Below are 72,089 nucleotides of genomic sequence, written 5' to 3' on the forward strand. Positions count from 1 at the left end.
TTTTCCCACTATAAAGAAGCTTTTGTGCAATGGAAGGTACTATGATGTTAAAGGGTCTTCATGGAACCATCAATGCCAATAAGGACCTTTTTCTTTAAGAGTGTATATAGTATTGGATTTTGTTTTGTTTGTTTGTTTTGAATGTAAAATTATTTAAAATGATACCCAATTATGTTATGCAGAAAAAAATAAATGTGCAGGGCTAATATGCAGGGCTATTAAAACTTACATTACACAACCATTATTTTTCTTCGTGAACACTTTAATGGTCTTCACAACCCTTTTTCCACTATAAAGAAGCTTTTATGCAATGGAAGATTCTATGGGTGTTAAAGGTTCTTCATGAAACCACTAAAGAACCTTTTTTTAAGTGTTTATATGGTATCTAAAGTGTTTTTAGTGAGTTACCATGTGGTTGCTATGGTGGTTGCTTTGGTGTTCAGAGTGGTTGCTAAAAAAAACACTTCTAAAGCGCTACAATATTTTGGTCCATGGTGTGGGTTCCTCCTTCTATATAATTCTATTGGATTTTTTAAGAAAAATGTATACATATATCAAAACATCATATTTCATGTTCTGCAGAAGAAATAATTGCACACAGCAGGGCTATTACATTTAAATATTTTTTTATTTTTTTAACTTAAATTAAATATGTTATCTTAAAAACTAAAACAGATTTTAAATATGAAATATCAGCATTTCTCATTTTCATGTAGTTGAATTTGATGTAAAGTGTATATTATATCCCGTATAAAAATAACAAAAACTAAAATAAAAAACACACTATATATACACACACACACACACACATATATATACCCCTGTGTGTGTGTATATATACAAAAACACAACAAAATATATAAAAATAAAGACTAAAATATTAATATTAATAATCATCATCATCATAAATGAAAATATTAATAGAAATTATAATAGTATCTCATGCAGTGATACTAAAATAACACTGGGATACAAGTTTGGAACAAAATAATGACAAAAAATTGGGGTGAACTGTTCATTTAGGGGTTTGCTAAAATCCCCAGGCATAAATACTGTATGAGTCATAATGATCTAACTTTATAAAGCTCCAATGATTAAGTAATCCATCACCTTCAAGTGCATTTTTTAAATAGCTGTCACCGTTGTAATAGGCAGCTCGTCTTTGTGCTGGTCACCTGCACCACCGCCTGCCATCTAATGCAGCCAAGCATAAAACCTTCTACTGAGGACGACCGCTGAAAATGCTAAACAGCATCACTCAGTGAGCAGAAGCCCAGTATGGCGCCAGGTTCGGTCTCAGAGGGTGATGTGATTATTATATATGGTTACACAGACAGAAATTGGGACTATAAAAGTGGTTCATAAAAACATAGTTTGTAGGACAAGCAGATGGACAGGCAGGAAGTGAGAGGAGAAAGAAGAGTAACTAGGGACATGCTCTCTGTGTCCTCTTTGAGCACCGCTCATTGGTCTTTTTTGAGCTTGGCGTTTAGCCCAGGCACGCTGAGACACGCTCACATCTTACCTGAAGACTCGTTTAAATGATCTGCTTACTCGTTCGCACACTTGGCACCGTTCTGAGGGAGCAGGAACAGAGGGAAAGAGAGGGGGGAGAGAGTTTGATGTACTTGCTCAGTACGCTTCCTTGATCAGCAGAAGAACTTCTTGGCCATGACATGTTTTAGGTGTGTATACAGCTAGATTTGAGGGGGGAAAACAGGACATTTTACAAAGACATCAGGAATTCTGAGGGATGGATATGAAAGGCTTGATGCCATGAGAATCTTCAAAGTGCCTTTCCCAGGAGAATGCGTGACTGTAGATTAAGGGTTAAACCAACCAACTCACATCAAGAAAATGCTGTGAGGGTGGGAGGAAGTAGAAAGGGAAGGAGTGGAGGAATAAAGGATGGGAAGCAATGGATTGACAGACTAGTGGGAAAACTGATGTACAGATAAAGATAAAGTGTGTAACCAAGTCAGAGAGACATTAAAGTTTGGGGTCAGTAAGATTTTTTTTAATTACTTTTATTCAGAAAACAAGCTTCATATATATATATATTTCACTGTGAAACAATATATATTTTTGTTTTCACTGTGATAAAAAAATTAAAATAATAATAAAGGTAATTGTAACTTTTTATCTCACAATTCTCACAATTGTGAGAAACAAAGTCTAGATTGTGAGATAAAACCCCTGAATTCTGACTTTTTTTCTCACAATTCCAAGTTTAAATCTTACAGTTTTGAGTACATATCTCACAATTCAGTTTTTTTCCCCTCTGGATTCTGAGTTTTCACGATTCAGTTTTTTGTGATTTTTATCTCAGAATTTGAATATTTCTACCATATTTCTAAGTTTATATTCTGATTATTGTTAAATTCTGAGTTTACATCTCACAGTTGTGAGTATTAAAGTCCAGATTGTGAGAGAAAAACTCAAAATTGTGAGATAAAAAGTCATGGAACTCAAAAAGATGGATAATACTTATCTATATTTTTTAAGTAAAGTTTTAAACAAAATTAATAATACTTTGATCTGTATTTTTTCCTTCCATTTTGGATAAACTCTCTTCAATGTGATGCAGATGTCAAGGTTTGACGTTAATGATGAGATTTGAGAGCTGAGGGGGCTATTTTCAGCAAACAAGAACTTAAATTTCAGTCTGTTCATCACACAGAGCTGTTGAATGACTTTAGAAGACTTGGAATATAGCGCATGAGTCATATGGGTTTCATTTACGATACCTTATGGTGCTTTTTTAATTATTAATTTATTTATTTTCTTTTGGAGCTTGACAGCCCAGCACTCATTATATTGCCCTTGACGGATATAAAAAGTTTCTGGCCTTAAAAGTTATGAAGCTACACTGTGATTTAGAAAGCACTGAACAGACATGGAATTTGAGATGGCATTACATAATTTTGTCATTTTATATAGCATTTATATATAATTACAATGTGCATTGTCCAAGGTGCTTTACAGTTGTAAAGTTAAACTAAATACAAGGAGATAAGAGAATAAGACAATGTAACACAAGAAACTAAAAAAGAGAGGGAGAAATGGTTATGAGATGGTTGTTAGATATTGCTTTTTGTCCATGTGTCTATAGATCTTTCCATGTAATTTTAAAATGCAAGATTTATTATGTATTGATTTACAATAAGCTCTCTTTTGCTCTAGGCTACAATAATATGCTATTTTAGCTTCTAACTGCTCTCATTCGCTTTCTCCATCTCTCTGATAAAACGCACACACACACACACACACACACACACACACACACACACAAGTTAGAAACTGGAATGCTGATAAACTAAGGTGTATTGTAGATTGCCAATACACAATATAAATGTGTTGGTTTTGGATTTTAATTGATTTGGTTACAATTCCATAGGAAAGAAAAATAACATAAGAGATCTTTGTAATATGGCAGTTGTTTCTCATGGAAGAGATTAAATGGAAAGTGTTTGTCTGATTTTACTTCTGAGAAATAAAATATTCTCTAGAAATCTCAACAATGTTTCAAACAGTGCTTTTCCAAGATCTGAGATCTCAATATGAACTCAAACATTTCTCATCAAATTCTCCCAAAACTAAATTATCTATGCAAGCCGATTTCCTCCACAGGATAATAAAATAAAAGAGGATTTGGACTTTTTTTCTTAACAAAATAGTGATATATAATATATGATATGTGAAAAATATCTGAATTAGGATATATACATTTGGAGATCTGAGAAAAAAAAGTCAGAATAGTGAGATATAAATTCAGAATTTTTAGAAAAAAAATCTGAATTGTGAGAAAAAAATCATGAACGAAAAAGTCACAATTGCCAGATATAAACTGATTTATTTCACATTTCTGAGTTTACATCTCACAATTCTGAATTTTTTCTCAGGATTTCCCAGGATTTCAACTTTTAACGTCACACTTTTTGCTGTTTATATCTCTTTTTATAATACTTCTTGAATAAGACTGAATAAGTGGTCATATATTCATATCCACACATGCACACAGTCTCAGCTAAATATGAATGAACTAAGATGTTTGTGTGTGCGCTGCTGCTGGTTATTTGCCTGTGTCTGGTCTCTTCTCTGATCTTGGGCCATATGGCTATAGTACAAAGCTTTCACTGCATTTCAAAGGACATTTATGCAGGACACCGGCTGGCCAGTCCATAAACCGTACGTACTCATGCATATTCACATTTTTATTTTTAAATGTTTCATACGCTTTCTTTCATGGTCACTTGTGGGTTGCCATCTTCATATCCCAACAGTGACTCCACATATATATCGATGAGTTCTCACAACATGTGCTAATATAACACTGTATGTGAATCTACAAAGCTAGGTATAGGAACGGATAAACTTATAGACACTGTAAGATGTCACCATTTCCATCAGTTTTTAAAAAATCATTTTTAATCACTTTTTGTAGTTCACGTAAATAGTCCAATAGTCTATGCTTCTCCAATTTATTTAATTAATTTTAAGTTGTAAAAACTGCATGAATTATAATTATATAAGAATAAACAATACATTACTGTACATTAATGTACTTCAATACATTACTACATCACAGTTTCCACAAAACTATTAAGCAGCATGAATGTTTTCAACATTGATAATTATAAGAAATATTTGTTGAGTAGCAAATCAACATATTAAAATGATTTTTGAAGGATCATGTGACACTGAAAACTGGAGGAATGACTGGCGAAAATTCAGCTTTAACATCACAGGGATACATTACATTTTGAAATCTTTTAAAACAGAATAAGGTTATTTTAAATTGTAATAATATTTCCGAAATTACTATTTTTACTGTATTTTTAGACTTTTTAAAAAAAATGGTAGTGAATGGGAATGTCTTGAATGGTAGAGTACATAAATGATTAAATGATAAAATTATTAAATATCACATCTTTGAATAATTTATACATATATAATATTACATAATTTAACTCAGAGTTTCAGGGTCTCCATATGAGAGTGGAAGCCTAATACACTAAAACAAGCAACTACAGATTTCAATTTGATATAGATAGACAAATAGAGTTTGAAATTTGTATTCCTTGACTATTGTCACAATGTGAAATGAGCTACGAAATGAGAACCGTTATCTGCTCCTGGTCCTTCCTCAGCACTGACAGTGCCCTCTCAACACTTTATTGCATTTATGATGTTGCATACTTTTTTGCATGCATGGTGTGTTCATTCTTGTAATTGCATTTTTTATCACAATTGTGATTTTATTTTTCATATTTGCAATTTGGACATTTCCCAGTTTTGACAAGAGCCAGAGAATCTGGTGCCCAAGGCCTTGCAGAAACATAATCTGTCCTTGATGTCACCCTGACATGTGAACTTTATTCTGTATGGTGTTAAAATCAGAAAGGTTTACTACATTAATGTCTGTTAAGCTGGCCACCCATGGCTCTCAAAGACAGGCTTTAGGGTCATTTGAGACTGTAATAAATTAAAGTTGCACAAATGTATCTCAAACTGTTATTAGAGAGAGAGAGAGAGAGAGAGAGAGAGAGAGAGAGAGAGAGAGAGAGAGAGAGAGAAATGAAGCATGGATGAAATGTTCCCCAACTGCAGTTAATTAATTTCCTTCACTCTTCCAGTTTTCATTCAATGCCACGTTGTGCATGTGCATGTTTAGTGCTCCAGAAAGTTATTTTTCTGGCAGACTGACAGTGACTTTAATGAATAAATGTTTAATTTCATTCCTGGCTAGAGAATGAATAAATGTGACTTTAGGTTACTTCGCGAGAACACACGCGCGCTCTTTCATATCTGACCTGCACCAGAGTGTATCGGCGTGTTGGATTGTCAGTGACACCTAGCTAATTTAAAAAAGAACACTTGATCACAAACCCCTAACTTTAAACTTCATTATACATTTCAAAGAATTACGGCATGCTTTGCCTTTTGGCAATAACACAGGCTACTTTCTCTCCTCACACACACATTGATAGATGCAGTATTTCTCTTATAGAGTGGATCTTGCTGTATGAGCACATTTTTTGTCTTGGGGTGGATAGCATTTTTCCAGCTCAGTGCCCGATGCTGTGAATGCCCATGTCTCAGCACTGTAGCACATTTGCAGCCACTATCGGCCAAGGTCAAACTGATTATTCCCACTGGGAAGCAGCTGTCCCATCTGAGGCCAACCGTGTGCATGTGTGTACAACATTAAGAGCAGAGAGAACAATGAGATAATATGAAGGAGGCTCGGATACTGGTGGCTCTTAAATCATGTCTTTATTAGGGGGATTTGAACAGTCCTATAGCCCTAAGAATTAAAACCTACCTCTGTGCTAAGAACGTGAATTAATGGTGCATTCAAGTCCTCTTGGGAAGTACATTAGGTGCATTCAAATCACTTTGGACTGAGCAAGATGGTGATCTACGTATTCTGTGTAAAAAAGATTTTTGCACATTATTAAAAAAAATAATGCACATCAGGTGGGTTTTTTTTTATTATGTTTTATTAAATTCATGAGAATGGTGTAAATATTCTGTTGTAATTGTACAAAATTGTATTTTTTTATTTTTTTATTTACATACAAGTAGTTTTATTGTAAATGAAAAAAAATCATTAATTTGAACAAATTTATCATTAATACAGATGCTGCATCCATTGTGTCCATGTTTTCTCACTGACTGAACTTTCAGAAAATTCAGAGGTTCCTATTATTTTGTGACTTTGTGGTGATGTTTGTGTGCATTCAACTCGTAAACACAATCTTTCCAACATGATTTGAATGCACCATTAAGCTCAAATGCAGCTTGTCGATGAGAGGTTTGCTTTTAACCTTGCATATCTTGCATATCAACATTACTTACATTGAAGGAGGGATGCAAGACCAGAATAGATCAGTAGTATATCAGTCAGCAGCCACCCAGAATCCCAGCTAACAGGGAATCTTCTCAGAACTTTAGCTAACAACCTCGAAAGGTTCTCTACAAATGTTTTCCAATAACTCTTTTTTTTACAATTTATTTTTTTTTGTTGGATTTTTGTCTTTTATTTAGATAGGACAGTGTAGTGGGTGACAGGAAGCAATGTGGTGGAGAGAAAAGACGGAATCGGGAAAGGTCATGTTAGTGAAAATTCAGCAAAATTTCACAAAAAAGTCCATTGTCAATAGAACAGTGCTATGAAACACCGTTTACCCAGAAGGCACATTCAAACCAAGCAGCTTTCTGTTGTTTTTGACAACATATTTGCATGACCAACTTGAATATGAGCGAAATCTGCATAAGGAACTTTTTTGCCTGCACGCGAACTCTTCATACACATTCCTACTGAAATGAATGGATTTGGGTAGGTGATAGCACTTGTGGGCAAGTGATTGAACCAATCAGGTTTATATTGTATTATATAATCAGGCGAATTCGAGACCGTTAAACAAAAAGAAATGCTAAAGGGGATTTTTTTTCACGATTGCCTGCCGAAATTCACTGTACAAAGGTAGGCCCTAAATGTGACCAAACCCTAACCACCTTAAAGAAACGGCATAGAAACACCACCCACAGTAAACAAGCATTGTTGCCTTAGAATTTAAATTAGATTAGAATCAAGAGGCCTATACCATTCAGAACAGCCTTTGGAAAATGCCCACGATGACTGCTTAACCGCTGTCACACTATGAGGTTTGGAGCACAGCAGATATATATATATAATGAGGCCTGGGTGTATGTCACTTCATACTAGGCCCTTGAGATCACCTTGTGCATGCCTGGGGGAAACTGTTCCAGCTAAAGATGAACATGCTGTATTTATGATAGGAACACGTTTCTATAAGCACTATAGTTGTATCTCATTGCACAGAGCCAGTGGTACTCTGTTGTGGCACTTGTCATCTTGACCTCAAGCTACTGTATAAGCATTTAATGACTGGTGGTCAGAGGCCTGCTCTAGGATTTATGGCATAAGAATTATTCACGTGGGAGAAAAGAAGCAAATGATGAAATCGCTTCAAGCATATTATTTCTGTAAAATACTAACAGCTTATGGCTTGCTTGGAAGATGAGCTGGTTTGGCAGCTCAAGTTCCTTTTTAATAAAAATAATGAATTTATTACCATCATTTCTAGATTAATCTACCTTTGTGTTACAAGGTTTTGTAAAGAAATATATATATAGCTTCCACTATCCTGAGATCAGTTTAATTTTGACTGGAGGGGTTGGTGTTTTGAGAAAGATTCATGTAAATTAAGGTTGAGAACGGTGAATAATTTGTTCCACCTTTATTATACCAGCAGTAATAGGGCCTCATAACATAGAGATTATCATCTAGCATTAGAGGTAATGCGTGGGCAAACAAGATGATATTTTGACAATTAGGAGGCTTGCGGAGCAAATCCGACTTTGATTTTTTCATTTCTCTTGTGGAATCATTTGTAGCATGGGAGAACTTGGCAGAGGAAGATTATTGTGTCAAATTGTCTAATAACAACACTCGGCTTAGAGCAAATCTCTTAGCATTGATAATTAAAACAACAAAAGCGATCTATCATCTTAGTGCGTGTAGTGCTATCATAATATTGATATTTTACAATCTATTTCTATGTACCTTCAGCATGATTCTAAAGAATCTTCTGCTACAAGATTTCAAGAGTAAAAATGCTATTTTTTTTGTTTTTCGATGATTTAATAATAGTATAGCTCAGAACAAAGACTGGCCTGCCTTTCCTTTGTTGGATCAAACTGAATTCAATCAACATAGATCACAGTGCAATTCCAATCAAAAGAAGATAACTTTTCTTGAGCTTCTCATTGTCAAGGCCTCAGTACTGTCTGTAGTCTAGATGCTTCAATTTGTTCACTAATAATATATTAAGCTATATTATTAGATTATAGACACTGTTAGCCAAATATATTACATAAATATGTCATTAGTTGCATTTGATGTGGAAACACTTTCCCTCCACATATTAGACTGAGCTGCCATCTGCTGGACTGATATCACGCGCACATGAGAAATAAGCAGAAGTTTTCAACTTTAAAGATGCTAATAATTTTCTTCATTATATAAGTTTTAGCTAATTTATAAAAGGTAGCATTCTCTCTCAGTTTTTGAGCAGGATTTATTTGAAATGTCTTTTTAAATGAATGCTTTATCTAATAAGCCCACTTGCCTCCAGGCCAGTAGATGGCAGTAATGTAGTTACACAGGTGCGAGTGATACGCAGTAGAATAATATCATGAAGGAATTGTTTATTTTGAACTGGTTCTTTTCTATGTTTCGTTTGAACCGATTCGCAAAGTGATGAGGTCTGTGAGGGTACAACTGAAAAGGAATTGAACAGTTTGGAAAATGTCAGACACAACATTTGACAAGAAAATCATTTAATGACATGGGGATTTATTTTTTTATTTTTTTTTGATGACTTTTAAGTGAATCATTTTTGAGTTCGTTCACTGTAGCGATCCGTCTAAAGGAACCGAATTCCAAAACGAATCGGATTCCAATTTCAACTGCAGGACACACAACACCAACTTCATAAACACCACGGTGCTTCATACCAAAGCACACACCAGAGGATATTCACTGATGAAATGTAGTGTGTGAAATCCTGCATATACCGACCGCGCAAAAAGTAAGTGAATTTAAATGTGCAGTTTTTCTCTTGTATGTGCTGTTTGTTTGATGTTTCAAGGGAGCTCCGTCTTCTTCTTATAATATGTTACAATGTCACATATACGATGTTGTTCTCTGTTATTGTAGCGATGTGGCTGCAAAATATAAACCTAATATATTATTCATTTTAAATGTCTCAAAATGCCGATAAACGCTAGTTTTATGCCTCTTAAGGTCAAAAGATATGCACATGCTGTATATTTTGAAAATGTATTGATATACCATGGTATTTTATCATGTCACGTGATAAAAAAAAGCAATATTCTACAAACTGCATTGTGCTGTATTGTTGTATGGTGTTACATTGGTATCTATCAATTTAAGGTGACACATTTACTCATAATCAGTCATACTGTATGAAGGTTTGTGTCTGATTTTAATTAGTTTTAAAGCAGTGTTGAAGTGTTTTCTTGGACTCTGACCTCAACCTCTATCTATCTTGTAAGAGTAGCCTTCCATTCTAATGCTGAGCTGCTCCGTGCAGATACAGAACATTTGGGCTTTGTTTCAAAATTTGATCTCCCTACATAGATATCAATTATAGACAGCTGTGCATTTGCAAATGTAAGAACTGAACATACCTGGGCAATTGTCCCTTAAACGTTCTTGATGATTAAAATGCATGTTTTATGGATTCAGAACATAACTTTGTTTTATATGCTTGCTTCAAAAATCATGAGTCTTTTAGCAGAAGAGGTAAAGTATGAAAATTGGTCTCATTCTTCACCACTAGGATGCTTTCTCCAATAGCCAATAATGTTGGTACATCCCTAATAGAAAACGTCTTCAGAGCATCATAACATTTTTAATAGTTCCACAGAAGAAAGTTTTTGATTCATTTTCGCAGGAAAGTCTTATACAGTAGAATAAAATGAATTGCTTCTTTGAGAGGTATGAATTAGTCTGATTGCACATGCAGTGTGGGATGAGTTATGCAACAAATGTAATTCTCACATTTAGAGGATATTGTGTTAATTTTCTTCTCTTGTCTTTATATCTTCTTTATACTCTGAAGTTTGAAATGGTGTCGTACAAGAGACTTACCCCTGAGGAGGTTAATTTCTCAGGAGCTGCTTTATTGGATCCTGATGAGACGACAGACACGGATCTAAAGGAAATAAACCCAGAACTGCCCCTGCTGCCCCAGAGCCGTCGCTGCTCCATCACTGTTGCCCTGCTGACCCTTGGGGGACTTATTGTGGTTCTCTCTGGCATTTGGCTGCTTGGAACTATATTTTGGTTACATAAGCCACCCTCCACAGAACCCCATAGACCCCCTCCACCTGCTGTAGCTAAAAGCCCAAATGGGACGTCGCTGCAACTGGAGTCCTGCTCACAGATCCCAGAAGCTTGGAGGTTTGACTGTTATCCAGAGAGAGGTGTGGTGGTCACGGAGGAGATGTGCCATGCTCGAAACTGCTGCTTCATACAGCGCTCACAGGCTAAGACATCACGACGGAATGGAGTGCCGTGGTGCTTCTACACACCTGACTATCCATCCTACAAGTTGGTGTCCATTACTGACACAGAGATGGGGAAGGTGGGAAAACTGCTCCGGGACAAAAAGACGTACTATCCTAAAGACATAGATGCACTGCAGATGGAGGTGATGTATGAGGAAGACAACAGACTGCGTGTGAAGGTGAGAGAACTTCTGGTCTTCATGTTACTGGCTGGTTATGTTTGTGATCTCTCTTTATCAAGCAGGCTGTTCTCAAAACAATTTAGTCATTAATGTTGATGTTGAAGTCCTAAATACTTATTTTTCTGTTTTAAAAAAAAATTAGGTACATTTCAGAGGTGAAATTATGTTAGCTTGTGTCCCCTTAAAGACCACTAATACTCCGGACAGAAAATAGGGATGCTCAGTATATTGTGTCTGTCGTACCAGATTGGTTATTAGCTAATATTAGACTTTTTTTAAATATCAGTATCTTTTGATATTTAATATGCACAGTTAGTTAGATAATAAATTATGTAATAATTTTAATTATTAATTGAAAACTATCTTTTAAATTAAAATGTTTTAATAATTTTCAAATGTAGCATTTAGGAATTAAATTATTTTTATCCATTCAAAAGTTTGGGTCAGTATAATTTTTTTCAGTATAAAGTTTCTCATCAAGGCTACACTTACAAACTAATATTATGAAATATTATTGGTTAATATTTTATATTATGAAATATTATTGGTTAATATTTTATATTATGAAATATTATTGAATTTGGTGGCAAAACTGAATTTTCATCAGTCATTTCTCCAGTCTTCAATGTTCTTGAGAAATACATTTGTAATATGCTGATTTCTTGCTTTGGACACATTTTCATGTTATTATTAAACTTAAAAACAGTTTTGCTGTTTAATTTTTCTTTGTGAAAACAGTTATTTATCTGTAATAGAAATCTTTTGTAGCAGACATGCCTTTACTGTCACTTTTGATTAATTTAATGCATCCTTGTGAAATAAAATAATTAATTTACTTAATGTACTGATCCCAAAGTTTTGAATGGTGATGTATACTGGATACATTATCAGGTATTATTGTATATTTAACTCTCAATTAAAATGAATCTTAACCAGCACTAATAATTGTTTCACTGTTAAATGTGGCAGGCAGGTCTCTATTGGAAAATCCATTTTTTATATTGTACTTTATAACTGTGGCTTGTAATTATTATACCTAAGTTTACTTGTAGGATTTAAAGGAATTGTTTTTAAATATTTGTATTTTTATTATAATGTAGTATAGAGTTTGATTGTTGATTATTGATATTGTCCAGATAATTTTTATCAATATTGGTACATCCTGAATAGAAAACGTCTTTAGAGTGTCATAACCTACTTTTTTTTTTGTTGTTGTTGTTTCATAATATTCCTGTGTCAAATACAGATAACAGACCCGGCTGAAAAGAGGTATGAGGTGCCTATAGATGTGCCTGTGGTTCAGAAAAAAGCATCAAATCCCTCTTATACCGTAGACTTCATCAAAGAACCTTTTGGGCTGATTGTCAAGAGAACACAGACAGGAACTGTACTGTAAGTACTATTTACTGTCGGCTTAAAAAAACAACAACACTAACAATTGAATGAATTAGTTTCTTTTACCATTAGAAGTGATGAGCAGAAAACTCTCCAGGAAGGAGATCTGTAATATTTGGCATGTCTCAGTACCAGTATTGAGTTCTTAACATCCGTTCACATCCCGTCAGGTTGAATACATCCATAGCTCCTCTCTTCTACGCGGATCAGTTCCTGCAGATGTCTACATCATTACCTTCACGTTTCATATATGGACTGGGTGAACATCGCTCCAACTTTCTGCATGACGTCCAGTGGAACACTCTCACCATGTGGGCTCGAGATGTCCCACCAATGGTAACTTAACATTCATCTTCTGACGTAAGAATCTGTCAATTCTGTTTCAAATCTAATAACAAGGCTTAAAGGAATAGTTCACCCAAAAATGAAAATTTCCTGAAGATGTACTTACCCTCAGACCATCCAAGTTGTTTGTTCCTTCATCAGAACCGATTTGAAGGAATTTAGCATTACATCACTTGTTCACCAATGGATCCTCTGCTGTGAATGGGTGCCGTCAGAATGAGAGTCCAAACAGCTGATTAAAAACATCACAACTAATCCACATGACTACAGTCCCTCAATTAACTTCTTGTGAAGAGAAAAGCTTCGTGTTTATAAGAAACAATAAATCCATTTTAATCTCAAACTGTCACTTCTGACCATAATCCATAATAGCTCAGGGAAAAAGTCCACCCCCTGTTGTCCTTTCACATAAAAAACCAGCAACATATTTGTTTAAAACTGTTTTTGCTTGTAAACAGTGCTTGATCTGTGCATATTTCTCTCTTGATTCAGACGAGACAACTTTTTCACTGCAGAAAGCAATATTATGGATAGAGGATTCGTATTTTAGCCAGGAGCAAAGATTAGAAGTAAAAAAGCCTTAATCATGGATTTGTTTCATACACACACACAGCTTTTCACTTTAAAAGACAGTCAATTTTGGAGTGGACTGGAGTCATATGGATTACTAGTGAATTATTGTGATGTTTTTAGCATCTGTTTGGACTGACGGTACCCATTCACTGCAGAGGATCCATTCATTGTTGAGCATATTACATTATAACATGACCCTTTTAACAGCACTACAAACATCAGTCCAGATTAATAAATGTTCCAGATTGCACTAACTGCTGTGTTTTCTTGATTGTCGGTTCTTTCAGGAGCTGACCAACCTCTATGGCGTCCATCCCTTTTATCTTTCTGTGGAATCTGATGGAATGGCACATGGGTTTTTCATGCTCAACAGCAATGCAATGGGTGAGTTCATCACACACATCAACATCTACATTTTATATTCTAAACACAATGCAAACCACATACCACTTTACAAGCCATGAATCAAATACTATCGACCTACATTCACTGAGCTAGATTGCTCATCCTCAGAGTGCATAACACCATGTTATTTTGGCACTGACCCTTGTTTGATTGTCATGTTCATGATAAGCCTTGTTTTTTATCAGGATAATACACCCAGTTATAAGATTAATATTTTGTGTTGTCAAGGATAATTATGCCTATTTGATAAGTTCATGCATGAGAAAAAAGGGAAAAAGACAATCATATCAGCTTTTTACACAATACTTTGAACTTTCATTTGTTAATTTGTTAACCATTATAACACGCAGTTTATTTTAATAATAAGATCTTTTTTTATCCTAATGTGCTTTCATATGCTTCTGAAATGTTCTCAGCATTTTCCTGTGAATCTTTGTTGTTACGTATACAGCCATTGGTTCTGCAGATTAAAGTCAGCATGAAGCGCAAATTGCCAAAATCTTTTCTTCTTTATTGTGACGTACTGTATGTCTGAGTGAAACAGCTTCTCGAACTGATAGAATAGAAAAATGCAGAGCAGGATGTTGTAAATTGGTTCAATTCTATGTGCCATTCCTGGTAAATAATTATGAAATTTTACTTGCAATTTTTGAGTGAATTTTTTTCTACCTACATTTTTTTCAATGTACCATGTTTGTAAATCATTTACATGGTACTTCAAGGCATTTCAGCGGTGCATGTCCAAAAAATGGTATTAAAATGCTAATTATGGATTTAAATGATGGTAGTACCTTATGCTGTCTGAACTTTGTAATAACGTGTGTAATTAATCTCTGATGTAGATGTGGCTCTGCAGCCTGCTCCTGCTCTCACCTGGCGTATGATTGGTGGGATCCTCGACTTTTACATTTTCCTAGGCCCGGATCCCAGCTCTGTGATTGCACAGTACTTGGATGTTGTAGGTCAGCAAGCATCATAAGCAGTATTTGAAAAGCTTTTTTACGTGAAGTATCAGAAGTTCAAGAACTAATCATTGAATCTTCTCTATTTCATATTAGGGAAGCCTGCAATGCCTATCTTCTGGGCTCTGGGTTATCATCTTTGCCGATGGGGCTACAAGTCAAGCAACAAAACCTGGAATGTTGTAAAAGAAATGCGGAATTATGGCATACCTCAGGTACTGTAATTGTTTGATTCGGTGCAAGTAATTCTGATTGGTTGGAATTTCAAATCTGCTCCACAAGATTTACACTGTCAAAAGATATCAAGAAATATGATGAAAGTATTTCAGCACAGAAAATAAAGCAAAAAAATATTTAACTTGCACTGTCTCCATCAGTATTGTTATTGTTAACAAAAACTATTTCCCTTTTGTTTTTGGTCATTTAAATAAAGATTAAATAAAATATAAATATTTTATAAAAAAATGATTGCCTTGACTACTAGCTGAAAAAATTAAATTAAAATAGATGCATTTAGCATATGCTTTTATCCAAAGAGACTCATTAAAAAAGAGAAACAAAAGCAAAAATTAATAAAACTATAGCTGAAATAAAATTAAAATACAAAATAAATAAGATTAAAGGTCTATAGAGAAAAAACATGTATGTATGTGTATATATATATATATATGCACATACAATAACCAAAATTAATACATACTGTACTATAATAATATATAAATAAGACTAATTAAATGGGTCTCTATCTGCGATGCTAGTTTACTGCCAAAGAAAACACTAACACACAGAGAGCATCACATCGGAAGTCTGATGTGTTCTACTGAACCACAGAAAAACACTGACTTGGCATTATGCATTTAGCATAGGGAATAGAAATGTGAGATATTATGTTTGCACTAATTCCAAATTGTACAAATAACAAAAATTTTCTATCTTTCAGGATGTTCAGTGGAATGACATTGACTACATGGATCATGCCTTAGACTTCACTTATGACACTGTGAACTTTTCCAGCCTCCCTGACCTTGTGAAAGACCTTCATAAACATGATCAACATTACGTCATGATCCTGGTACACACACACTTCGATTTACACAAAAACATGGCCATTTGTGAATTTAATTACCTACAACTGGCTTCTCTGCTATAGCACCTAAATGTTCTTGACAGGGAACTGACTTCATACAGTACATCCAATAAATTTCACCTTCACAGTTCAGACCGGTAGGTTGAATGTCATTGCACAAATGTTTCTTTTGTTTGAAGATGTCACTTGGTTTGATGTGCAGTGACATTCATTCAGGTTCAATGTGGCTTAAATAATCTTTGGAGACTGTCAATAGATTTATTTGCAGAAAGCAGATAAACTTAAAATCTAAATGAGAGGAATGTCTGTAGTCTGTGGGTTTAAATATGCTTCTCCTGCAAAAACATCCATATGACGCGCTTCCTCATTTGGCTCTCGTCTCTTTTGTGGAGTAGTAGAATCGCACTGACAGTCATGAGGCTGTTTTGGCAGCTGAATGTTTCACATGACTGCAGTTGAATCCCTCACTAAAGCGTTTGGATGTGTCACTGTGGATTTAGCTGAAGTGTGCTTGATGTAAACTGCAGCTTGTGTGGTTTTCTCTTTTGCACTTCCTCATCAGGATCCCGGTATCAGTAACTCTCAGCTGCCTGGCTCCTACTGGCCATTTGATGAGGGGATGAAGAGGGGCATCTTCATCAATGATTCGAATGGAGACGTCCTTATCGGGAAGGTACACTGTAGACATGCATATAAAGTTATTTAAAATTTGGGGTGGGCATTTTTTTTTTTTTTTTTTTTTGAAAGAAGTCTCTTATGCATACCAAGGCTGTATTTATTTGATCAAAAATACAGTAAAAATAGTACTATGGTAAAATATTACAAATTAAAATAATTTGTATTTGAGTATATTTTAAAATGTAACTTATTCTGTGATGCAAAGCTGAATTTTCAGCATCATTACTCCAGTCTTCAATGTTACATGATCCTTCAGAAATCATTCTAATATGCTGATTTCTTACTATCATTGAAAATTGCTAGTGATATTTTGTTATTGATACAACAAAGTTTTTTTTTTTTGCTTTTATGAATAGAGTTTCAAAGAACAGCATTTATTTTTATTTTTTGTACTATGTCTTTGAAACTGAATAAATATAAATGTTATAATTATTAATATTATTATAATATATTCGCTATATGTGACTGTTTTTTTTTTTTTTTTTTTTTTGTTTCCTAGGTCTGGCCAGGACTCACAGCTTTTCCAGATTTCTCCAATCCAGACACACACGAATGGTGGTACCAGAATCTGAAGCGTTTCCATGAAAAAGTGCCTTTTGATGGCGTGTGGATTGTATGTTGTGCATTTGTATTATTGACTATTTGATGGTTCATTATTTGCATTTACCCAAACATTGATCATGTTCAGCTCTTTTATATCTCTCCTTCAAGGACATGAATGAGCCATCTAATTTCTTTGATGGATCACTGAATGGTTGCCCAGACAATGAACTGGAAAATCCTCCCTACACACCAGGTATTGGTGTATTATGTGCAGATCTACATTATGCATGCTGCCATTTTTTTCCAACAATAAGGCATGGTATTGTCTACTGTAGGTATTCTGGGTGGTACATTAAAGGCCAAGACTGTGTGTGCATCTGCACGTCAGAAAATCTCAACTCACTACAACATACACAGCCTGTATGGACTCATGGAAGCTAAGGCTACTGAAAGGTATGCACAATCATACAAAAAATGTTTAACACTTTGAAATTAATACTTTTATTCAGTATGGATGCATTAAATTTATCAAAGAATAATCAAATAAATCATACACTTCTAAAAAAAATTATAAGCAGTACAACTGTCTAAATACTGATAATAATAATAAGAAACAGAAATGTACATATATCTCTAAGCCAAGTGTCAAATATTTTAGAGAAAGACAAGGCAAGCACATTTTTCAAGCAAAACATTTCACCAAAAAAAGTTGATTAGGTTTTAAATGATAAACAATGCTTAAATTTTTATAGTGTTTGAACACCTTCTGGTTGGATCATGTCTGTCTCTCTCAGTGCTTTGAGGAAGATCACAGATAAGCGTCCCTTCGTCATTTCCCGCTCTACGTTTCCCAGTCAGGGCAAATATTCGGGCCACTGGCTCGGAGACAACAGGAGCCAATGGAAAGACCTGGCCACATCCATACCAGGTATAAACCCGCACACTGTGCTCTGCAGAGGCCAGAGTGTGTCCCATAGAGTTCTAAATTTACTACAGCTACTCTAACCATTTTCTTCCTTTTTCCCAGGTATGCTGACATTTAACATCCTGGGCATTCCTCTTATTGGGGCTGACATCTGTGGCTTTGGGGCCAGTACTACAGAAGACCTGTGTGTCCGGTGGACCCAGCTTGGAGCTTTCTACCCCTTTTCAAGAAATCACAACTCCATAGATGAGCAGGTGAACTTTCTTCCATCTGTCTAAACAGTTATGACAGTTTACTTTAGCTTTAGACTACAGCCAAATCTGCAACTACAGCTGGTCAGTAAAATTATTTAGCACATAATGCTAAAATATCAACAGCCTCTGCTGTGTTGTTTCCTTTCAACAGAGTAAAGTTTTTATCTTATTGTTCTTCTGCAGTCTGTTTTTGTTTATTTGATTAGCATCCCATCTGTCACTTGATTTGGCAGTACAATGTTGTTTTTATAATGTGTGGGTTTTTTTTTTTGCCTTCCAAAGACAATTCTCTGAATTAACAGTTTTGTCTTTTCACAACAGGATCAGGAACCAACTGCATTCAGCCCTGCAGCTCGTACAGCAATGAAAGAAGCTATTCTCCTGCGTTACTCCCTGTTCCCACATCTCTACACACTCTTCCATCACGCACACATTAGTGGACACACAGTCGCCACACCACTGCTCTTTCAGTAAGATAAACACAAAACCTGATTGTATGTGAATTCATTCTTAAAGGAATCCTTTACTCCCAACCTTGAATTAATTATATAAGCATCTAATGATTTTTTTGTGAATTATCCTACTGTATATATATCTCCAGGCACATACTATCCATAATTTCAGGAAGATATACATCTTAACTTAATTACTGTTTGTGCTGTGCTTTTTAGGTTCCCGAAAGATGAGAAGACGTACAGGATAGATAAACAGTTCCTATGGGGAAAGAGTTTGCTGGTCACCCCGGTTTTGGAGGAAGGGCGAGATTATGTCGTGGGATATTTCCCTAAAGGTCTCTGGTATGACTTCCACACTGTAAGTCACACCTCTCTAGAAACCCTGTTAGAAATTCATAATTCTCTTACTGTGGAGTCTCATACAATATTCATCCTGTATGATTGTGTTCCATGCAGGGTGACTCGTTGGTAAGCAGTGGAGAAGAGATCAATCTTCAGGCTCCAAAAGACAAAATCAACCTGCATCTCAGAGAGGGTTCAGTCATACCTACACAGGTGACAGAGAAGCACATTATATACTCATACATTATGTAACGGGCAATTCATTTATTATAGGAAATGTATTTTAATACATAAATTCTCAATTTAGCGATTAATTAAAAGATGGATAGATCATATCTATCTGTGTCCATGTTTATTTCTTGTTTGTTTGTTTCAGAGACCTAACACCACCCTGTGGGTGAGCAGCAGTCAGCCCCTTCATCTGATTGTGAGTCTGAGTGAGGACGGCCTGGCCAAGGGTGATTTGTTTTGGGATGATGGAGAGACCCTTGACACATATGAGAAAGATCAATACGCTTACATCTATTTCACAGTAGAACAGGTACAGAAAATGCACAATTCACCTTTACTGCAGTAAACCAGCATGATTTTGTTTTTTAATGAGCATTCATTCAGAATTGGCACATTATAAAAGGTCATTTCACATCACCTCTATTAACAATTTTTCATTAAATATTCAGATTATACCCATTTTTATCCAGGGTTATTTTATAAAACACATCACATATTTCTTTAAACGATCATGCTGTCAACTGCTTTGCATAATTTGCATTAGTTATTATCCTGCCTAATATCAGGGATGATTAATATAATGATCTTCTTTATTAATGATCTTCAGAACACGATGACATCAGAGGTGCTGCATAATCATGAGGAGGCTACTTACATCACAGTGGAAACCGTTTCGTTTTATGGAGTGAAGACCGAGCCAGAAAACGTAACAGTGAATTCACAAGAGGCAGCGTTCTCTTACCGTAACAATCAGGTAATATCATTTAATATTGTTTTCGAAAGCTGCTGGTTATAAAACAGTAACGATTTGTATATTTTGTTAGCGGTTGAATTTCGAAATGTTCCCAGTAAGGATAAAAAAGTTCATTAGCAGTCCTGTGATACTCAACAAACTTTCAATAGGCTGTATTGGAAATAATTGTTAGTATTTGTCTATGGTTTGTGGTTTACTATGTTTTAAAGCATATATTTTTGGGGGATGTTGCCATTTCTGTAATGCATTTAAAAAATATTTAAATACATAAAATATCAAGGTCAAAATATATAGGTTGAAAAAAGGTCCAAAACAGTTAGCAGTTGATATCAGTCTTTTGTTTTTAGATACTAGCTAAAACATGAATGCAAGTAAGAAAGACTTTAATTTATGAAAAATGAGACTTGAAGTGTATTTATTGTCTTATGTCTGTCTAGGTGCTGACAGTAACAGACTTGGGTCTGAACCTCAGTCATAACTTCACAATCAGTTGGATGTAAAAGTCATCAGCAATATTTCAAAATTACAAGTTGCTGCAGAAATCATGACCGTAATATCTCAAATGACTTTATCTCAGTACTTGGACAGTGGTGGTTCTGGTTTCAACCTGAAATCAAATATAAACCAGAAAGAATATGACAGATTATTGATTGTATGTTGTTGAATGTCTGTATTATTGACCCAGTGGCAAATTGCACTCAGAGGGAGCAAAACCGAAGGGAAGAATTGCATATTTTGATGAAATGTATTTGTTTGATCTGTTGAATAGACAGATATTTTTACCTCTGCTGTTATATTACTGCCTGTTATTGCTGATATTATTTCTAGGGCAGAAAGATTCTTCTTCTGTTACTGATTCAAGCATTTTAGTGGTGAATAAAGCTTCTCATTTTAAAGTAGGTTTACCCCTTACCATGCCATCAAAAACTAGGCAGGTTCAAGATGATTTTGAGTTAAAGCAAACAACTTTATAGTGATACAGAGAAAAAAAACAACAACTACAAGTTCAAAAAATGATCCTGCTGAACTCGCAACCTTTCACATTCTTGCAAGTTGATCGGTATGATTTTGATTTGCTTATGTGTATATATTGTTTGCAAGCATGTTTGCACAGTTAAGGACATTCTGATGCTGCAGAAATGCATGTTTGAGTTTTAGTTAGCAACCATTATTTCCATGCACGGGCAGGCATGTAATTAAAATGATCCATTATGTTTTTGTTCTTATGATTCATTTGTTTTAATGCCCAAAGTAAGTCGTTCTAAAATGTACAACCATGAAAATATTACTGAAGTAAATCACTGTACAGTATTCATTAAGGCTTAAAGAGGCATAATTGTGCAGTATTTTGTAAATTGCTACCACATGCAATGTTTATAACAAAACATTGTGCCTTATATTTAATCAAAGCTGTGATTCAACATTCAGTGGCTTTACTGTGAATGTATAATACCTGCTGTTCAAAACACAGGGCTGCTTTACAAAAATTCAAATGTATAGACCTGTGCTCCTAAAGCTAAACAATGAGAGTACTAGCCTGTTTAAGGCTTCTTTCCTTCAAATGGCCCTGAACAAACTGCTGTACAGCCTTTCGCAAGACTTACAGGGTAGTGTGCAATAAAAATTCAAAGTGTTTATCTTTTTTCTTGTTTTTTTTTTTTTCTTTTGACTTGATATGCACACTAGCAATCACCATAGAAACCACCAAGAATACCCTTGCAACTCTGAAAACCTTAGCAAATGTTTGAATAAAATTTCATTTGTTTCTTTCTATTATGGAACTCCTCTTAGTTGGTCCTCTTAGTGTCCAGTAAAATATGAACTTTCAAAACCACAACATTTGCTCAGAGGAAATCAAAATGATCTTTATACCTCGAACCTAAACAATCTGATTATTTTATGTCTCGAAGTCAGAGCTATAGTTATGATGTGGCCAGGTTATTGCTACATGAAACTGGATTTAGAGGCCCTTCCTTCACTTTCTTATTGGAAATTGCTTTTTTTTTCAGCTCAGTGCAGTGACCTGAGGCAAAGTCGGGTATCTTTTTAAACTAAACCCATTTTATAGTACTAGAAAGTTATATGCTGTTATAAAATACATTAAAGGGGTCATCGGATGCCCATTTTCCACAAGTTGATATGATTCTTTAGCGTCTTAATGAAGTCTATAACATACTTTGGTTAAAATTGCTCAATGGTAGTGTAAAAAACACCTTTTTACCATGTCAAAATCATCTCTGTCATTCTAGTCCATGTTGCTTTAAATGCTAATGAGCTCTGCTGACTCCACCCCTCTCTTCCATGGGGTTACCAGCAGTACTGTTTACTTTAGCCATGAAACTGGCTAACTAGCACATTATTAGGAAGGGCTTATACTCACTTCTTCTGTAGATAAAGCTGGATCACGAATGAGTCGCGTGAATAGATGCATTTTGGCAGATTGGGATCGGCGCCTTCCCTTCAAAACGAAAGTAATGTTAATCCTCTGTATCTTCAGCGGCTCAGATGTTGGGAGTAAATGAAGACTGCTATGTTTATTATTACACCCAACAACTAAACACTTCAATCGCTTAATCGGAGACATTCTTGTCTTCCCCTGCACCGGAGTCGACTCAATAGCAGACAGCTCTCAGCTCACTCAGGGCGGGTCTAAGGTAAGACGGTCTTGTCAATCAACTATCGTGGGAGTGGCCTGTGCAGAACTACCTCATTCTGACAGGAGTCTCAGAACAGCCTGATTTCAGAAAGGGGTTTTAAAATAGGGATTTAAAAAAAAAAAAAAACTGGGTGGATTTTTATCATTATAGGATGGATGTGTGCGCACACTTCCAACACACATTTATGTTCAAACAACTTGTAAAGTGAATTTTGCATCCGATGACCCCTTTAATAAAGACTTTAACTTTTTTTTAATTATAGAAATATTTTAGTGTTAAGCATTTTAAAGAGCACAAGAAAATCAGAGCATGAAAGCAATTACCAACCAGATTTTGTTTCGACCTTGAGCATGCCTGACACCGTCATTTTAAGCAAAATGATAAAGCAAATTAATAAACCTTTTCTTGTCGTTTTAAGAGGCATTGTTGTAAACCCTACGCTGATAGTCACGCGGCTTCCTCTGGGAGTGTATCTGCACATCTGAACCTTCAGCTTTCATCTCGCACTGACACAAGACCTGTTTGAAGATCAAAGCCAGACCTGTGCTTCCACATCCAGTATGATATGACAGCGAGTTTAAAGCCTTGCTTCTGTACGGGCCGATGCAAGCAGAAAGAAATAAAGACAAAAAGAATCAAGAAAAGAGTGGGACAAAGATGGAATTAAGTATGGGGCAGGACTTTGATTGTCTTGCCTGGTTATTAACTAAGCAATTGAAAATGAACTGAACATCGTGCTTGTAGAAAAATGCTTTTTAAACATTTATGAATACATGAGCTGCCTCTGCCAAGAGATTTTTTTTCTCAACAAAACAGCCATCATAATTATCTTTAAAACATGGCAAAATACAGCAAACCTAGACATGTTATAATTATTACTACAGTGCAAATGTGTCTCTGACAAGTTGCTGAATCTGAAACATGTCAAAGCTAGCTCCTGTCGTCATCCATTCGATTCCTCTTGTAATAGTGAGATAACCTCTTAAGCACTAGAGCACTGTTAAAAGTCAAATGAAGACCCTTCAGCTAGAGGCCATATGTCCCAACGTATTAAATGGCATTCAGAAACAAAATATGAAAAATTTTGGCTATTTACAGTTTTAATTGTCTACAATGGGAAAATATACTACTGTTCAGAAGTTTGGAGTCAGTAGGATTGTGTAAATGTTTTTGAAAAAAGTCTCTTATGATCAAGGCTCAATTTATTTGATCAAAACTAAAGTAAAAACAGAAATATTGTGAAATTATTAAACTCTTTTCTATTGTAATATATTTTAAAATGTCATTTATTCCTGATGGCAAAGCTGAATTTTCAGCATCATTACTCCAGTCTTTAGAGTCACACAATCCTTCAGAAATCATTTTAATATGATGTATTGCTGCTCAAGAAACACTTCTTATTATTACCAATGATAAAAATGATAATTGTGAAAACTTTTATACTTCTTTCAGGATTTTTTGATAAATTGCTCAAAAAATAACATTTACTGTTACTTTGCATCAATTTAATGCATCCTTGCTGAATAAAAGTTTTAATTTCTAAAAAAAAAAAAAAAAAAAGTAAATCATATAGTTGAAGTCATAATATCATATAAAAATACATATTAAAATGAAGTGCTAAGAATCCATTGGACAAATGATTTAAACTAAAAAGGTTGCCTTTTATGCTTGTTTTTGAAGTCTGTGTTTAATGACTCCAAAAACCTAATTTCAACAAAATCAGCTCTGCTACATAAAGTATTCATAAAGTAAGCTATTGAAAGGAACCAGACCAAGCTTAATGAAAAACAAACACTGTGTACAGTGTGCAATAGACAAAAATATCATGTTGCATAATTTACTTCACAGCAGATAGAATTTATACAGAGTAGCTCCAGCTTAATTCATAAATAGAAATTATTCCCATAATTTTTTTTATCAATGAAATAATGTTTATTTTGGCTGTAAAAATATTGGCCTAGAAGAAAACAATACACAATATCACACACTCGCCCTCATTCTCTCCCCCTAAGAAATAACAGCTTCCAGATGTTCCACATTCTCACTCCGCCATTGCCTTGCTATACTTTTAGCTGCCAAAGATCTGACATTTTACCATGAATTGTTGTCTTTACGTCAGTTTCTGTCTGTAACCATGGTTAGGTAACTCAGAGGGTTTTGGGAAGGCAGAAACATTTTCACACACATTCAGTGCAAGAGTTTCTGGGAAATGGTCGAATCACACCACATGCTCTTTTAATGACTTTTTTAAAACATGTTTTAGCAGGCTATCTCAGCATTTCCTAACTACATTGATTTCTTGTTTCCTCTTTAAGTCCCAATTAAGATAAAGTATCTATGGGCTGCTGCAAGCAATTAATCAGGACTGTTTATACACCAGACCACATTTTCATACATTTTAGAACAAGATGTGGCCATAGATTTCTTATCCATCAAACACTGTACAATGGTTTTACTATGATTTTTGGTGTTCTGTGGTAGCCTGATGTTCACCAAGTAGCTTAAATGAGGGTGGAGAGAGGGGAGTGAATGTTCAGCGCTCTCTCCACCCTCAATACCACGACTGATGTGCCCTTGAACCCCCAACTGCTCCCTTGGTGCCGCAGCATAAATGGCTGCCCACTGCTCCGGGTGTGTGTTTACTGCTGTGTGTGTGCACTTTGGATGGGTTAAATGCAGAGCACGAATTCCTAGTATGGGTCTTTCACTTTCACATGAGTATAGTAACATTCCAATACCAATAGGGCTTTTTTACACTTGAATTAGTTAACTCTGGTTCATTCTAAACCCCAGGTGAACTGAATACTGGGTTATCTTGCTTCTCGTTTCACACTGCTGTTTGATTTATATCAAAGCACCTTGGTCTTGCCTTCACTTAAATGTCCATGCTATTTGTCACCTAACTAAAGTTTGGTCTGTTACTGACATCTATTGGTCATATAAAGAATGACCAGGTCCTCTCCAAATGTTTGACACATTGTGCATTCACATAAATATTCTGTATTCTGCATTGTTTATTGTGAAAGTTTACTGATAATTTATTTACTGCAACCAAAGACGACTAAACACAGCCACATCTTGATAATTAAATATGAACTGAAAAAAACTGAAAGAAAAAAAACAGGTTTAAAGTTTATACCTAAAAACGTACGTGTATGTATTTATGTCTGTATTTTAATGTATGTTATTATTGTTGATGAGCCCACCAAGCACATTCCAAACAACTATGGTGTTTGGCAATAAATAAATAAAATTTATAGGCTACCTTTATATTAAAATAGGTCAATCATGTCTAAAGCACATTCCTCAATTCATTGTTTCCTTCAGTGACTCAGCGAGATTAGACAAGTCCAACTACACCTAGAGCAACACAGACACACCCATACGAATATTTAAAGAACACCACCTGCATGAACACTGACCTGCCATTATGCAAATGTTACTTTACCGCTGGCTGCAAAACAGGGCTGTAACAGGATAATATGAAAATAGCACACTACCATTTTAATTTAATTTTTTCAAACACAACACAAAGTATTTGGACACTTAAACTGACAAAAAAGCCATTTTTATATATTTTAAGGAATTATCTTAAAGGCACAGTAGGTGAAAAAAAAATTATGCTGGTTGAAGTCTGACTTCACATCCCGATAGCAATCACTAAGTGGTCTAAATGTGTGTTTATATCATCTGTGGAAGGCATAGGACCATAACATGGTCATCCAATCATATCCCTCGGTCCGAAGATTATGATAGGCTGTCCTACCTGCCTGCCAACGTATGTATTTGCATACTTCTGCGCACCCTGTTTGCGCACACATGATACATCATTGAAGAGATAACGAGAATGGAAGGCGTTGTCATTGTAATATGAGCTTTGTACTGTAAAGTTTTCTCGACACGAGGTAATCTGACAGCGCTGCATTCAACCCTCCACCAATGCCATCGTGTCGCTGGTTGGCCTCTGGTATGCCTGTGTGCATTCATGTGTTTGGAGGAAGTATGACTTTGGAGAGTGATTTGCAGGGAGGGTGGGATCTTATGCTTTCAAAGCTACCTTGCTATTGCTAGCCTCTCAGAAATGGTCTACCCTACTTTTAATGATATAGTTCACCAAAAAATTTAAAGTGATTTATTGAAGTACCAAACCTGTATGAATTTCATTCTTCCGCTGAACACAAAATAAATATTTTAAAGAATATGGGTAAACACTTCCATGGTGACTTGCATAGTCATTTTTACCATTCTGTGGAAATCAGTGGAGACCATTAAGGTTATCCATTTATCCATAATATTTATATATATAAGATAGATAGATAGATAGATAGATAGATAGATAGATAGATAGATAGATAGATAGATAGATAGATAGATAGATAGATAGATAGATAGATAGATAGATAGATAGATAGATAGATAGATAGATAGTCCTCTGGTGCAATTTAAGGGAAGTCCTTTATAAAACGTTTACCAAAAACTCCACCCATGAAGACGTCATAAGTTCTCAGGAGTTTCAGGGGTTTCTTCAGTGGGACAGCTGACGATCAGATCACTTGAGTGGGTAAGTGAAAGACAAAAGTGTTCCGTTTGCGTGTAACGTTACGCCGCATTGGAAGGGAGCAATTTCAGATTCAGTGTTCGGTTTAAAGCGCTCCTCCCGGGTTCAATCGCTTTGGCACCATGGCTGCTGTGAAGGCGCTTCAACAGTGGTGCAAAATTCAGTGTGAAGGATACCGGGACGTGTCGATCACCAACATGACCAAATCTTTCCGGGACGGTCTGGCTTTCTGCGCTCTAATTCACAAACACAGACCGGACTTGATGTAAGTAACAACCCCCATACAGCAAACGAGAGCGCGGGTTAGTGCTGCATTGTGCTCAAAGAAACAGCGTATGAACTTAAGTTTGGACGAACATTTAAAATGCTCAGCATTCAAACGTGGCGCCTGTTTACAGTTTACAGCTCGTTTCAGAACATTTAGAACTATGGTTAAAAACAAAAGAAACTTTTGAACTTCTAGCACGAGGACATTAGACATTAGCGTCGGATGGTATTATAGTAAAAGTTTCAATAGGCTTCTTAGAAACATGAGGAGAACATTCTAACTTTTAGAAAGTGAAAGAAATGTACAACTTATATATTCTTTTTCCGGAATATATTAACTTTTAGAAATTCGAACTAGAAGTTGGAACTTTTAGAACTGTAGACAAAACTATTAAAAGCATTTTAGATTTCAGGCAACAGATTATTTTTTGCTTGCTTGAAATACTCAAAATTATTCCAATGACACCATCACTCTAACATTCTAGTTGTTTTAAGTGAAGTTCTGGAGCTTGAGTGTTGACATGACACAATATTTGGCATGTGAAAATGCCTTTTCTGTTCACTCATGTGTGCTTGTCTCATTGTTTGCTCTCTTACAGAGACTTTGACTCTTTGAGCAAGGAAAATATCTATGAAAACAATAAACGGGTAAGACGGCTAACTTTCATCACTTCTTTCTATTGTTGCCATTACCATAATGTTTTACATTTTCATTTATCCATTTCGTTGTAAAAACAGCTTCAATTTAATTCATTTTGAATACCTGTCTTTGGTATCTTCTGATATCATAACTGTCACAACAATAGTTAACAATACACTTGTCCTCGTATGTTCTTGGAGGTTAAAAAAGCATTATAGTTTCTACAGAGTAGGATTTTGGTTTATGGGTGGTTTAAAGCGTTTATACATACTTTTTTCCCTAAAGATAAAAAGTTCTTTGTTTAATGTACAAATGCTCCCCTAGGCCTTAACATGTAAGTTTTTGGTCTTGACAGTAGAGCAAAACAACTGAATCTGCTTTAAGTTTTCTGGAAAATGCCTTCATTCCATAAAGATCACAACCCTGTCATGTTAACAGTTAGCAAGTTTCCTAGACCTCTCATAGAGCTATTTGACCTGTGTGGTTGACCAGGGTTAAGATGTGACACAGCCACATACTCCAGGCCTATTTTTGTGGTTTCTTCTCTTTTGCAACAGCTGAATCACATGTTGCATTGTTGTAGACCGTAATAAATCATCATCTGCACACTCTTATGTTCCTGTTTCCACGGAAAAGGAATGCTGTCCAAAAAAGGCATTGTTGTGAAAGAGAGTATACAAAAGCATATAATGAAAAGTACTGCATAAGAAATGCTAATGAACAGCTTTGTGAGCATGTAGGATGACTCTCTCTTTCCAAACAGAGCTAGTGTGACAAAGACAGTGAAAATGAAAGTGTTAACTGTTAAGATGAGGTAATACATTGTTTACAGGGTGGAGATTCGGTATCAGGTAAAAGAAAACGCTGGCACAGACGGAGATTTCAACGTTTCATTTTTCAAATTACGCAGCGGTGCAAAGGCAATGAAATGTTTTGTCCCCTCTCATTGCAATGCTCTGTTATGTGAGAAAATATGTCAGATACACTGTGTACAAAAAATAAGTCTTAACATTCAGTTATTAGAACAGGAACTTTTTGGCGTGAAAGTTTCAGTCATGATCTGTAGTGATTTCCAGTTTTTACTTTTAGGTTTGTGAATTTTTTTTTTTTTTTTTTATGAATCTTTACAGAGAAATACCTCCCCCTTTATTTCTCTTGATTTTATCTAGATTGTTTTCTCTCCTTGTTCATGTCTGTGCTTGTTTATTTTTGATGGGTTTTTTTCTCCCGAAGAAATCCAGGCCAAGTTTACATTTTTGTGTGTGTAATGGGCATGGGGGAATTATAGTTTTACCACTCAATGCCTGTGGAAAATCACCACAAATTACAATTTTTTTGCCCTACTGTTCATCATTGTAACATTGTGAACTATACATGAGCTAAAAGCTGATCTACTGACATATTCACACTATTATGAATAGAGTAAAAGTGACCAGACATTATACAAAGAAAATTAAAACCTCCTCAATTTTAGTATATAATGCCAATCAATATTTTCTGTGTAAGAGCTAATACAATAAAAGCAGAAATATATTTGTTTAATGTGTAAAAAGCACTTAAATTGTTCAGTTCCTCGTCTATTCCAAGTTAATATTTATCAACAGCTTGTTTTATTCAAGTATTTCCTTACATATGAAATATCTCTTAAAATCTGGAATGATTTTTGCAGTTCTAGCACTTGATCCAACTAAAAAAAAGAATGTGTATATATATATAAAATATTTTTTTAAATTAATTTATATTTTACCAGGCTTTTGAGGTGGCGGAGAAGGAGTTGGGTATACCTGCCTTGCTGGATGCCGAAGACATGGTGGCTTTAAAAGTACCTGATCGCCTCAGCATCCTGACCTATGTGTCCCAGTACTACAATTATTTCCATGGACGCTCTCCTAGTAAGACATACTAAAAAAATTATAGTACTGTCACTGCATAGCTGTGTATCCACCCAATTTACAAAAGTTATGATTGTTTTCAGACACAAAGATATCCAGAGGCCATAATGCATATTCTTGGTATAAAAGTACAGTATATATAAATAGTAGTATAATGTGACACCGTAGGAGTTTTATAACCCTGCAAACAGTAGTAAACTACATTTTTGCAATTCCATTTAGTGCCACTAGTGGTGCAGAAATTACACCCTTCACTTTTAAATTTAATTAGGACTCTCATTTTTTTAGCATTGCTAAAAACATTTCACTGTGTGGATGTGCAGTTGGAGGTATGGCAGGGATTAAAAGACCAGCTGAAGAGTCTAATGAAGCGCCATCTGAGAAGAAGAACCAACCTGTCACGGCTAAAGTTTTTCCCTCCCCAAAACCAGCCACAGAGATCAAGACGCCTAAACCGGCAAACGAAAACAAGGTACACCAAGTAACTCATCTGACACCTGTCAGCTCACATAGGAACTTTGGTAGTTCTGCATTTCTGGTGGAGTGTGTGTAATGCAAACTCATGGGTACATAACAAACTTGTCCTAGGTTACATACTTCTGATATGATAACTTATGTTAAATATTGTTTTAAACAAATCTTATATTGAGGTATTGTTTGCACAGTGCTTCATGACTAATTGATCTTTTGTTTTGTTTCTTATCATTTCCAGAGAGAAGTTTTGGCAGAACGTGCCAATAAAACAACTCTGAGCAGCAGTTGTAACGTGTGCAACCAACATGTTCACCTTGTGCAGCGCCACCTAGTAGATGGGAAACTCTACCACAGGAACTGCTTTAAGTAAGTCTGTTCTCTTTTTTTTTTTTTTTTTTTTCATCTATTGGCCCTTTTATTAATTTATTTTAAACTAAAAATAAGATAGATATAAGAGGGAAAAATATAATAATGAATATTAATATTTAAATGAAATAAAAATAGCACTACTGGTCAAAAGTTTGAAGTACTTTAGATTTTTTTTTTTATTATGTTTTTGAAAGAAAACTCTTAAGGTCATTGAGTTTTTCAGTTTTTTCGTATTCCTCATCCTTTTCTATTAAAATGCATGCCATGGATGCGAAAACGCAAAAAATCGAACCTGATCCGAATTTTTTATGACGGACGAAAGTTTTGGAGGCAGTGTGTAAATGTGATTAACACAACGTGAGATCGTATTTATTTTTTAACATGCGAAAATTTCGGACAATTTCGGACTCTGTGTGCAGTGACCTTTATGCTCACCAAGGCTCCAAGATTATTTGAGGCTTATACAGTAAAAACAGTTCTATTGTGAAATTATTTCATTATATTATTTTATATTTCATTATAAAAGTGATAGTAAATACCTTAAAATGTTACAAAAGATTTATTTTTAAAGGGCTAGTTCACTCAAAAATGAAAATTCTGTCATTAATTACTCCCCCTCATGTCGTTCCAAACCTGTAAAGGTCATTGCACGCTGAGTCCGAAATTTTCGCACGTTGAAAAAAAAATTCGACCTCACGTTATGTCAATCACGTTTACACACTGCCTCCGAAATGTTCGTCTGTCATAAACGTCGTTTTTCACATCCGTAGCAAGCATTTTGAGAGGTGTTTTGACAGTTCAGAGCCACCGTACAAGCGAACGCCAAAAGCCAGAATGGCGATTGTCAAGTACATCCACTTCATCTCACAGCACTAAGCACAGTATATAGATCCTTGGCTTGCACAAGGAGTTCACAGAAATTGGTGGTCTTTTTTTTTTTTTAATATGTGGCTCTAGTATCGCTAGCAAAGCATCAAACAGCCACTGACATCCTGAAGTAAACTTTGAATCGCCCGGGGTAATCCTGCTATTCCTTAAGGAGGGGAAACTCTCCGTCCTCTCTATACTTTAGGATTGGATGGACCCAATATTTCCTTTCTTTTTTTTTTTTAAGAAGCGAGAGGACAACAAAATCATCCTCAATGCTTGAAGACTCCATTTTTTTTAAGCTACTAATTTTTTCGCAACTGATTAAATAATATGCATCGGATTCAGTGTGCAAGGTTTCTGTGCGTGGCAAACTTTTAGGATTATGAATACGAAAAAATGCATACAAAAATTTTGCACTTGGTGTGCAATTACCTTAAGACCTTCGTTCATCTTTGGAACACAAATTAAGATATTTTTGATGAAATCCGAGAGCTCTCTGACCCTCCATAGACAGCAGTGCAACTGAAATGTTCCCAGGCCCAGAAAAATAACGACTTTATTTAACAATTCTTCTCCTCCAAATCACGTCTTGCACCATTATCAAGAGTACCTCTGAACGTAAACAATACAAGCGCGTAATGCTTCTGATGCAGAACATGCATGCGCTAAGCCTTGTTTACACGCAAAGGAACGTATGTGCATGCGTCGTGATGCTCTCTAGAATGGTGCGCTAGGGTGACGTGAAGGAGAAGAACTGTTGAACTTTTGTTTTTTGCACACATTGACTCATTGCACACGGTTACAATTACGGTTGAACCACTGATGTCACATGGACTGTTTTACTGATGTCCTTGCTACGTTTCTGGGTCTGGGAACATTTCAGTTGCATTGTTGCTGATGAAGGGTCAGAGAGCTCCGGATTTTATCAAAAATATCTTAATTTGTTTTCTGAAGATGAATGGAGGTCTCAAGGGTTCGGAAAGACATGAGGATGAGTAATTAATGACAGAATTTCTTCTTATCATTTTTGGGTGAACTAACCCTTTAAAATACATTTAGAATTTTCTATTCATCAAAGTATCCTAAAAAAATGTATCGCGTTTCCAAAAAAATATTAAGCAGCAAAAGGATTCCAACATTGATACTAAGAACCATTGTTTGTAATTGAGCACCAATAACTGAGCACCAAATCTGCATATTAGAATGATTTCTGAAGGATCAGTTGATGCTGAAGACTGGTGCAATGATGCTAAAAAATTAAGCTTTGCCATCACAGGAATAAATTATATTTTCAAATATATTAAAATAGAAAACATGTGTTTAAAATTGTAGTAAAACTTCTATTTTTTTTTTTTAAATCAAATTAATGCAGCCTTGGTGAGCATAAGATAAATGTAAAAAAAAAAAAAAAAAAACTTATTCCAAACTTTTGACAGGTAGTGTATGTAAATGCATCCACCACACATTTCTAGTGAATCACTTATATAATGCTGAAATTGTCGTCATAATGATTTAATTTGAGCAGTGTAATGTGGGAAACATGTTTGTAATGACTGCCTATCAGTTAAAATTATATAAATTCCTTTCATTGTTTGCTGTATGGCAGCTATTATAGGGTTCATTGTTTTGTTTTCAGTCGGCTGATCATTTAGCATCCATTCATCTCCTGATGTTTTTAGAAAGTCTTTTCATGATTAGACCTATCCGGTGTAAAAACCTTAAGTCTAAGTATATTATATTTTTTCTGTTTTGTTAACTATGACCTCTCTATTCAACAGATGCAAAGAGTGTTCCACTATTCTTCTCTCTGGCACATACAAGCCTGGAAAAGAAGCGGGAACTTTCATCTGCAAGACACACACAAGCATAGAGAAGCCTGTAACTGTCCCAACTACACGCATCACAGTGACTTCACCGAAGGCACCATCCACATTTATAAGCAAGACTGACCAGAATGCATCAGGAGATACTGGAAAATCTGGTTTAACACCTAATGCATCTAAACTAAGCTGGCTGGCCAATAAAAGTGACCGTGCACCCACTCGTGAGTTAGCTGCCACACCTACTCCAGCGGTTCGGCTCACACCAGCACCAAAAACTACTCCAGCACCAGAGGCTACAACTGTGAAGACCTCCTTTAGCCCCCGAACACCCACGGAGTCTCTTAAACCATTAAGCAACAGTGTGCAGAAGAACCAAGAAGCCAGAATGAGGTGAATGTCTTTCGGTTCAGTATTCTAATATTTTATTGGATCAGAGATGTTATCGTTGAGTAAAACTATCAAAAAACATTTCCAGTTATTTAAATAAATCTGAAATAAAATCTAAATATTAGATAAAAAAAATGTAAACAAAAAATTAAGCAAATTACAAATGTAATATAATAACTCAAATAAAAATAAAGTTGTGTGTGTACAATAGAATGCCAACAAAAAATGCCCCAAAAAAGCACACAAAAATGCTTAAATAAAGCTAAAATAAAAAACTGAAAATGTATATAAAAAAAAAAAGCTAATTCAGGCTATTAATAAATAATATAATGGTATATAAATAATTCTAAAATAAGACTGCTTTGTATCAGGAACTGGGTCCATATTAGACTGGTGAAAGGGTAATCTTGTCCTAGCTGGCTAAATTACATAAAATGTGGCTTCTAAGAATTTAATGTTGTTTCTCAGATCGTTGGAGTGTATTTGAAAGATTATTTTTATGCTTGATGCAAGATATATCGGTACCATGTCGGTGGATATTACATCTTTTATTTTATTGGTAGTAGTCAAAAATGGACATCTGAATATTTAATTAGAGATGCACCGATTGCAATTTTCTTGGCCGATTTCTGATATTTTTTTTGTAAGTGTGACCTGCCAATACCGATTTTTGCCGATTCCAATTTTCTTTCTAAAATCTATAATTGAAAGTTTATGCAAACAAAAGTCTATACTTTTTTAATGCAAAAAATTATTTACATAATACAAAATTATTAAACATTACAATTCCCCTAATCTGGACAAAGTTACAGATGTTCTCAAACAACTTTAAAAATAAAGCACAGAAATAACAATTAACTGACAAGGAGTTGCTGTATTTAACAAAATAGTTGTCATTTCTTAAATTGTCTTTTTTTTTTTTTTTTTTTTTTTTTTTTTTTTTTTACTAACCTTATTAAATGTCATTTCACATTAAATTCTTACATTGTTTCAATTAATTCAGTTAGAATAATAAGAAACTGTAGAGCTGTTACCACAATGCATTCACACTGCAAACTTTCGAATGCATAAAGAATTTTATAAGACTGTTTTAAATATTTTTTACACATACAAATAAGAAATATTGGGAAAAATGCAATGATCCTTTTAGATATGAAACCAAACCAGTAGGTGGCGGCAAATTACTGTTTGAATGAGTGAGTCATTTAGTCCTTCATTCAACAGATTCGTTCAAACAGCTGATTCATTCAGAAACGAGGCAAGTGACTACTGTATTTATGAATGGGTTACTGAATCATTGACTTTCTTGATTCGTTCAAAAACGTGGATTCATTCAATATCTAAACACCGTATCTAGTATTATCTAGACCCAAAACAGTTCTGATTTGTTTGGAACCATTTTCATCAACAAAATTGAGCAAAAACAGTCAATATTGTGTCTAAAATGTTAGTCACTTAATTTTAACTTGTTTATTAAACTACTATTCATATATAGCCTATAACATCACATTGTAATCGTGTTGAAACATTTTGCTTGTGCAATATTGTTGTGTATCTAAATGTATCATTTCTTTTATTCTTTATAGCGCAGTATGCATCTATTCTGTGTGTTCTGTTGTGCTCATTTGTTTTGATTTCTGCACGAGTCTCTCTCACACAGTCACTCAGCCTGTGCAAGCCTCATCTGGCACGACATAAATACATTATCAGTCACAGGCCGGTCATGCGGAAAACCGGCTAATTCCGGTCCCTGGCCGATCAGTCGGTGCATCTTTATATTTAATTCCCTTTACCGTCATCTAACGCTCCCTTTAACATTTTAATAACAATTTAAAATAAATCTCAAAATCAATATCCATTTTTATACAGTACTTTATAATATTGTGATGGCTAAGTTCACTTTAGCATTTATACCAATTAATTTTAGTTTTCAGATTATTATTAAAAAGGTATTATTTTTATTAATATTTTATTATTATTATTAGTAGTAGTATCAATAATAATAGTAGTAGTAGTAGTAATAATAATACAATCATTAATATTATTATTTACTTATACATTTATTTAGACAAAATTGAATTTTAATGTTGGTTTGCCATTATGGTTATCAACCATAATGACAATGGAAGGCTTATTGAATTGATTTGAACCTAAATATTGTGTTTTTTTTTTTTCTTGGATAGATTCTTTGAGTCCAGCAGCAATCCCAGCAGTATTGTGCCTGCCAGTAAGAGCACCTCATCGTACACCTCAACTATATCTGTGAGTACAGCAAGTGTTAAAACTCCTACACCAGAAAGCACAGCACCTAGAGCCACTGAAGGAGCCGCTGCTGGTAAAGGTAGAGTCCTGCTGCGGGTGGGAGACTGGGCAAAAACACAGGACACGGAAAAACAGAAGGAGAATGAAAAGGAGAAAGCCAAAGCTGTGATCGGCAAGATGGTGACGGTGGAAAAAAATAACAACAACAACTCGTCTCTGAGTCCAGCTGGGCTGAAAGCAAACAACAGGTGAGCTACAATCACCTACTAAGAGTGCATTACATACTTGGCATATATTTTATGACTTATCACAGGGTGGTGGCGTTCAAGGGTCATAAATGAAACCGAATTATAGCCTTTATATAATCAAGCCTGTTGAGGATTGTTTAAACTCATGTTTTGCTGACATGTTTGTGTAAAAAGGCACATCTATCATTAACACAATCTCTTCTCACTTTGGTTTCTATAGTAATGTTTCCCCTGTGGAATCGGTTGCTAAAGGCCCCTCAGGTAGGGTGCGTCTCAAAGCACCGGATACCAGTGTGGAACCTACTGCCCAGGCTGCTGCAGCACCATCCTGGATCAAAGATAAAACCTCCAGGCCTGCGAGCACGCTGTCGTCCAACAGCAAGGGTGAGGAAGACACACCTGATGCATTGATAACATACAGACCTTGCTCTTATTTGTTATTTTGCTTGATGGATTTTTCTCTGCCTTTTCACAATTTTTAATGTGCTCAATATCAAGCAGCATTTGTTGGTCCTTGAATTCCAATTAAAAAAAAAAATCTCAAGTGGCATGTGGTGGATTTCTGAATTTACATTTAAAAAATGTAAAAGAAATAAAATAAATGTCAGTTCATTTCACTTCTCCATTTAAGGTTTATGATTTTTTTTCTTTTTTTCTTTTTTTCTTTTTTTTTCTTTTTTGGGGCTTATCATAATATTACATTTATCTGGAAACGCAAAGCACCAATATGTTCATATGTTTGTACGTTTATATTTACATTCTTTTTGCATCAAAATACTGGTCAAGGTTACAGTTTTAAACCCTTTCTTACATTGCTTTAATAATAGCTACAGTAATTCAGTAAAAAAGCATTTTTGCATACATAAACCTAACCTACCTCTAAAATCAAAGTGAAATTATAACTTAAGACTGTTGTTCAAATATAATTTTTTTTTTTTTTTTTTTTTTTGTAATAGAAATAGAAAAATTTGTAATAGAATTTTTTAAAGACATTACTAATGTCTTTATTGTCAAATTTGATGTGCATCCTTGCTAAATAAGTTAAAAATCTTACTTAATTTTAGAACCGTAGTGTAGTTGTAAGCCAAAATGAATGAATTTATTAATAGAAAATGTATTCTAAGACCAACAAGGAAGTTGATGTAGGAACATATTCTTCTTAAATCACATTAAACCAAATAAAATAATGCAAAAAAATGTCTTCTCATTTTTAAAATGTCTACTAGGTCCATTTCTAAATGAAAATCTTTTGATGTAATTTCAGAAAACGATACAGCTCCATCTGATTGGAGGTCCATACTCAGGCCTGTAAAGTAAGTTGTGCTCTTTTCTCTCTAAATCAAACCTGCTTTTGATCTTTACTAATACTTTCTTGTTCTTTAATATTTTTTTTAATCAGACAGATGAATCATTTTGTGTCATGTTCTTTCTCTGTAAAATCATTTAATAACCTCTCTATATGATTTCCCTAACCAAATCATCCTGCTCTTCATCGATTAACTGGTTCATTCTCCAGACAGTCTGTCCCTCCCATTCCTTCACGCTCTCTTGTGATTGGTTCTCTTGATGGTCGTGTAAACCCGCTGCGCCCAATAAGACCAACAGTGGGTCGTATCTGAAAGCCCCCAGAGCGATAGAGCCCAGTGCACAAGCACCCCCCCCCCCCCCCAGAAGATCTTTCACCTGTAACTGTCCCTTCAACATGCCCCCCCCCCCTTCCCAATCTTTCACCTGTCAGAGGTGAGATAAGCCATGCTGAACATTTAGTTGCTCAGAAACAAAACACAAGTTTAATATCTTCTCCTTTTTATAGAACTGTCGGTTCCACAGAAAACACTGGCTCACCCTCCAAGAAGCCGGAAGCAGCTTCCTCTCCAAGGACATCGGGTGTGGGTATCTCCCAGACATCTGTTCCTGCACCACCCTCTACCACAAGCATCTCCATTAGCATCAACTCACCCAAAGCTCCCTCACCTAGCCCAATGAAAAACGGGCCTAAATCTAGTGGTAAGATGTTGTTATATATTCTTTTATTCAACAATGGAGGTCACATAAGAACAAGTACATCTTTTAAAAAAAGTGAAAGGTTTGGACATCCAGTGAATGAATTAATGAATGAAAGTTTATTAGACAATTTTACAAAACGTGTGATGTGCCTAAAACAAGTTGTAAATGGGGAAACTGAATAATACAGTGGGGAAAAATTATTTGATCCTCTGCTGATTTTGTACGTTTGCCCACTGACAAAGAAATGATCAGTCTACAATTTTAATGGTAGGGTTATTTGAACAGTGAGAGACAGAATAACAACAAAAAAATCCAGAAAAACGCATTTTAAAAAAAGTTAGACATTTCTTTGCATTTTAATGAGTCATAAGTATTTGATCCCCTATCAATCAGCAAGATGTCTGGCTCCCGGGTGTCTTTTATACAGGTAAGGAGCTGAGATTAGGAACACTCTCTTAAAGGGAGCGCTCCTAATCTCAGTTTGTTATCTGTATAAAAGACATCTGTCCACAGAAGCAATCAATCAATCAGATTCCAATCTCTCCACCATGGCCAAGACCAAAGAGCTGTCCAAGGATATCAGGGACAAGATTGTAGACCTACACAAGGCTGGAATGGGCTATTAGGACTGAAATCCTGCAGCGCCCGCAAAGTCCCCCTGCTCGAGAAAGCAGCCAGCCAGGGAAGATTGAAGCCGGCCAGGGCATTGAAAATGGGTCGTGGATGGGTATTCCAGCATGATAATGACCCAAAACACACGGCCAAGGCAACAAAGGAGTGGCTCAAGAAGAAGCACATTAAGGTCCTGGAGTGGCCTAGCCAGTCTCCAGACCTTAATCCCATAGAAAATCTGTGGAGGGAGCTGAAGGTTCGAGTTGCCAAACGTCAGCCTCGAAACCTTAATGACTTGGAGAGGATCTGCAAAGAGGAGTGGGATAAAATCCCTCCTGAGATGTGTGCAAACCTGGTGGCCAACAACAAGAAACATCTGACCTCTGTGATTGCCAACAAGGGTTTTTCCACCAAGTAGTAAATTATGTTTTGCGAAGCAAAAAAATTTCTGGATATTTTTTTTTTGTTGTCGTTCTGTCTCTCACTGTTAAAATAAACCTAACATTAAAATTATAGACTGATAATTTTCTTTGGGGTCAATGGGCAAACATACAAACAACCTTTGGATTATGAGTCCGACTCTCTAACCATTAGGCCACGACTTCCCCTAAAAGGGACCCAAGTACAGACATGCATATATGTTAACATGAACAGTTACATTAACATTAATTGCATTAAGATTAATAAGAGCGCTGCTTGCAGTACATTTGTTTCTCTGTTCATCTGTATGTTTTCATCTCTGTCTGTCTTCCAGATACCAGCAGTGGCAGCATCGTATCTCCTGTTAGTCCCTCAGAGACTGAAGCGCACAAATTGCACAAGGTGTGTGTCAAAACAATAATTACATGTGTTATCTGGTCTTGTGCATTTCTGTCTGCACTGATGTGTGTGAGTGTTGAGGGAATACTTTGTCAAGGGGCCTATTTAGACTGTTTTGGAGAGTCAAAAGGACCTTTGGGGCACAGTTATCTTTGAATAGACTGTTAGCATCAAAATAGTGACTTCATAGTAAGCCCAGACTTCTGAACAGTCTTTCACTCCTCTGATAGACTAGAAAAGCATTGAAAGGAATAAATAAACCACTGAGGATCTGTCCAAAGTCGTTTGTGCAGAAAGTCAACGTTTGACATATTGTGTCTGTTTGCTTTAGCCGGGTTACATTCCTATAGAAGACATTCAAAAAGAACTGAAGGAAATCGAGATCCATATGAACGAGTTGGAGAAAAGAGGAGTAGATCTGGAAAAACAACTCCGACAATGTGATGAGGGTCTGTACACACACACACTCTTAAAAACCTGCTCTTTTATAGATAAGGAAAGAATGAATAGCCTTTTGTCAGATCCACTTCTCAGACACTCGCATGTTAAAGGAATAATTATTTTACTGTGTCCATTTATCTTGCAAAACAAATGGATACATATTACGAATTGTAAAATTAACCAACTTTTCACATTCAACTTGTAAAAAAAATACACACACACATATATATATATATATATATATATGACTAAATAAACTGTATTAGTGGTTTAAGCATTATTTAAACATGCTTGCTAAAATATAAGCATTCAAAGTCTAGATGTTGTCCTCTGGTGCTCCAGCAGGTGGAGACAAATTACGAATGTGAATTCTCAACTCTTAAAGGGATAGTTCACCCAAAAATGAAAATTCTGTCATTTACTCACCCTCAAGTGGTTCCAAACCTGTATGCGTTTCTTTGTACTGCCGAACACAAAGTATTTTGAAGAAACTTTGTAACCAGGCTGTTTTGGGGCACCATTGACTTCCATAGTAGGAAAAAAAAACTATGGAAGTCAATGGTGCCCCAGAACTGCTGTTTCCCCACATTCTTCAGAATATCTTCCTTTTGTGTTCAGCAGAACAAAGACATTCATACAGGTTTGGAACTACTTGAGGATGAGTAAATGATGGCAGACTTTTCATTTTTGGGTGAACAATCCCTTTAACTTCATGTATTTGCCTAAACAAATGCAATTGTTTAAAAGGAATTTAGCATTTTTTGTTTTTTCTTTAGAAGGAGAAGAGGACACATTAATGAACGACTTAATGGTGGACTGGTTTACCCTCATCAGAAACAAACAGGTCTACATGAGACGCGAATCTGAGCTTGTGTACATGTATGTGTAAACCCTTGAATTACTGTAATGCTGATAGTGAATATCTTCCATGTCTAAATGTGCATTAAACAGATTTATTGTCTGTGATATTGTGTTCTGATAGTGCCAAGACACAGGATCTAGAGGAGGAGCAGCCCAGTGTTGAGGCTGAACTCAGGAAACTGCTGGACAAACCAGGTTGGTACGACACTGAAAAAGTCAAGCATCATTTGTTTGCAGATGCTGCTTGATCAAACATTTTGTTTGTGTAGTGCTATGGTATTTATACTTTATGGGGTTACTGTATAACTGGATGATGAGGAAGCTTTGTGTAGATGGTTGTAAACTGATTTTATGATTTGGTTAATTTAAAAGATCTACTTTTGCTTAAAAGCGTCATATAAATTTTGTGTAATCAAATCTAGCTCTTAAATGATGTTTCTATCCCGTAGAGCATCTGAAGACATCATGGGATCGTAAACGAGGGGAAGAGCTGATGGCCAAACTTGTGGGGATTGTGAATGACAGGAACGCAATAGTGGAGGGGCTGGATGAAGACAGACTGAGGTGTGCAACACATCATATCCTATCGTCCCTGACCAACATACTTGGTTGCATCAGTAGAAGAGAGAATTTACTATATTTTTATAAAAAAAAATAAAAAAAATCGAAACTTTTAAGATTTATAATAATATGCACAGTACGACCAGGTTTTTTTATTTTATAATTTTTTTTTTAAATGCACAAAATGACTAGGTACATTCATTAAAGTAAATAGGCTATTTATTTCTTATTTTTATGTGTTTAGAATAATATGACATTTGTGAATCTTTTTACGCATCTATATATAGGGAGGAAGAGGAGGATGAGCAGCTGAATAAGATGATGCAGAATCTTGGTAAGTATGATTATGTAGCATTAAAACCTGAGATTATTATTTTTTTACTTTTTTCCGTAAACTTTTGAAAAAGGTAGAGGAAATTGTGCTAAATAAATATTTAACCTTTTTAAAAATACATTTCAATGAATTTAACATTTTAAGGTTCCTCAAAAACATGACAATTTCTTATTTTACAACACATTACATTTCTCTAGCTAGAAACTGATTACTCTGCACCAGCTGGCTCTGATTTTAAAGAGGCAGAAATTTGCAGCCAACTCTATTTATTATGGTCCATTGGATGTCTGTTGGATGATTCAAAATGAACATCCCTTCCTGTTTGCAAATAATAAGAGGCTGGCAGTGAAGAGACAATTGTTTATTGTCACCATTTGTTCGCTGATGGCAGAGAGTGTTATTATTGGTAAGGTTTAGTGTCTGTTTCTAGTCAACATAATAATATAAACTGATATATTTAGTTTAGTATGGTAAAGCTGGTTGCACATGAGAGTTCTACTCGAGGCCCACATTGTAATTATGGCACTGGAATCTAATGCACTTAATACAGAAAGGTTTTCCAATAAAAACTTGTATTAATTGCTCAATATTGTTTGCACTTTCATTGTTTAAGCAGTTCAGAGGTTAGGCAGTTCAGGTTTTTTTCCATTTCAATCTCTGATGCTAAAACTAAAGTTTTCTTTTTGGAATAACTGCCACCTGTGCAACTCTCCACCCACCGACTCAAAGTGCTATGAATCTTGGGAGTAATTGCTCAGTGCATGTTTATATATTCCACGATTTGAAAGGCCAAACAGGAAAAGTAATGCAACCTATTTTTTTTGTTTTAATGATCACTAATGGAAGCCATAGGTATCTAGCCTTGGCTAATGATCCGTCTGCATTTTCAAAGCTAAAATGACTTATAATAAAATGTATAATTTACTAACCCAATTAAACCAATGCATAAATGTGGGCAAAAGTCATAACCATTTGCAATTCATGACATAAAAACTGCCGGAAAGCCCTGGAAGCTGTTACTGATGTTCTGTGGTCACCATTAGTAAATGACCTCTTGGTTTCTCTTGAAATGAACTTTATGTACCTTGCAGTTAAGTATGGGTTATGCTTTACCATTTGCAGATATGAAGAAAGAAAAAGGCAAGAGAAAATCCATATCCCGGTGGTTTAGTCTGAAAAAGCGGCCGTCCGCAGAGGACTGATCCTCATGAAAGGGATGTGTGTGTGTGTGTTGTCCCAGACCGAACGTTTCATCCGCAGTTTGAGGTCAGATCACTAAATCTTAATGGCAGTTGCACAGTCTTCAACAAATGTTTTTTTTTTTTCTGTGAAGTCACATCATTATGTATTTTCACACCACTTTTTTTTTTTTTTCACATACTTTTGCATTTTTTTTTTTTTTAATCTGTCTCCTCGTCTCCTGTCATTGTGGGTGTGATTTGTGCATTTGTTAGCATACGTTTTGCACTTGAATCCTTTGTATAATGTTGACTATCTCTCAGTCAGTGTTTCATTAGGGAATTGGACCATTTGGAGAGAAAGGAGGTCTTTAAGTTATACTGATTCATATTGGATCAAAGTTGAAAATGGACGGGTTAAGGTCCGACCCAAACTGAATTCACTTTCTTACACTAGACTTTGTACTATGTATTTTAAATTGAGAATATCGCTCATTTTTGCTGGAAACTACCCGTTTATTCATTTTAATGATGTATTATACTTCTACTGTTGCAACAGCAGGGGGCAGACAGTGACCGATTTCAGCCATAGGACACTCTTCAACCACTCTTCAGAGAGAACTGATGTAATAGGGTCTTTTTAAGAAATGATTTAGGATTAATCATTTAAGAGCCTATGTTGTTTCATTGATCACTAGGATCATGCTTTTAACCACTGTCCAGGTAGCTTTTTATAGATTTTTCAGGGTTTTCCATAAATATGAATTGGCTTCATATGATCTCCACTTTTTGTTTGAAATGTTCTTGCTTTTTCACTGTTTTTGATCAAAGGTACATCTTAAATGTGTAACAAACTGTTTAAATATTTGTACCAAAGTAGTTGCCTAACTGTTTGTAATCTAAGCTAAAATGTCTTTTTTTTTTTTTCTTTTTTTTGTTTACCCGGTGCCCAGCATTTAATTTCAAACCTTTTATATTGTGTACAATAAATGAATCGTCAACATGAATGCCTTATTTTTCTTCTTAGTCCATCTGCAGTTAAATATGATTACACCTTCTACAGTTGTTGCTGTTTCTCTTCCGTTAACAAAGCACAAATTTGTTTTTCATACTTTTTCACCAGGATTGCTGTGTAATGAATAAAAAAAAAAATGACTTGACTTGAAAATTTAAGTGTGCTAAAATGCCACCTTTTATTCTTTTAATATAATTGTAAAATGCATTTTAATAGTAACTTTCAGTATCATATTTTTTTCTATATAAGTTTTATGCATTATGCATGCAGTTTTTTTACATGTTCTGATTTTTTTAAAATGTTCTTTTTCAAAAAATAAAAAATATTTCTAATCAAAGATACAGTAATATTGTGAAATGCTATTATAATTGAACTATTTTCTATTTTAATACATTTTTAAAAGTGTAATTTATTCCTGTGATGGTAAAGCTGAATTTTCAGCATCATTACCCCAGTCTTCAGTGTCACATGATATTTTAGAAATCATTTTAATATGCAGATTTACTGCTCAAAAAACATTTCTTATCGATGTCGTAAACCGTGGAACTGCTTAATATTTTTGCATAAATCTACTTTTTTTCCAGATTCTTTGAATATGAAGTTCAAAAGAACAGCATTTATTTTATTTTTATTTCATTTAATTTTTTTGCAACATGAAAGTCTTTACTTTTGATCAATTTAATGAAATAGTAAAAAACACTTTTGGACTTTCTTAAGGTAAAATAACAATTTATAGCTCTTTGTGTCTCGTGTGTGGATGACCCAACTTAGATGTTTTAAAATGCCTGAACAACTGTAAGTAAACACTCTTGGAAAACACCTAGCAGTGGAGGAATCTTATAATAAACTGAATGCTTGGACTTGTTTTGGGGATTTCCTATGAAACTGACTAGTTACACATTGTGTCTGTGTACACGCTTACCTGACAAAGATTCATCTTAATCATGTTCATATTTGTGTGTCTTGCAGCATGTGTTTGTGGGCTTCTAATGCATACAAATGTATTCCGGTTCTGTCTGTTTGTCTTTGTCGTTCAGTGAAAAATCTGCAGCGACACAGATTATAGAGCATGTGAGACCACAAGAATAGGAATGCTAACATATGCTAATGTATGTGTTGACTCTGTCAGCGCTGATATGGCGAGTGGATTACTTGTTTTCTTCCATCTGATCCACTGAAAGTGTCTGCAGCCCAGGACACCCCATTGAGCTTTACACGAGCCGCTGCTTTTGATATGCATTTATGCTAAGAGTGTTTGTTTGCTGCTGCTTGAATCGAGTGATGAAAATAGGTTTGCTCAAGTGACCCTGTATAGTTTAAGGCCCGTTTACACCAATAACTGTATTTAAAAATATTTTCTTTTTTTCTAATTATGCAAAAATAGGGATATCCGTTAACGATGCAGAGGTAAAATGTTGGAATACAGAACTTTTTTTTTTTTTTTTTTTTTTTTTCAGCTGATGAACAAAAACACTCACAAGCCAATCAACATTCATCTTGCCTTTTAAAGGGATAGTTCACCCAAAAATGAAAATGCTGCCATTAATTACTCACCCTCATGTCGTTCCAAACCCCTAAGACCATTAATCTTCAAAACAATTGTTGATTAAAGTCGTTCTTTTTGGTTTCTTTGTGCAAAAAAAGTGTTCTCCGTTTCATAGAATTACAATTGAACCACTGATGTCACATGGACTATTTTAAGATATCCTTACTACGTTTCTGTGGCTTGATCGTGGTAGTACTCTTGCTGTCTATGGAGGGTCAGAGACCTCTTGGATTTCATCAAAAATATCTTAATTTGTGTTCCAAAGATGAATGGAGGTCTTACGGGTTTGGAACGACATGGGGGTGAGTAATTAATGACAGAATTTGCATTTTTGGGTGAACTAGCCGATCCCTTTGATGAGCTAGCTCAGGGTTCCTCAAATCTTTCCCTGGAGGTCCAAACTGCTGCAGAGTTTAGCTCCAACCCTGATTAAACTCGCCTACCTGCGATTTTTCTAATGATCTTGAAGACTCTGGTTAGAGCTAAACTCTGCAGGAATGGTCCAGATTTCAGAAGACAAACCTGCGGCACGTGCTTATAGAGTTATTCTCCGCTGGTGTGGACGCTAATATTAGGATTTTATATTATGGCTAATATCATGGATTTAAAAATGAGAATTCTGCTAAAAATGAAAATTCTGTTACTCACTCTTATTGTTACTCATTTGTATTGTTTCTCTGTGAAACACAGAAGACGTTTAGCAGAATGTCCATGCGGCTCTTTTTCCACATAGTGAAAGTAATGATGAACAGGGGTTCTCAAGGTCTAAAAAGATTAAATGAACTTTACATTTTTGAAAGCTTTGAGCTTTTAGAGCTGTAACAGAGGGAGACATTTTTAATTTGTCATTTTTATGTCTTTTTTTCCCCCCCCTTCTTCAGAGCTTGAAAGTCCTTGGTCTCTATTCACTTTCATTGTAAGGTAAAGATCTTCTGTATTTCAGGAAAGAAAATCATGTGATTTGTGAGAGAAATGAGTTAAATTTATCGAAGGTTAAAAGGTTTTACAGTCTTATTGTGGCTTATAATTTTAGAAACCCTTTTATATTGGAGGGTATATTTGTGAAAGGCATAATAGAGAATTTCTCTGCAGGTGCTTAATTTCAAAACGCCGAATGAATATGTGTAATTGTTTTCACTGTGCTGCTGGATGTAATTTATCGTCATAAATGCCCTAGGTTAAATGAATTTAAGCTCACACACATACGCACGTAAGGCAGAATATAAGCCCTTCATTGTGTGTGGGGAGATTTCTGGGAAAGACATTAGAGATGGAAAAGCTATCTAAACTGACCTGAAGAGATAGCCCGTGTCAGACTCAGCCACCATGTGCAGAGCTCTGCACAAATACACACACACACACACACAGAGAGAGAGAGCTTCATAAGTGCGTATTTGAGCTAGGTTTGAGCTCAAAACTATCAATTAAACAAATGCACATGTTGTAGTTGATGGCTCAATAAAACAGTAAATGCCCTTAATGGGTCATGAGCATACTTTAAAGATAGTTCCCTATTTGATGTGAATATTACATTTTTCAATTTGCAAAAAATATATAGTTTTTAAGATTGCAGAGACAGAAATTAGGGAAATGACCAGTTCATTAGGGTTCACTGATGTTTTCCATATAGCTTAAATTTAACATTACATCACTTGCTAACCAATGGATCCTTTGCAGTATAAATATCAAATAAAATATAATAAATACATTTAAATATAAATATTTTATTTATTTGATGTTTTCCACACACACACAAAATCCTTATTTGTGGTAAAATAATTTTTTGTTGTTGTAATTAGCAATTCATTTAATTTTATCTTTGAAGCAGATTTCTTATGTGACAGCATCAATTTGGGGAAGTTGTGGCCTAATGGTTAGAGAGTCGGACTCGTAATCCAAAGGTTGTGGGTTCGAGTCTCAGGCCGGCAGGGATTGTAGGTGGGGGGAGTGAATGTCCAGCGCTCTCTCCACCCTCAATACCACGACTGAGGTGCCCTTGAGCAAGGCACCGAACCCCCAACTGCTCCCCGGGTGCCGCAGCATAAATGGCTGCCCACTGCTCCGGGTGTGTGTTCACAGTGTGTGTGTGTTCACTGATGTGTGTGTGGGTCACCATACTTGGCCGTATGTCACGTCACTTTCACTTTTTCACTTTCATTAAAGTTTCTTGGAGATCAAGTTGTCTGCATCTGCGCTTAATCAAGCCACTCCCATAATAGCTGTCATCACTCAAATTAATGCACGACTCAGATTAACTGTAAAGCATGTGTGTAAGACTCCAATACAATTATAAAGTAATTATTTCATCACTAATAAATCTTTCAATGAGTATAATGAGTATAGATACAGGCTGTGTCTATAGTATAGACTACACAACATTATTTTCAAATTAATTTTTTAATTATTACTATTTAAAATTAATGTCCCTGGACCAGTAGGGTACTCTTATAATAAAGTAGCGGTGGCTGGGACAAATATTAAGTATGATTGATTACACACACACATATATATATATATATATATCCTACACACACAGAGTTGGGTAATAAGTACTTGAAATTAGATTAAATTACCTTTTAAAATACTCATAATCAGACTAGTTACTTTTTTATGGATTACATGATTACATATTATCAATATGATACAAGACTATTCTATTATTCTATTTAAATCAATGTGAAAAATGAGATCAAAAAGGTCTAAATAAATCTAAAAGTAGTCTAATTATAGTACCTAAAATGTGTAATGTAACGGATTACATTACTATGATTTTTGTCATGTAATTTGGAATCAGAAATGGATTACAATTTGTAAGTAATAGCTCTGACTTTATATATATTAATAGCTATTATAATAATAATAATAATAATAATAATATTATTATTAGCCGTAATCATATTAATTCGATTTTTGTTTCCCCAAATTGCACAGCGCTACTTTTTTTATTCATGATATTAGAAAACACCAGTTACAGTATTCTTGTTAACGCTTTGTCTAATTTGTCTCAAGTACTAAAAGCATACAGTACTGTCACTCATTCTCAGTGTTGACTGTCTTGATTAGAACCATTTTGTTGAGAGATGGATATTTGTGAGTGTGTGTGGGCAAGAGCATATCCTTCAGCTTCACTTGATCTCTCTGAGGCAGCTGTCATCACTGAAGGATATGAGAGAGAATGAGACAAGTTAAATTATCTCACATTTTCTCTTGCTTTCAGGTTTCTTGCCCTATGATACTCACTTTCCACTCTTATTGTGTGTGTGTGTGTGTGTGTGTAGACTGTCTAATTCAAAACATTTCTGCTTTTTCGCTCTGAAAGGTTGTGAATCACCCCCATTGACGTGAGTGTCAGAGTGCATGAACAATTTGTCATTTGTCTCTCTCTGTCGTTCACACGTATATAGACTCTCCAAAGCGATAGCTCAAAATCATGGTGAAGAAGGACCGGTTGCCAAGCCTAACATGGCGCTGGCATAATTATCGCTTAAAAGACGTGTGTGTTTGTGCGCAAACTGACGTCAGGAGCAAATGAAGTTTCTCTCTTGGTATTTTTGTTTTGTGTGTGATTGAATGTTGTGGCTCATGTGCGGTTTCATCCAGCACTTTGCAGTCTGTATGTCTGAACACAGGCGACTGTGACCCGAATGCTGCTGACATGTGAAGCCAGGTCTGATTTTGGCCCTGTCCATCATCGTAACTATCATTCTCTGCTGACGTTTATTACTTTATGACTAAACAGCTCCCAAAAACACACACTGGCGTCACCACACCAACAAGGCCTGGCCCAAAATGTGACAACGTATTCAAGAATTATTCCATCCTGTATTATTCCAGTTTATGATGTATTGTCCCATAAGTCTGCTAAATATTGAAAAGAAATGAAAATACGTCAGGGTTTTTCCAGTAAGCATATTAATTTAGCAAAATGAAGCCGATTGTCTTGTTGTTGGAAGATTTAAAATTCACAGAAGTATGTCAATGAATTTTTTATTTTTTTACTCTACACTACAAGCTACTAAGAAAAAGTAGCTACAATAGATCATTCAACCAAAAATGAAAACTCAACTTCTTGTTCCAAACCTGCATGATTTTCAACGCAAAACAAAAAAATCAGATACTTTGAAGAATGTTTGTAACCAAACAGACCAAGCATCCATTAACCAAATGAATCGTACTGTTCAACGTTGCGTAGGGCAGTTCAGGACTTTCTATAGCTAGTCTCCTTATGAGAGTTTAAGGTAAATTTATTTAATTGGTCTCCTGAGCACATCCACCGCTAATCGTTTGAAGAATTGTAACAAGATGTTCTGACTACAACATCGATCAATTCCAACGGAGGAGTCAAGCCAATGTACCGCAAAAACGCTGTGTGAACCGGCCTGTATGTTAAAAGATTTTGAATGAAAGGAGTGATTGATTCTAACTGAACTAGTATACCTTTGATATGGTTATAAATAAAAGTGTAGTAGGCCAAAAAAATACTTAGACATACACATACCGACATCTACCCATTCATTTCTCGTATGTCCCATCTATCCTCTTCATTACACTATTTCCCCCATTACCTCCTCTCTCATTTCTTCCGCTTTATTTTTCTCCTCTCATTACACATCCATACTTTCTCCTCTTGCGTTCCGTCGGCTTGTTTCTAAGCTAACCTGATTTCAGCTCATGTAGTCTGCACAGATAAAGACAGATCCTACTCCGTTTAGTGGATTAGATAGTTAATCACAGTATATTACAACCTCTCTGTTGGCTTGCCATTGAAGAAGAGACACCTCTCTCAGCCAAAGCACATTAGATGGCCTAATCAGATCTCCCCTCCCTCTATTACAAATTGAATGATATAATATTTCTCAGTTTTCAATATTAAAAAAGCCCCCGACCTTTTAGTTTTGCCTTTCCAACGGGCGTGTAGAACTTCATCATGCCCCTATGATAGAATTAGCTGATATCTGAGCTTCCCATTCCAGCATGTCTTCATGGCATGTAAGCTTCCTCTAAGGCTGGCTGATTGAATTTGAGGGAGGCTACACCAACCACTTAAGGATTTCTGCACGCTCCTGATTGATTATGCCCTTATCGTATCATCTTGCCTGGAGTCGTTTGATAGGCCTGCTCTCCATACGTCTCACACGCTTTCCTTCTCTTCGCAAGTAATTTTGCATCTTTTTTAATGCCTTCCAGGCGCGTTTCGGACCTATTTCTCACGGTCTGTGAGAGAGACTCAGATAGTAATGGATAGCTTGTATCCTCTCATATAGAAGAGTTACCTTATAACGAGAGTTATGAATTGGCTATAGCTATGATTAGAGATCGAATCTTAAGATACTGCTTATCTTTGAACTAAACTATCTTGTGTAGTTTAGTTCAATCCATAAAATGTCCCACTTTCTAACAAAACTCGGATAGTCATGTTGATTTTTTTGATAATGAGAAAGACTTTAGAGTTTCATACATTGGTAAAGCTAGCTCAGAATTATTAAACAATACTAAACATCAGTGCATAACTTGTACTGCATGGTTTATGCTACAGGACATGAGAGGACCTGATATTAGTGATGCACCAAAATTAATTTTTCACTTAATTATAACAACAAAATAAAATTTATTATTGACAACAAAATAATTCCGGGTTAGTGACATCATGCAACGCTGGCCATACTGTGCTGCTTTAGAGAAGAGGAAGAAAACTAGTGGTGCACGTAAAAATCTATTCATATACTTTATGAATCGCGATTCTGTCTTCTAACGATTCTAATGAATTCACAAGTTTCAAAATCAATGTTCTAAAGCAGCGTTCTTAATACTGTTCCTCGCGTCCCCTGCTCTGCATCTTTCTCTCTCTCTCATTCAGATCAGCTCAGCTCCAACAAAAAAACTGTTCCATTTATACATTTATTTCCACATAGCTATGACAAGCGTTAAACATGGCACTGTATTAAAGCTTTAATCATGATAAAACCGTATATTAAAAGCTAACAAAAGCAGGAGCATAATAACAGTGTATCTAAAAGTATGAGACAACAAACATAGGCAAAAAACATAGGCCTACCATTAAAAGCCGTGCTTGCACAGGTTCTGCGCGATCCTCTTCACTAATATACTCTGCGTCTCAATCGGGCTCAAATTGACGACGCCATTGTTTACAATACAACCGGAGCACATGCCGCTGAGGTGAGTGGCGGGACGTTTAGATGCGCACTAGAGGCAGTAGCCAATAACAAAACACTGGACCAGATAACCAATCTGAGCCCATCGTGTATTTCTCAGGGAGGGGCTTCATAAAAGCAGAAAATGATCAGCGCGTTTATCAGAGAAGGGACACAGCGGTGTGAAATAAAGGTAAATTATGTGAAAAATAATGCTTTTTCTAACATACGAAGCATTAACACATGTTAGATTGCACCTCATAAACACAATCAAGCCTAGAAAAGAACCAGTCAACCACCCCTTTAAGAAATGTTCACTTTTGGTGAACGCAAAAAGTTTTTTCTATGACATCGCTGCAAAAGCCCCCTTTTAGAACCTTTATTGTTAAGAGTGAACATCACTGTTTTGGTCAATAGTTTTGGCCTTCCATAAGTATTCTAATCTTTTTTATCTGCAAGTCTCAGAACTCCTATAGCAACAGTTGCCTCTGCAGAAATTTAATATTTTTTACAATTTCGAAAAATAATAACACCTTTTCTAAAGCTTTTCTCAATAAGCCTCACAATATGAGGTAATGATGCACCGAAATTTCAGCAAGGTATTGAGAAAAGGTATTTCATTATTTTTTTTAAACAATCCGATTTAGGAGTTTTACCTGACAGAAGATAAAATGAACAAAAAAATAGACATACATTGAAGGACAAACTTTTGACTTTAGTTTAGTACATAACCCCCTAGAAACCACCTAGAACACCCTAGCAAATGAATGGCATTATACCTTGCATTTATAGCACTGTTTTCTTGCATTGGTAAAACGTTAACTTTTTCTTCAGAAAAATGTGAAAATCTAGTTCATCGCATTCAGAAGGCTTTACCTTCATGTCAACCTTGCATGTGTGTGTATGATTGGTCATGAACTCATCAGTGACCGGGGTGTGTAATGTGGTGTGAATTTTGCATGTACCTGCATGTGCATGCATGTGTGTATTTCCTGGGGTTGAGACAGACCCTCTCTCCTCGCCTCGGCCCGGGCGTTAATTAGTACACAGATAATCCAAAACCCACTCAGCATGTGAACAGACCGATTTGGAGCATGTCACTACAAGCACACTAATACACACAGGTATACACACTTAAACACACACATACACACATCTAATCTGACTATTTATAATCTAATATAAAGTCTAATTGTTTGAATGATTCATTGTATTGTATTTTTGAACTCTGGGTTTAGTACATCAGACTTATCGTCAAAATGTAACGGTCGACGGACTGTCTGGTCAGGGACTAGCTTAAAGTCAATATGAAAATTACATTCATATTCCATCTTACTTTTGTAATATGTATTTGAGAGTGAAACAGAACGATGTCCCCTTCTAATGGGTTATTTTGACTACGTTGTGGAGGATGAAGGTCAAGTTCTCCATCGTGAGTGTGTTAACACTTTTTATGGGGAGTGTTCCCGGTTCCGGTTGATCTAATTAATGCAGCCTAACAATCCTTTAACGGATTTGAATAATAGAAGTGTATTAGTATGTTATGTGTAAGCCAGGTTAAAGAAATGTCTTTAATCTATATTTAAACTGACAGAGTGTGTCTGCCTCCCGAAAATTCTACTCTACTGTTTTCAACAATAATAATAATAATAGTAAATGTTTTTCAGCTAAAAATTCAGCTTTGAAATCACATGAATAAATTACATTTTAAAATATATTCAAATAGAAAGCAGTTATTTTAAATAGTAAAACTATTTCACAATATTACTGCTTTTGCTGTATTTTGGATCAAATAAATGCAGGCTTGGTGAGCAGAAGAGAATTAAAAAACATTAAAATTCTTACTGTTCTAAAACTTTTGACTGGTAGTGTAAATTACAGTCTTGTTAATTATTTATGAATAATTCTCACTCCAGCCACTGGTTAATGAGGTGATAGAATAAAGAGAAATAAGTTTCAATAGACTAACATTTGAAGTTACGGTAGGAATGTATAGATAATGTGTGGTAATGTGAAGTAATCAGCAATCATAGGATTTATTCATGTTTTTTTATGCCAGGTTGGAGTTATACACTGATTTTCTGTCATGGTCCATGGACCCCCTGAATTAGCCTTGGCCACCTCATGTATAAAACTCTAGTTCCGCCACTGGACACATTTTTCGACTTGCAGGGTCCTCCGTTGCTTTAAAGATAACACAAGTAAACACAACATGCAGTTTTTAAATGAAGAGTTTTTTTTATGAGGGGACAACAAAATCCAAACCCACATGGCCCTGTGTGAAAAAGTAGTGGCCTAGTCAAAGTCCTGACCTGAATCCTATTGAGATGCTGTGGCATGACCTTAAAAAGGCGGTTCATGCTCAAACCCTCCAATGTGGCTGATTTACAACAATTCTGCCAAGATGAGTGGGCCAAAATTCCTCCACAGCTCTGTAACAGACTCATTGCAAGTTATCGCAAACACTTGATTTCAGTTGTTGCTGCTAAGGCTGGCCCAACCAGTTATTAGTTTTAGGGGGCAAACACTTTTTCACAAAGGGCCATGTGGGTTTGGATTTTGTTTTCCCTTCATAATATAAAAAACTTCATTCAAAAACTGCATGTTGTGTTTACTTGTGTTATCTTTGATTAATATTTAAATTTGTTTGATGATCTGAAACATTAAAGTGTGACAAACATGCAAAAAAAAAATAAAAAAATAAATATGAACAATGTACAGGACTCTCTGAGCTCCCCTATCTCCCCTATTTGACCGCTCCAGATACATTGACGCATCAGCCATCTCGCATTCACTATAATCATCAATTAATATTCGAAGATATACAAGTGTATAGCTTGCTGTTGTAGACGCACACAGTCAATGCGTGCAAAGATTTACAGACCGTTCCAAAAATGGCGGATGGCTTGCGTATCGTGGCCCATAGAAACAGTCGATAATGAGACATCTAGGTATATATATCTGTGGAGCATACTAAACCTCAGCCATGAAACTGGCTAACTAGCACATTATTAGGAAAGGCAATTTGCAAAGATCCATAAAAACCCTTATATTCGCTTCTTCTGTAGATAAAGCTGGATGACGAATGATTCGGGCAAACATAGATTCATTTATGTAGATCGAGGATCGGCGCATTCCCTTCAAAATTAAATTAACGTTAATCCTCTGCGGCTCAGATGTCGGGAGTAAATGACGACTGCTATATTCATTATTACATCCAACAACTAAACACTTGTCTTCCCCTGCACCGGAGTTGACTCAATAGCGGACAGCTCTCAGCTCATTCAGGGCAGGTCTAAGGTAAGACGGTCTTGTCAATCAACTCTCGTGGGAGTGGTCTGTACAGAACTACGTCATTCTGACTCTCAGAACAGCCTGATTTGAGAAAGGGGGTTTTAAAATAGGGTTTAAAAAAAAAACACTGGGTGGATTTTTTATCATTATAGGGTGGATGTGTACACACACTTCCAACACACATTTATGTTCAAACAACTTGTAAAATTAATTTAGCATCTGATGATTTTACTCTCTTCTTCACATAAAGACATCGTATGGCTTCAGAAGACTTGGAAGGCAAAATGACTTGTTTGTAATGCTTTTATGCTTGATTATGGTCAGTTTTTGCAATAAATACCTGTGACTGCACTTATATTAGCCTGTTATGTGTTTTATGTTCAGTGGTGGGTAGGTTTAGGGTAGTGGTGGGGTTAGGTGCTCCAGTGAAAGTATAAATTTATATACAATTATTTCTATTTTTTACAAATGCATGCAAACCATTAAACTAAGACAAACAACGGACCCTGCAAGTCAAAAAATTACGCTAAAGGGGTACCCTGAGCATCAAAAAGCGATGCCAAAGGGGTCCTGACCAAGCTTCAATTTGTGACGAGTTGGGAGTGAGAACGTGTTGGCCAGTTCACATTGACTGTGAAAGGCTGCATTACCTACAACAGTAGCCTAAAAGTATGCCTGAATGGCTATTTGGCTATTGGTAAACAGTATATTTGGTTTTTAGAGGCAGAGAAAGTCATTCCATTTAGCTTGCAAGACAACTGTTTTTTTTGTTGTTGTTTTTTTACACAGATGAGTCATGCACGCTAAGACCAGGATGCATTGAGAAAGTACACTGGGACAATTTTGTCTTCATGATGACTTTAATAAGACGTGGCAGGATGGTAGAGAGTAAGCGGAGAGAGGTCAGAGCAGAATAAGAAAACAGTAGTGAATTATAGGACCTTTCAAACTCGCTGGCCAAGTTACACACATTCGCATGCATAATGAATGATTGAGGCATAATTCATTCCACTGTTTGGACAGTGATTATTATAGCAGATAGACTTAACTGTTTTAGCTAAAACAGCATCCTCCTTTAAATGGATATTTTAGTCCACTCTCACTGCTAGAGTTTTCATTGAGCTCAGACTGTAGCTGTGTTCCAAAACGTAGTGAGCTGCCTGTCTAGGCAGTATTTTTGGACATGTTACTGTAAGCAAAATTACGCTGACATATACGCTTGGTATAAGAATTTGTAATGTGTTTGAAATAAGTCTCTTAGGCTCACCGAGGTTGCATTTATTTGATCAAAAATACAATAAAACAGTTTTCTATTTGAATATATTTGAAAATATATTAAAAGGATAGAAATGGATACATAATGGATAGAAAAATTAACAGAAAACCAAAGCCACTGGAATTATAAAACAAAAATTCCAGCAATCAAGAAGAATAAAATAAATAAATGCATTTTTAAAAAATGAAATAGAGACAGGAGTCACATGACGTGCTCATGAACCTAGTCGCACTCGAGTAGAGCTCTGTACGTTTGACCTCTTTTTGCTGATTTTTTCGTTTTGTTTTAAGTTTTATTAATTGGTGGTGCTTTACCTGATGGCATGCAGTCGTAAATATCAGGAGTTGTCTCCATCAGATTCTCCGATTAAGAAGAAATCCAAGCCACCGACTGCGAGCGATATGATGGACAAGATGGCGAATACTGTTACACACTTTGAGGACATTCTAAGAACCGAGTTGATGGCGATGCGGAACGAGTTCGCTTCTCACATGTCAGTTGTTCAGTCGCTATGCTCTAAACTGGATCTTCTTACAGGGGAAGTTGATGCAGATCACGATAGGCGCGTTGCCGTGCTTGAGCAACAGGTTGTGGACTTACAGGATCACAATAGGCGCAGCAATCTGCGTCTGGTTGGATTGCCTGAAGGTTCCAAAAAGGACGACCCTATGGGCTTTTTGAAAAGATCGCTACCGACGTGGCTCCCGTCTCTGGCTCCCGTCTCTGGCTCTCGTCTCTGGCAGGCAAAGAGATTGAAGTGGAGCGAGCGCATCGCGTGTACACAAGGCTCTCCTCAGATCGAGCTAAACCACGGGTTTTCATCTTTAAACTTACTGCGGTACACAGACAGGGAGCTCATTCTGTGGGCCGCCAGACTTCATGCCCCGGTGAAAACTTCCGACGGAGCAACGCTGTCCTTCTTTCCAGATTTTTCTCCGGTCACCCCAAAAAGAAGAAGTGCATTTGCTCCAATTAGGAAGGAGATGAGAGACGCTGGCATCCATAATTTTCTCATTTATCCTGCAACGCTGAAGGTCATTCTCAATTAAGGTGAACCTAAAATGCTACACTCCCCAGAAGAAGCAAGAGATTTTCTCAGATCCCTTTCATCCACCAACTCTCAGTGAACTCCAGCTGGACATTTGCTGTCTAATCGGAGAAGAGATGCTCTAAATGGTTAGGTGACTGTGTCTTTCACTGTTCACTTTAATGTTCACTTCTTAATTCATAGTTCATTGTGCATACAGTATTGCTTACTGATTATGATTTTTTATTTGCTTTTGTTGTATTCTGTATCTCTCTTTTCTTTCTATCTTTTCTTAATTTTTTTCTTTATTATTTTTTTAATTAATTTATTTATTTTATTAAATAGAAATACTACCTATAGTCAATATGTGACTATGGGGCCAAATGTTGGTGCTTCAGTAATGTGCAGGTTTTTGTTGACGCCACGGACAATATTAAGGGGTGCTGGCAGATCAAGGTTTGTTCTTGGTTTGATCTGCCATAGTTCATGGGAATGTGCTTGTTTTTTTAATGGTAACGGGGAGGGTGGGGGGTGGTTTAATGGTAGACTCGACTGGTTTTATTCTCAAACTTGTATTTTGTCTTATGCAGTAATTCTGTTTGATACCTATGACTGACCTTAATATTCTGAGTTGTAATATTAATGGGCTAAATGGCCCTCACAAACGTACAGGTTTTCTGGATTTTTTGCGAAGAAGAAAGATTGATATAGTGTTAGTTCAAGAATCCCATTTGAAAGAGGAGGATATACACAGGTGTAATAAGTTTTATGAAGTGATATCGCACTCATCTTCAAATACTAAAACCAAGGGTGTCCTAATATTGGTCCGGAGGACTTTAAATTTTACTATTTTAGAGAAAGGTTTTGATACAGATGGTAGAATAACACATATAAAAACAATAGTGGAGAATAGGAATATTGTATTTCTCTCAGTTAATGCCCCTTGTACTCCTGACTCTACTTTTTTCTGCTTTGTCAACCTATCTCTTGAAGTTTTCAGATTTTGAAATTGTATTGGGTGCAGATACGAATTCTGTAAAGTCGCATATCCTAGATAGATCTGGACCAAGGGAATCACACTCTCAAGCTTTGTGTTCTGACATACTTCGGCAATGTGTAACCTCATCCTTGTTGGTGGATAGTTGGCATTTTATTAAATCCTTCTGCTAAATCTTTCACTTTCTTTTCTGCTACTCATAAATCCTATTCGCGAATTGGCTATATTTTCATTTCTACTTCTTTATCTTCAGCTGTTCGTGATGCCCATATCTGTTCCTTATCTCTGTCAGATCATAATGTGCAGATTATCTTTGATCCCTCGGCCATCTCGTGCCACTAGATGGCGATTTAACCCTAAATTGTTACAGGATGAAAATTGTTGCAGTCAATTCAGAAATAAATTTACTGAGTTTATTGAAATTAACCAAGGTTCAGTGGATGATCCTCGAACACTTTGGAATGCAGTTATTATTATTTTCAAAGGAGTAGACCAAGCCACCTTTTAGCCCTAAGATTACGCAACAATGAAAAGTTTGCTAATATTTCAGCAGTGAAATCCCAATCTGGGCTCATTATGACAGACCCAAAAGATATTAATATCGCCTTTCACTCTTTTTACTCTAACCTCTATACTACTTCTGCTTATGGTGACCCTGACTCTTTTGCATCTTTTCTGTCCAACCTTGATTTACCTAGGCTGCCTTGTATACTACTTTTTGGTCAGATTTAGGCCCCCTCATGTTAGATATGATACATTTTTCAGTTACTCAAGGCTCATTTCATCTATTAATATAGCTGTTATTTCTCTCTTGTTAAAAAAAGATAAACGTCCGACTTCCTGTTCTAGTTACCGGACACTTTCTTTGATAGGGACTGATGTTAAATTATATGCTAAAGTACTATCTCGTCATCTATAAATTTATGTATAGGCTAGTTCATCACGACCAAACAGGATTCATTAAATCTCGCTCCGCTTCGGTTAATTTACGCAGGTAATATCATATTATTAATTCAAAGAATAGTTTGTCCTCTCCTTGCGTAGTATTATCTCTAGATGCGATGAAAGCTTTTGACCAGCTAGAATGGAACTATTTATGGGCGGTTCTACAGCATCTAGGTCTAGGATCGAGTTTCATAAATATGATAAAAGTTCTGTATGCCAATCCAGCAGCCACTTTTCTCAAAGGTGCTGTTCGCTCTAACCCATTCTTTATACATCGAGGTACTCGTCAGGGTTGCCCGCTGTCTCCTCTGTTATTTGATAGTGGTTTAAAATCCTTCCAGGATCTTAAAATTCAATATAATCTGCCAGGCACCTCCTTTTTTATGTATATGCGTATTAGATCGGCCCTACAGGCGTATGGGGTGCCTTGGAACTCTCAACTACCTGTTCACTCTTTGCACAAACTAATCCTTCCTTCTGAGGAATCTCCCTCCTCTGCTTCAGTCATCTATCTCTTTCTTCTTGAGCATTCATACAAACCTTTATCTATTACAACTGATTGGGCTAACGATCTTAATGATGTGTAATCTCTGTTCCCAAGGAGTTTTAGGCATGTTTTTGCATTTTTTTGGGAGTGCCCCTCTCTCTCACCTTTTTGGACTCAGCTCTCACAGGACCTATCATATTTGTTGGGTACTGAGATATGTTTGACTCCGCGCCATTTTTTCATGAATGACTTTTGGGACTTCACCTTGTCCGTCCAACAAAGATCTTTACTGTTAGCTGCTCTCACAGCAGCAAAAACCTGTAAGATGAACCTGGACTGTGTATTTGTTAGACATTATCTCGATGGAACTCTCTACTTCTCGTATACATGGATCGAACGTGAAAACTGTTCATTCATGGCATTCAGCTTTTACTGTTGTGTCTTCTTTTCTAAAATCTTTGTAAAAATTATTTTTATTGTTATTTGTTCATCTATTAATATTAATTAATGTTTATTATTATTATTTATTTTATTTTATTTTATTTATTTATTTATTTTTTGAGTCTGCCAAGGGGTGGGATGGGTTTTAAATTTGTATAGTTGCTTTTTGTTTTGTACTACTGTTCTACAAAATAAAACTTAATAAACAGTTGTTAACAACAAAAAAAATGAAATAGAAATATTAAGTCTTTACTGTCACATTTAATCAATTTAATGCATTTTTTTGCTGAATAGAAGTATCAATTTCTTTAAATAAAAAATACCCCCAATTTTAAACAGTACTATATTTTAATCAGATTTTCAGGCAGCATTGCAAAAAAAGCTCAACATTAATTTAAGCTGATTTTAAATGATATATTTAATTTAATTCTGAAATTGTCAATAACGGCTACTCAAAACTAATTCAAAATATGCTACTTTGTGCAATATTTGTGTGTACAGTGTATTTTATGCTTATTTAAATATCACATTGTAAGCAACATTTTTCTAAATCAGTTACTGTTTGAATTCTGCATTACAAGATGCTGCCTATGTAGACAAGAAGTTGAGCCTATTGCATTATGGTATACGGTATTGCACGCAGTGTTGTTTTATACATTTTGACTGTATACAGAAAAATGTAATATGCTGAGTGTACATACTGACTTCTAATTAATAGTCTGCTATTTTTAAATTAAAAGCTCTGTATCAATTAGAGTTGAAGATTAAGTAAAGAATGTTAAAAATGCAATCTTAGCAAAATATCCCCTCATAGTTCACACCATGGGGTCAAAGGTTACTTATTTTTGTCCTTTGATAGAACACATTCTCCGCGACAAAAACATGACAATATCAATGCATAGTAAGCCCCTTATCTGTGCCCATCTTTATCGCCACCACAGATCTAATGACAAAAACAATTACCCACCAAGTCGCTATTCACAAGCAAATTATGTCTCACACACACACCCGGTCTCTGACACACATTTGCTGACACTGATGATGTATATGCACACACACACAAGTCACAGTGCCATCCCGGCCTTAATGAAGTCCTCTGAGTTTAATTAAGTAGCTAAATTATCAGCAGTAATTATGCCAAATTACAGCACTGGAGAGGCGGAGGGTGAGAGAAAACGAGCGAGGAAAATGTCAATTCAGCTCAGCTCACCTGCAGGGTTGAACGTGAGATGGATGGGAGGTGAGTGTGAGGATAGGAAATGTTGGCGTAGTAACGCCATTTTAAATACAGGAACAGATATTGAAAAAATGTCAGAACTGCATCATCTTTTCTCAAATATGTCACGGTTGTACATTTTTCCCTCGTTACACACTCAGCTTCAGCATTTAATTTTCAGATTTAATTATTTTTTCTTCCAGCAGCAACGTTCTAGAATGCATTGTGAAAAAAAATTTATCCAATATGGCGGATGGAGCTGATTTTAAAATATATTTAATTTAACCTCTTAAAAATAGTCAAATCTAAAACAGTACTGTGGTATTACCGTTTCTTTGGTACTACTCTGTTATAGTTACACTTAAAAAACATAACCTGTCCTGGTTGTTTTGTTTGTTTGTTAGTTTTTTGGGACATTTTCTATGGTACTACTCTGTTAATTTTGACATGTGCATCAGTATTGTTTTTGATGGTAATGTGCCACAAAATACACAAAAAAAATGAGCAGTAGCTCATTATCATTTAAAGAGACATGCACCGAAACGAACCATACAAAAAACATGATATATGGATTTCAGTATCTCAAAATATCATACATTGATGGTACTATATAATAATTTGCATTCAGGAACACCATGGTACTTTCATATGGAAATGATTACCATATATTTCCCAACTGTACTGTGGTACTTTCACAGTACATGTAAAACCCTTACAAAATCATATACTGTGGCAGGACCATGTTATAGTTATAGTATCACATTGTAATATTATGGTACTTTAAAATATACCAAGATATTACAATTAATATTTGTTCCATGGTACATAAATATATGGTCATCTTTAAGTGCAAAAGCATATGTTCAAGTTTGTCTCAGTATTACCAATTGATATCTTCATTGCACCTTTAAATGATCTTGCCGCAGTAAATCATAATTTTACGAGTGTGTTTCATAAGGGTATGCACACTTATGAATATACTTCGCCACTAAAAATGTAAACAACAGTTTTATGTAAATATAATGCATAATGTAATAAATGATCAATACAGGCCTTGTGTGAACAGACCGTGTCTGTGTGTGTTTCTGCCCACCCTGTCTGTGAATGTCACAGTTCTTTATCTCATAAATGCTCCCTCTGCGGACAGCCTCAAATGCTGCGTTATTAAATTATGAATATTAATAAAAATCAGACATGAAAAAGATAAAATAATTCTGCTGGCGCACAGAAATAATGAACCTAATTTTGATAAATGGGGTGATAGCACAGCAGCAGAATATGGAGGCGAATTTATCTTAATTAATATCTCAGACCTGAACACTGTACTAGGTAAATGGGGCCGCTGGGGCTGGGAGCAGTCGATGGAGCACACACACACTCGTCTGTCAACATACATTTTTCATTCTTTCCCTGCACAGTACATAGAGACGATAAAGGTGCTAAACTTAAAATACTTTGTTGGTGCCGTGCGTGTCTGACATTATGAATGCAAAGATTGTGTTTTAAAGGGATAGTTCACCCAAAAATGAAAAGTCTATCACCTTCATGCTGGCTTTCATTGTTCTGTGGAACACAAAAGGAGATATTTCGAAGAATGTACTGGTTGCTTTTTTACATGTAATTATCCAATTTTAGTGACTGGCGATTAAAGCAAGCTTCAGAAAGGACATAAAAGCATCATAAAAGTAGTCCATTCGGCTATATTTCAGGCTTTCTGAATACAGTAATTATAATAATGTATAATAGTAATACAATAATAATCTGTGAGAAACTAATTGGCATTTCTAAATTGGTGCATTCATGAGTTTATGAAATGATTCATTAGGTTTTTGAGTCAGATCTTTTCAAAGAATCATGTGAACTGGTTGTTCAAAGTTCAAACTGTTCTGTTGCATATAACAGCCCACTCAATAGAAAGATCATCAGAAATGTATTATTTCCCTCTTTTTGAAGCATGAAAGCTTCACTTGCCAATAACTGTAGTTAAAAATTTCTCATTTGTGTTCCACATAAGAAAGAAAATCCAAGCATAAATAATGACCGATTTGATTGATTGATTCTTGTTTGTTTTGGGTGACCTGTCCCTTTAATACATTTTTTTTTCTGTGTATGTTAACCATGTTAAATGGTATCAAAGCATGGGTGTGTATTTGCAACCTCTCTCTCTTTCTCTTTAAAGCACTTGCCTCAAGCAGGCTCAATTTAACTCAACTTAAAAGAGAAAATAGTGCAACAGCAAAAAAATGGAAATGACATGGATTTGCCCTGTGGTCAACTTTATGAAGAACAACAAAGAGGTTAGAAAAAAAAAAGATAAATGAGGCTAAAGTGAAATGACTACAAAGTATCCATTTATTAGAAAGTGGGACAAATGTAGTCAGAATAAATTAATTAATCAGATGCTTTTAATTGATTCGTTTGGAGTCCTGGCGCGTTGTGTGATTATGCTCAAGTGTTTAATTACGAATATAGATGAGATGATGCTGTTTAATTAGTCTGGCCGGCGAATGAGCTTTCACACTTTTCGCCGTAATTAGCATTTTGAGTATGCATGTGCACATGCGTGTACACGTTTGCACTGCTGCATGCAAGTCTGTGGTTTGCATGCTTATCAGTCCGTTTACTTCAGTGTGTTGTTTTTGTGTTCGTAGCCTGACAAAGGAAGTGTTTGTTTTTTCTTTTCTTTTTTTTTTCTTTTTTTTTAAGTAAACATGGGAATGGTCGTCTCATGGGGTTCATGGTTAAGATCACATGACCAGCTGAGCTGGGAGGTTGGACATCTTACCTCAAGGGTCTCACTTAAACATTTCACTTCATCCAATAAATGCATTATTAAATAGTAATATATAAGTAAAAAGTGCCATCCAACATAATTTATCATGTTACAACCACAGTACTTTGTTTTATGATAAATGAAGTAAAAAAAAAATAAATAATAATATTGGTGCCATAGTACTACCACGGTTCAATTGGCAGTACCATGGGACAGCCATGGCATGACCTGTAATTTTAGTAAATGAACCATGTAAACACCTTGGTATGTGAAATTTTGTACAATATTATACTGCATATAAGTATGACAGGGTATTACCACAGACCTTTTTGTATAGGTAACATAAATATTTTTTGGAAATAATACTATGATAGTAGCATGGTATTCTTTTTATACTTTTTAATAACATAATTTATGTATACAGTGGTATTTACACTACTGTTGAAAAATTTGGGATCAGTAAGAATTTATTTATTTATTTTTAAATTCATTATATTCAGCAATGATGCATTAAATTGATCAAAAGTGACTTTTTAATCAAATTAAATGACATTTGTATGTTTTAAAAATATATTAAAGTTATTTAGAAATATATTAGTCATTTTAAATTGTAATAATATTTCCCAATGGATTGTACTGTAGTTTTGATCAACTAAATTCAGACTTGGTTAGCATAACATACTGCTTTTAAAAACAACAAAGTTTTAAAATCTAAAAAGTTAATATTAACTTTTAAAATAATAGTGTACATGATAATCCACATTACTTCAAAGAATATAATGGTATTATTATATAATCATAGTGTTTTCTAAAAACATTATTATCATAAAAAACAAAATTGTAATATAGTAAAAATTAAGTCTTTAAAAAATGATGGTACCGTGGTACTTTTTAGTTAGTTAGTAGTTTTTGGTTGTTAAAACACCATTGCTAACCATTTCTATCAGTCAGTCCTCATGTATAGTCCTTCAGGATCTCATCAGAAGCTGCACCGTGTCTATCTGGAAGAGTTTCACCCTCTACTTTTCTGTCTGTCGCAGCCTGCAGTGGAATCGGGCCCCGCAGCGAGGGGCCTGTAAACCTATCATCCCAAGTTCTTTCTATTCCATGCATTTCAATGCAGGAGAAATGTGTGAAACACACCATTCAAATATCCTTTATGAGTGAGGCCTGCTCAAAAAATCCTGAGCGTATGTTCTGAGAGAATCGATTGTGTGTGTGTTTGTCGCGTGTGCAAAATAATCTGGTGTGTCTGGTTTTCTTGTGATCCTAAAATGCTGCTGTGTCGATTTTATTTACAATTATGCTATGTGTGTGAGTTTGTGTATTCATACGCACGCTGGATCTCAAAGCAATGAAAAAATGACTTTTACTCGTTCTAGGTTTGGCAAACACAAAGCATTTCATGCTTTCCATGAAACACATTTTCTGCGTGTTTACAAGCGGATCAGACTCGGACATCCTCGATTTGAGAAGGGTGCTACACCAGAGCGGCGGAAATGTGCAGGTGCTTTTTTGTACAAAATGTTGTACAGAAAAATTCAATGGAGCAAATTAAATCCATATAGGAGATTTTCAGGCCCTGGAAGGCATTTTATGTATCTGAAAGTTTTTCCAGAGTTTTCGGTACGCTGGGTTTGTATCTTTCTGAAACGGATTAGAGTTTGGGCCGAGGGGATTACAGGACGACAAAAGAGTGCTTGAAGATGTGAAGAATGAGAAGAAAAGCCGTCATCAGACTGATTTAATTTAAGTCCCTTTTTAAAGAGATTCAGAAACAATGCTCCCAGTATAGCAATTGTATGCTAATGATGAGCTTCTTGGCTGTACACTCGTGTGTGTGAGTGTGTGTGTTTGCGCAAGACACTCTTGTCGAACATGAAACATCTTGCTGAATAACCTCAGTGTTGTGATAACCTCATTATATCCGTTTAATACATCCTCTGAAAGCGTTCTGGTTTCAAAAGCGTCAGAATTAGGGTGACTAATATCACTCTTGTTGCTCAGAAACAAAGCATAATTGTTTGGAAATCCTCGGAAATGGAGGGCCGCGTCACTCGCGGTTCTTTCTTTTGCACCTTGAACGGTTCTTTTATAGGTTCCACAAGGGAGTGTTTTTTCAGAAGATTATCATGATTTATTTCTTTCCTGGCCAAAAAACAGGATGAAGTAATTAACAAGCAATAAGAGACAAACTCCTGGCCAGGGAAAAGCGTAAGCCTGCTATTGTACGTAGGGTATTTACGTGGATTTTCTGTATGAATATTGCAAGATGAGCGTGTGTTGTCCATTTTCTTCGCATTGTTCTTCTAAATGTTCCAATTTTAAAGCAGCCGTTCAAAAAGCTTTTTGTATTTAAACTAATTGTCATGCAGTTCAGCTTAACTAAAAGCCTTTCACAATGTTAAAGTGTTTGTGTTGAATAAATGCTGTTGAATTGTGCTAGCAAGGATGAAGAGCCACAGAACAACTATCAAACAAACTAGACAACTTACAAGACAGTTTGTAGTTGATAACTTAAATAGCAGCAGATTAAGTTTGCGAAAACGTTTCATAAGACAAAGATTTGTTACATTGTTTACATTATTTTCAGTTTGAACCTAAATTCGAGTGTTTAGAGTAGCTATACAAAACCACTATACTTTGCATTCATCACTTTCATTAGATACGTTGTTCTGTTTTGCACGTCAGCTTCATTTTTCCATATAATTTTCATGACTTTAAAAAGTTGGTTATACAATTGGTTGTTAGTTGTACAATTAACAAGTATACCTCATTATATATAGCTTAAAGAATTACTACTGTCCTGTTCAAGTGTGTGTTAATAAAGTACTGGAGGAGAAAAAAAGGTGAAATAGTATTACGACTTTACTATTTCATTATATTTTAAAACGTAATGTGATGACATTACTCCAGTCTTCAGTGTCACATGATCTTTCAGAAATCCTTCTAAAAGTCGGCACCAATAGCTTTGTGGGCTAGAAATCATTTTAATATATTGATTTTCTTCACAAATAACAACAACAACAACATTATCAATGTTGAAAACAGTTGTGCTGCTTAATATTTTGTGTTTTTTCGGATTCTTTGATGAATCTAAAGTTCAAAAGAGCAGCATTTATTTGAAATAGAAATCTTTTATAACATTTTAAATGGCTTTTCTGCCACTATTGATCGATGTAACGCATCCTTGCTGAAAAAAAGAAAACTACAGACCACAAACTTTAAATAAAGTAATTCATCGAGTTTTAATGACATTTCCAATTAAGCATTAGGTAATGGAATATTATTTGCTAACATTATTAGTGGAAGTTATTATAAAGAGTTCACATTTCTTCACTTAAACTCTGACGCACTTTGTTCTTACAGTAACGACTTTGGTACTCAATGACAGGCAGGTATTGTGTGTGTTTGTTGGTTAAATGTTTGCTAGCAGGTGATCCTGTAGTAAGCAGATGGTGTTTGCAACTAATGCTAGATCCCAACAGAGAGAGACACCGGGAACACACACACACATGCACATACACACACAATTAGTCTGTGACTTTGTCCCTCCGTGAATTTAGAAGGTAAAAGAGATTATATGATTAAAATGGAAAAAAATAATGAAGTCAGTTCAACTGGAAAGAATACTTTGGAATGACGGAAAACATAAAAAGTGTGTTTCTTCAGTTTGTGGTATCTGGCTGTATCCCAAAGCAATCTCTGCAAAGAGACATTTCTTTACCCTTCTTTTCTGCATGTCTGTCCATTTCATTTTTGTAATTTTTTCAAATTTATTGGCTGTATCCCAGTTCACATTTTATTTGTTTGAAATATTATGCAGGATTAGAATAGAGTGCAGCAGGAATGAGTGCTAAATACTAGAAATGGGTTGGAAGTTTTTGAACTTCTGATTCCATCGTCCCAAAATCAATGGGTTTTTTTGGTTAAATGCCTGAAACGGAGTCTGTGGTTAACACAAGCTCAAGATATTTTCACATCTTATTCTATGACATGAAATACATTAGTAATACCCCATGTGTGATTTTTTTTTAATGATTTTATGTGTCTTTTATTGCAGAGGTCCCCAACAAAAGGGTCGCAGCCCAGTACCGGGCCATGGAGTTGCTACTGGGTCGCAAGAACGTTCTGGGAAAAATGTGTATTGATATGACACTCTGTTATTTATTGTGCATTAATAATTATTTATTTATGTGAGTATTTCCGTTTGTTGTATGCGATTGCTAGGCTGTAGCAATTTGAAGATTTTATGTAAATTAAATGTTCAATAAGTAAATTAATAATTGTTCGGTACGCATGTGTTTACACATTCACGTGATTTTAAAGGGCTCATCGGATGCAAACTTCACTTTTCAAGTTGTTTGAACATAAATGTGTGTTGGAAGTGTGTACACATCCATCCTATAATGATAAAAATTCACCAGTGTTTTTTTTTTTTAAATCCCTATTTTAAAATCTCCTTTCTCAAATCAGGCTGTTCTGAGATTCCTGTCAGAATGATGTAGTTCTGTACAGACCGCTCCCACGAGAGTTGATTGACAAGACCGTCTTACCTTAGACCCACCCTGAGTGAGCTGAGAGCTGTCCGCTATTGAGTCGACTCCGGTGCAGGGGAAGACAAGATGTCTCCGATTAAGCGATTGAAGTGTTTAGTTATTGGATGTAATAATAATGAATATAGCAGTCATAATTTACTCCAGACATCTGAGCCTTTGAAGGCAGAGGATTAACGCTACTTTCGCTTTGAATGAATGCACCCATCCCCGATCTACATAAATGCATCTATGTTCGCCCGAATCATTTGTGATCCAGCTTTATCTACAGAAGAAGTGAGTAGAGTATAAGGTTTTTTTATGAATCTTTGCTAATTTGCTAATTTTTATGAAATGTGCTAGTTAGCCAGTTTCACAGCTGAAGTTTAGTATGCTCCATAGATATATATATACCTAGATGCCTCATTATCGACTGTTTCTATGCGCCACGATACGTAAGCCATCCGCCATTTTTGGATGGCATTTTTGGTATCACGTGATGCGAATTCGCAGGCCAGAGTTCACCCAGAGTTTAGACAGAGCTGATTTTGACAGATTTTTTACACTACCATTGAGAATTTTTAACCAAAGTATGTTATACTCACTTTTTCGAGATTTTGGGGAAGTCGTGGCCTAATGGTTAGAGAGTCGGACTCGTAATCGAAAGGTTGCGGGTTCGAGTCCCCGGCCGGCAGGGATTGTAGGTGGGGGGAGTGAATGTACAGCGCTCTCTCCACCCTCAATACCACGACTGAGGTGCCCTTGAGCAAGGCACCGAACCCCCAACTGATCCCCGGGCGCTGCAGCATGGCTGCCCACTGCTCCGGGTGTGTGTTCACGGTGTGTGTGTGTGTGTGTGTGTGCATTTGTTCACTACTCACTGCTGTGTGTGTGCACTTGGATGGGTTAAACGCAGAGCACCAATTTCGAGTATGGGTCACCATACTTGACAATACGTCACGACTTTTTTTTTTTTTACTTATAGACTTTTCATTAAGAGCCTAAAGAATCATATCAACTGTAAAATGGGCATCCGATGACACCTTTAAAGGGTTAGTTCACACAAAAATGAAAATGCTGTCTTTAATTACCCTCATGTCGTTCCAAACCTTTAAGACCTTCGTTCATCTTCGGAACACGAATTGATATTTTTATGAAATCTGAGAGCTCTCTGACCCTCCACAGACAGTAATGCAATGCAAATGCTGTGGCGCCCGGGGAGCTCAAGGGTCTCACCTCAGTCGTGGTATTATTTGTCCGACTCTCTATCCATTAGGCCATGACTACCCCTTATACTGAGAGGCTTATATAAGAGGAAATAAAGCAAAAGCAAACAATTCACAGTCAAACGTTTGCTAAAAGTCAGCGCTGTAAGTTACAGTAAAGTTCAAAATAAAATATAAAGTTAAACTTTGTGCTCAGTCATATGACCAGGAACAAATAATAGATTCACGAGACCACGAATGCCTGTTAAATATACACAAAACGAATTGATTCTCGTTTAATCACTAGAGACATCAGAGCCAGTGGCAAATGTCGGAAGGACTAGCCGAGCCTAAGGCTGCTCGAGGCGGATACATGAGCACTGAGCATTCGGTGATCGCCTCAAGCTCCGAAATCAGCATAGCAAATTTTCAAATAGGCGCTATATCTTTATAAATAAACCACAGATTTGAGTTTTAAACAACTACATTCTCGCCTGAAAAACTCTTAAAACTACATTTCATGACAGAATAACAGTAATATTTAGAAAATTACGCAGGTTTTTGGGAAATGACGTTTCACAAGTCCACAAGAACAGACAAGAACATGTTTTGAGAAACGGTTGTCTGTGTGAAAATATAAAAGTATAAAATACATTGTTGTATTTTTTTTTTGTCTGTGTGTTTGCGCACTCTGATGTAATAAGCTGAACACAGCAAAGCGGAAATAGTGAAGGAGAAGCTTTATCCCCTTGTATCACACACAAGTGATGATTCTAGTAAACCAATCAACTTCTGCAATGAGTTTAGCTCCACCCTTTTGGTACGCTTTGCTGTGCTAGGTACCCCAACGAAAGGGTACCAAAAAAGTGGTTTACTATTTTGGTACCATTCACAACTTCTGACAATGGAAACGGAAATTGCGTACCGTACCGCTCAGTTGAAATGAGCCATTAGCGACTATAAAATGTGCAATTCAAAATCTCGAATCTCGAAAAAGTGAGTCATTCAGAGACTCTTTGTTTATTATGACTACTGTGAATTCAGACATACTACTCTGTTCACATACTAATTTTCGCCTGATATAGTAGGGAAGTATGCAGTTTGGGATTGTCTTACTACATACCCAAAAGTAGTATTTGTCCCATCACTTGAAAAGTACATACTTTGAATAGTAGCAGTGTATACTGGGATGCAGTGATAGAGATTTCATAAATTCACAGAAAAATCTATGATCTCTCTCTCTCTCTCTCTCTCTCTCTCTCTCTCTCTCTCTCTCTCCTTCTCTTTCTCGCAGTAATTAAGCTTTTAATTGCAAAGTGTCTCTTGATTAGCTTTGGGGGATGGAAGCAGCCTGGGCTTTGTGTACATTTTAGATCCATTTACAGCAGATGACACACACGCATACACACACTCAAGAATCGTTTTGAGAAGTTGAAGCTAATTCTCTCTGTCTGAACCCATTACAGTATTAATTTAATTTAGAGTGAGCTGCCATTAGCTCATTAACACATCTAATTAATTCATTGACAGCACTATTAAGATGTCTCTTTTGAAATTGGCATCTGGTGTGTGCGTCTGTACTCTGTGTGTACGTGTGTGTGTGTGTGTGTGTCTGTCTAAATGTGTGTCTGACGCTTGGCAGAAGAGGTTAAAATGACAGATCAG

General features: G+C 35.8%; 2 protein-coding genes across 2 annotated transcripts; both read left to right on the forward strand.

The window, feature by feature from the left end:
• The first annotated feature begins 9,210 nt into the window (after window positions 1-9,210).
• On the forward strand, window positions 9,211-22,027 carry LOC306873608 (lysosomal alpha-glucosidase-like). Its single transcript, XM_079423026.1, has 20 exons — window positions 9,211-9,620; window positions 10,677-11,303; window positions 12,553-12,698; window positions 12,872-13,037; window positions 13,907-14,003; window positions 14,867-14,986; window positions 15,083-15,201; window positions 15,927-16,058; window positions 16,636-16,746; window positions 17,251-17,364; window positions 17,463-17,547; window positions 17,630-17,747; window positions 18,089-18,222; window positions 18,322-18,473; window positions 18,795-18,943; window positions 19,145-19,286; window positions 19,385-19,483; window positions 19,647-19,811; window positions 20,109-20,255; window positions 20,693-22,027. Exons 2-20 carry the CDS (start codon window positions 10,683-10,685, stop codon window positions 20,753-20,755), a joined length of 2,880 nt encoding a protein of 959 aa, XP_079279152.1. The 5' UTR covers window positions 9,211-9,620; window positions 10,677-10,682; the 3' UTR covers window positions 20,756-22,027.
• Window positions 22,028-27,427: 5,400 nt separating this feature from the next.
• Window positions 27,428-44,865, forward strand: LOC306873466 (MICAL-like protein 2). Its single transcript, XM_079422783.1, has 18 exons — window positions 27,428-27,473; window positions 27,562-27,735; window positions 28,337-28,385; window positions 30,128-30,269; window positions 30,593-30,741; window positions 30,982-31,109; window positions 33,761-34,195; window positions 36,376-36,702; window positions 36,923-37,086; window positions 37,967-38,015; window positions 38,516-38,709; window positions 40,076-40,143; window positions 40,472-40,589; window positions 41,358-41,460; window positions 41,564-41,637; window positions 41,892-42,006; window positions 42,291-42,337; window positions 43,460-44,865. The coding sequence occupies exons 2-18, from the start codon at window positions 27,593-27,595 to the stop codon at window positions 43,537-43,539; spliced, it is 2,385 nt and encodes a 794-aa protein (XP_079278909.1). The 5' UTR covers window positions 27,428-27,473; window positions 27,562-27,592; the 3' UTR covers window positions 43,540-44,865.
• The last annotated feature ends 27,224 nt before the right edge of the window (window positions 44,866-72,089 follow it).

The sequence above is a fragment of the Barbus barbus genome (assembly GCF_936440315.1).
Source record: "Barbus barbus genome assembly, chromosome: 8".
Lineage (NCBI taxonomy): Eukaryota > Metazoa > Chordata > Actinopteri > Cypriniformes > Cyprinidae > Barbus > Barbus barbus.

What these genes read in the sequence shown, in the direction of transcription:
- LOC306873608 (XM_079423026.1), top strand. Translation starts at nt 10,683, where the DNA reads ATGGTGTCGTACAAGAGACTTACCCCTGAGGAGGTTAATTTCTCAGGA. An exon ending in ACAACAGACTGCGTGTGAAG is followed by an intron (nt 11,304 to 12,552) that starts GTGAGAGAACTT and finishes TGTCAAATACAG; the next exon opens with ATAACAGACCCGGCTGAAAA. An exon ending in GAGACGTCCTTATCGGGAAG is followed by an intron (nt 16,747 to 17,250) that starts GTACACTGTAGA and finishes TTTGTTTCCTAG; the next exon opens with GTCTGGCCAGGACTCACAGC.
- LOC306873466 (XM_079422783.1), top strand. Translation starts at nt 27,593, where the DNA reads ATGGCTGCTGTGAAGGCGCTTCAACAGTGGTGCAAAATTCAGTGTGAA. An exon ending in GGGCTGAAAGCAAACAACAG is followed by an intron (nt 36,703 to 36,922) that starts GTGAGCTACAAT and finishes TGGTTTCTATAG; the next exon opens with TAATGTTTCCCCTGTGGAAT. An exon ending in AAACGGGCCTAAATCTAGTG is followed by an intron (nt 38,710 to 40,075) that starts GTAAGATGTTGT and finishes TCTGTCTTCCAG; the next exon opens with ATACCAGCAGTGGCAGCATC.